General features: G+C 54.8%; 1 long non-coding RNA gene across 1 annotated transcript; it reads left to right on the top strand.

Moving 5' to 3' along the window:
- Positions 1 to 27,658: 27,658 nt before the first annotated feature.
- LOC139240412 (uncharacterized) lies at positions 27,659 to 30,471 on the top strand. The gene is made up of 3 exons (XR_011588719.1): positions 27,659 to 27,708; positions 28,732 to 28,824; positions 30,449 to 30,471. It is a non-coding gene; the product is annotated as an uncharacterized lncRNA (long non-coding RNA).
- Positions 30,472 to 71,399: the final 40,928 nt, after the last annotated feature.

Below are 71,399 nucleotides of genomic sequence, written 5' to 3'. Positions count from 1 at the left end.
GCAGGCAGGGAAGTGGAGCTGAGTCCATGATCAGATCAGCCATGATCGTATTAAATGGCGGAGCAGGCTCGAGGGGCCGTATGGCCTACTCCTGTTCCTATTTCTTATGTTCTTATGTCCTTAATCAGGAGAAAGTGTTCCCCGGGGGGCAGGAGGGCGGGTAACCAGAGGGACACAGATTGACGATAATCGGCGATGGAACCAGAGAGGCAGATGGGGAGAATGTTTTTACGCAGCGAGTTGTTGTGATCGGGAACGCGCTGCCTGAAAGCTCGGTCGGAGCAGATTCAACAGTGACTTTCAAACCGGGAATTGGGTAAATATTCGAAGGGGAAAATGTGCCGGGCTATGGGGAAAAGGCAGCGGGGGAGTGGGACTGATTGGGGTCGCTCTGTCACAGAGCCGGCACAGCACGGGCTCGAGGGGCCCAGTGGGATCCTCCTGTGCTGTGTGATTATATGAGATGAGGATGGCCCTGTCTCGGTACAAACTGTTTGCTGCTGAGTGAGCTATTGTTGGGAAGGAATGTGTCCCCGCTGACAGGGCTACCCTGTTCCATTTTTTCATGTGTGCCTGGAAATACCGTGAAGGTGTGTCATCGCAAGTATCGAACATCGCTGTGATAAGAACATAGAAACATCGAAAATAGGTGCAGGAGTAGGCCATTCGGCCCTTCGAGCCTGCACCACCATTCAATATGATCATGGCTGATCATTCACTTCAGTACCCCTTTCTTGCTTTCTCTCCATACCCCTTGATCCCTTTAGCCGTAAAGGCCACATCTAACTCCCTTTTGAATATATCCAACGAACTGGCCTCAACAACACTCTGCAGTAGGGAATTCCACAGGTTCGCAATTCTCTGAGTGAAGAAGTTTCTCCTCATCTCGGTTCCTAAATGGCTTACCCCTTATCCTTAGGCTGTGACCCCTGGTTCTGGACTTCCCCAACATCAGGAACATTCTTCCTGCATCTAACCTGTCCAGTCCCGTCAGAATTTTATATGTTTCTATGAGATCCCCTCTCATTCTTCTAAACTCCAGTGAATATAAGCCTAGTCGATCCAGTCTCTCCTCATATGTCAGTCCCGCCATCCCAGGAATCAGTCTGGTGAACCTTCGCTGCACTCCCTCAATAGCAAGAATGTCCTTCCTCAGATTAGGAGACCAAAACTGTACACAATATTCCAGGTGAGGCCTCACTAAGAAAAACATAAGAAATAGGAGCAGGCGTCGGCCATTCGGCCCCTCGAGCCTGCTCCGCCATTCAATATGATCATGGCTGATCTTCGACCTCAACTATACTTACCCGCCCTGTTATGTTTATGCTTCATGGGTTCTTTGCTTAAGAATTCATCGCAACACGTTGCCATTAAGAACGAATTGGTTTATTAACAAAGCTTTAGCAATCACACTACACTTTATCGCTTCGTCCACTGAGCTCACGACTGCATACCTCATCGTGCATGACCGAGACCCAAGTGACCGGGGTTTTATTGAGCCTTGTGAACATCACGTGACTGGCTAAGCCACTCACAGCTCCACAAAGCTGAGAGCTTGCTCTCATGTACATAGATTACACCCCCGATGCCTATCTACCTCGATTCCCCTGGACTCCGAAAATCTGCCCATCTCAGCCTTGAATATACTCAACGACTAAGCCTCCACAGCCCTCTGGGGCAGAGAATTCCCAAAGATTCACCACCCTCTGAGTGAAGAAATTCCTCCTCATCTCAGTCCTAAATGGCCGACCCCTTATCCTGAGACTGTGTGACCCCTGGTTCTAGACTCCCCAGCCCGGGGGGGAAACACCCTCCCTGCATCTACCCTGTCAATCCCCTGTAAGAATTGTGTCTGTTTCGATGAGATCACCTCTCGTTCTTCTAAACTCTAGAGAGTATCGGCCCAGTCTGCTCAATCTCTCCTCATAGGGCAATCCCCCCCATCCCAGGAATCAGTCTGGTGAACCTTCGCTGCACTCCCTCTACGGCAAGTATATCCTTCCTTAGGTAAGGAGACCAAAACTGTACACAATACTCCAGGTGTGGTCTCACCAGGGCCCTATATAATTGCAATAAGACGTCTGTAGTCTTGTACTCAAATCCTCCTGTAATAAAGGCCAACAGACCATTTGCGTTCTTATTTGTTGGTATGCAGGTCTGTGACGAAAGAGAGCACGTAGATTAAACAGCAATTGCTTAACTGAAACGCCCTGCCTGAAATGGCAATCGAAGTAGATTTAATATTGACTTTCAAGGGCAATTGGATAAATATTTGTTCAAAATTCATTCTCAAGGGCGTCGCTGGCAAGGCCGGCATTTATTGGCCATCCCCAAACGCCCCGTGAGAAGGTGGTGGTGAACCTCCTTCTTGAACCGCTGCAGTCTGTGTGGTGAAGGACCTCCCACAGTGCTGTTAGGGAGGGAGTTCCAGGATTGTGAGCCAGCCACGTTGACGAACGGCCGATATATCTCCAGGTCAACACAAAAGGATCGTATGCAGGTACAGCAAGTGATCAGGAAGGCCAATGGAATGTTGGCCTTTATTGCAAAGGGGATGGAGTATAAAAGCAGGGAAGTCTTGCTACAGCTATACAGGGTATTGGTGTGGCCACACCTGGAGTACTGCGTGCAGTTTTGGTTTCCATATTTACAAAAGGATATACTTTGGAGGCAGTTCAGGGAAGGTTCACACTAGGTTGATTCCAGAGATAAGGGAGTTGACTTATGAGGAAAGGTTGAGGAGGTTGGGCCTCTACTCATTGGAATTCAGAAGAATGAGAGGTGATCTTATCGAAACGTATAAGATTATGAGGGGTCTTGACAAGGTGGATGCAGAGAGGATGTTTCCACTGATGGGGGAGACTAGAACTAGGGGGCATGGTCTTAGAATGAGGGGCCGCCCATTTAAAACTGAGATGAGGAGGAATTTCTTCTCTCTGAGGGTTGTAAATCTGTGGAATTCACTGTCTCAGAGTTCTGTGGAAGCCGGGACATTGAATAAATTTAAGACGGAGATAGAGTTTCTTAACCGATAAGGGGGCGGGCAGGGAAGTGGAGCTGAGTCCATGATCGGATCAGCCATGATCGTATTAAATGGTGGAGCAGGCTCGAGGGGCCGTATGGCCTACTCCTGCTCCTATTTCTGATGTCTTATGCTCTTATGTTTAACCACATTGCTGTGGGTCTGGAGTCTCATATAGGCCAGACCGGGTCAGGACACAGATTTCCTTCCCGACAGGACATTCGTGAACGAGATGGGTTTTTACAACAATCCGGTATTTTTGTGGCCACCATTGCTGACCATGGAATTTTTAATTCCAGATTTATTTAATGAACGGAAATTAAATTCCCCCAGGTGCCGTGGTGGGGTTTGATTTGAACTCATGTTGAGTAGATTGTGCCGATACTCTAGAGTTTAGAAGAATGAGAGGTGATCTTATTCAAACATACAAGATCCTGAGGGGGATTGACAGGGTAGATTCAGGGAGGGTGTTTCCCCCCCGGGCTGGGGAGTCTAGAACCAGGGGTCACACAGTCTCAGGATAAGGGGTCGGCCATTGAGGACTGAGATGAGGAGGAATTTCTTCACTCAGAGGGGGGGTGAATCTTTGGAATTCTTTGCCCCAGAGGGCCGTGGAGGCTCAGTCGTTGAGGCTGAGATCAAGAGTTGCTTGGAGTCTCGGGGAATCGAGGGATCGGGCGGGAAAGTGGAGTTGAGTTCGGAAATCGGCCGTGATCTCATTGAATGGCGGAGCAGGCTCGAGAAGCCGAATGGCCAACTCCTGCTCCTAATTCTTATGTTCCTCTGTCACAGGATCATTAGACCAGGCCTCTGTATTACAAGTCCAGCAACATAAGGACATAAGAATTCGCAACAGGAGTCGGCCATTCGGCCCCTCGAGCCTGTCCCGCCATTCAATGAGATCCACAGCTGATCTTCGCCCGATCCCTCCATTCCCTTAATATCCCAAAATCCACCGATCTCAGCCTTGAATATACTCAACGACCGAGCCTCCACGGCCCTCTGGGGCAGAGAATTCCAAAGATTCACCCCCCCTCCGAGTGAAGAAATTCCTCCTCATCTCAGTCCTCAATGGCCGACCCCTTATCCTGAGACTGTGTGGCCCCCTGGTTCTAGACTCCCCAGCCCCGGGGGGGAAACACCCTCCCTGCATCTACCCTGTCAGACCCTGTAAGAATCTGGTATGTTTCAATGAGATCACCTCTCATTCTTCTAAACTCTAGAGAATATCGGACCAGTCTGCTCAATCTCTCCTCATAGGACAATCCCCCCCATCCCAGGAATCAGTCTGGTGAACCTTCGCTGCACTCCCTCAATGGCAAGTATAATCTTCCTTAGGTAAGGAGACCCGAACTGCATACAATACTCCAGGTGTGGTCTCACCAGGGCCCGATATATCATAGAAACATAGAAATTTACAGGGCAGAAGGAGGCCATTTCGGCCCATCGTGTCCGCGCCGGCCAACAAAGAGCCGCACGGCCCTCGGTCAGCAGCCCTGAAGGTTACATATAAACCTATGAACAATGACGGAAAGGCAAAGGTCACCCAGCCCAACCAGTCTGCCCCACACAACTGCGACATCCCCTTACACCGAAACATTCTCCACTCCACCCCAACCGGAGCCATGTGATCTCCTGGGAGAGGCAAAAACCCGATTAAAAACCCAGGCCAATTTAGGGAGAAAAAAATCTGGGAAAATTCCTCTCCGACCCATCCAGGCGATCGAAACTAGTCCAGGAGATCACCCTGGCCGTATTCGATTCCCTGCAGTACTTACCGTTATATCTGCGTCCAACAAAAGGTCATCCAGTCTAATCCCAATGACCAGCTCTACGTCCGTAACCCTGCAGGTTACTGCACTTCAAGTGCCCATCCAACCATCTCTTAAATGTGGTGAGGGTTTCTGCATCCACCACTCTTCCAGGCAGCGAGTTCCAGACCCCCACAACCCTCTGCGTAAAGAAGCCCCCTTCCCTCTGAACCTTTCACCAACCACCTTAAAACTATGCCCCCTCGTAATAGACACCTCAGCCTCCATAATTGCAGTAAGGTCTCATAAACATGCTCCCATTCCCGTTCCTTGAAAGGGGAACAGTTCCAAGGGCTTTGTGGCCAAGAGTGGGAGTGGGATTAATCGGAAAACCCCACCAAAGAGCCGGCACAGTGGGGGGCGATGGGCCCATCGGCCTCCTCCGGAGAGGTCCGAGTTTCTATGATGATGCGATGTGTGTCTCTCTCTCTCCTCTTCCGACCCCTCAGAGATGATCTCGAACGTTGCAGTGACGGTCCCCGCGGCTGAGGTCAAGGAGCACGACCCCACCGCGACCCTGACCTGCTCCATGACGACGGGGACCTGGGACGTCCTGACCTGGGCCAAAGACGGCACGCCCATCGTCAGCGACACGCACCTGGTGGTGGCCGGCGATGGGTTGACGATCCAGGGCGTAGTGCGAACAGACGCAGGCACGTACTCCTGCTTCGCCAGAAACCCCTTCAGCAACGGAACCGCGAAGAGGCAGCTCATCGTTTACTGTGAGTCTTCGGGGCGGTACTGAGGGAGCTCCGCACTGTGGGAGGGGCAGTACTGAGGGAGCTCCGCACTGTGGGAGGGGCAGTACTGAGGGAGCTCCGCACTGCCGGAGGGGCAGTACTGAGGGAGTGCCGCACTGTCGGAGGGGCAGTACTGAGGGAGCTCCGCACTGTCGGAGGGTCAGTACTGAGGGAGTGCCTCACTGTCGGAGGGGCAGTACTGAGGGAGTGCCGCACTGTCGGAGGGGCAGTACTGAGGGAGTGCCGCTCTGTCGGAGGGGCAGTACTGAGGGAGCGCCGCACTGTGGGAGGGGCAGTACTGAGGGAGCGCCGCACTGTCGGAGGGGCAGTACTGAGGGAGTGCCGTTCTGTCGGAGGGGCAGTACTGAGGGAGCGCCGCACTGTGGGAGGGGCAATACTGAGGGAGCTCCGCACTGTGGGAGGGGCAGTACTGAGGGAGCGCCGCACTGTGGGAGGGGCAGTACTGAGGGAGCGCCGCACTGTGGGAGGGGCAGTACTGAGGGAGCGCCGCACTGTCGGAGGAGCAGTACTGAGGGAGCGCCGCACTGTCGGAGGGGCAGTACTGAGGGAGTGCCGCACTGTCGGAGGGGCAGTACTGAGGGAGCGCTGCACTGTCGGAGGGGCAGTACTGAGGGAGCGCCGCACTGTCGGAGGGGCAGTACTGAGGGAGTGCCGTTCTGTCGGAGGGGCAGTACTGAGGGAGTGCCGTTCTGTCGGAGGGACAGTACTGAGGGAGCGCCGCACTGTCGGAGGGGCGGTACTGAGGGAGTGCCGCATTGCGCTGTCGGTGGGGCAGTACTGAGGAAGCGCTGCACTTTTGGAGGGGCAGTACTGAGGGAGCGCTGCATTGCGCTGTTGGAGTGGCAGTACTGAGGGAGCGCCGCACTGACGGAGGTGCTGTCTTTCGGATGAGACGTTAAACCCGAGGCCCCGTCTGCCCTCTCGGGTGGACATAAAAGATCCCAAGGCACAAATTCCAAGAAGAGCAGGGGGAGTTCTCCCCGGTGTCCTGGAGCCAATATTTATCCCTCCACCAAGATCACTGAAAAAAACAGATGATCTGGGTCATGATCACATCGCTGTTTGTGGGTGCTTGCTTTGCGCAAATTGGCGTTTCCCACATTACAACAGTGTTGACACTTACATATGAGAGAATTAAGAATTAGGAGCAGGAGTCGGCCATTCGGCCCCTCGAGCCTGCTCCGCCCTTTAATACGATGATGGCTGATCCGATCATGGACTCAGCTCCACTTCCCTGCCCGCTCCCCTTATCCCCTTATCAGTTAAGAAACTGTCTACTTCTGTCTTAAATTTATTCAATGTCCCAGCTTCCACAGCTCTCTGAGGCAGCGAATTCCACAGATTTACAACCCTCTGAGAGAAGAAATTTCTCCTCATCTCAGTTTTAAATGGGCGGCCCCTTATTCTGAGACCATGCCCCTTGTTCTAGTCTCCCCCATCAGTGGAAACATCCTCTCTGCATCCACCTTGTCGAGCCCCCTCATAATCTGATACGTTTTGATAAGATCACCTCTCATTCTTCTGAATTCCAATGAGTAGAGGCCCAACCTCCTCAACCTTTCCTCATAAGTCAACCCCCTCATCCCCGGAATCAACCGAGTGAACCTTCTCTGAACTGCCTCCAAAGCAAGTATATCCTTTCGTAAATATGGAGACCAAAACTGCACGCAGTACTCCAGGTGTGGCCTCACCAATACCCTGTATAACTGGAGCAAGACTTCCCTGCTTTTATACTCCATCCCCCTTTGCAATAAAGGCCAAGATACCATTGGCCTTCCTGATCACTTGCTGTACCTGCATACTATCCTTTTGTGTTTCATGCACAAGTAACCCCCAGGTCCCGCTTTACTGCAATCTTTCTCCATTTAAATAATAACTTGCTCTTTGATTTTTTTTTCTCTGCCAAAGTGCATGACCTCACACTTTCCAACATTATACTCCATCTGACAAATTTTTGCCCACTCACTGAGCCTGTCTATGTCCTTTTGCAGATTTTTTGTGTCCTCACACATTGCTTTTCCTCCCATCTTTGTATCGTCAGCAAACTTGGCTACGTTACACTCAGTCCCTTCTTCCAAGTCGATAATATGGATTGTAAATATTTGGGGTCCTAGCACTGGTCCCTGCGGCATCCCACTAGTTACTGGTTACCAACCAGAGAATGAAGCATTTATTCCGACTCTGTGTGTGGGAGCTTGCTGTGCGCTAATTGGCTGCCGCGTTTCCCACATTACAACAGTGAGCGCACTTCAAACACACAGCCGTTCATTGGGTGGCGAGGCGGGTTGGAACGTCTGTGGATGGTGAAGGGTGCGCTGTAGCCTGGCGTGTTTCATTTACCGTGTCTTCACGCACTGCTGCCCTCTCGCTCTCTCTCAACGCGAGCTTTGTCCTTCGATCGCAGACGGCCCCGATATCCCCAGCGTGGCGATCGCCGCGACCTCTGACCCCGACCCGACACGGTACGTCCTGCGGAACGCCAACGTGACGCTGACCTGCAACACCAGCTCCGAGCCGCCCGCCCAGTACCTCTGGAGCCTGGGGGAGAGCGGGGACTCCGGAGTGCCCTCCGACCCCGTGCTGGTCCTCGAGCGCATCCAACTGGACCAGGCCGGTCGCTACAGCTGCATCGTCTCCAACAGTAAGCTGGACGTCAACAAGAGGAAGACGCTCACGGTTACCGTCTACGGTGAGTGTCAATTACCCTCCGTCCCTGCCTCACCAACACTGCCCACTTCCAGCCCAATAACCTCACCCCCGACTCTGCCCCCTGCCTCAGCTCTTCCGCTGCTCAAACTCTCGTCCCTGCATCCGTTACCTCCAGACTTGACCATTCCAACGCACTCCTGGCCGGCCTCCCATGTTCTACCCCACGTAAACTCGAGCTGATCCAAAACTCGGCTGCCCCGTGTCCTAACTCGCACCAAGTCCCGCTCACCCATCACCCTCTGTGCACGCTGCCCCCGTGTCCGAACTCGCACCGAGTCCCGCTCACCCATCACCCACTGTGCTCACTGCCCCGTGTCCGAACTCGCACCGAGTCCCGCTCACCCATCACCCACTGTGCTCACTGCCCCGTGTCCTAACTCACACCGAGTCCCACTCACCCATCACCCCCTGTGCTCACTGCCCCGTGTCCTAACTCACACCGAGTCCCACTCACCCATCACCCCCTGTGCTCACTGCCCCGTGTCCTAACTCGCACCATGTCCCACTCACCCATCACCCCCTGTGCTCACTGCCCCCGTGTCCCAACTCGCACCAAGTCCCACTCACCCATCACCCCTTGTGCTCACTGCCCCCGTGTCCTAACTCGCACCGAGTCCCGCTCACCCATCACCCTCTGTGCACGCTGCCCCCGTGTCCGAACTCGCACCGAGTCCCGCTCACCCATCACCCCCTGTGCTCACTGCCCCGTGTCCTAACTCACACCCAGTCCCACTCACCCATCACCCCCTGTGCTCACTGCCCCGTGTCCTAAATCGCACCGAGTCCCGCTCACCCATCACCCCCTGTGCTCACTGCCCCGTGTCCTAACTCGCACCCAGTCCCACTCACCCATCACCCACTGTGCTCACTGCCCCCGTGTCCTAACTCACACCGAGTCCCACTCACCCATCACCCCCTGTGCTCACTGCCCCGTGTCCTAACTCACACCGAGTCCCGCTCACCCATCACCCCCTGTGCTCACTGCCCCCGTGTCCTAACTCACACCGAGTCCCACTCACCCATCACCCCCTGTGCTCACTGCCCCGTGTCCTAACTCACACCCAGTCCCGCTCACCCATCACCCCCTGTGCTCACTGCCCCGTGTCCTAACTCACACCCAGTCCCGCTCACCCATCACCCCCTGTGCTCACTGACCTACATTGGCTCCCGGTCCGGCAACGCCTCGATTTCAAAATTCTCATCCTTGTTTACAAATCTCTCCATGGCCCTCGCCCCCTCCCTATCTCTGTAACCTCCTCCAGCCCCTACACCCCTCCCTATCTCTGTAACCTCCTCCAGCCCCACAACCCCTCAAGATGTCTGCACGCCTCGAATTCTGCCCTGTTGATCATTCCCCCGATTTCCATCGCTCCACCATCGGTGGCCGAGCCTTCTGTTGCCTGGACCCCAAGCTCTGAAACTCCCTCCCTAAACCTCTCAACCTCTCTCCACCTCTCTTTCTTACTTTAAGTCGCTCCTTAAAACCGACCTCTTTGACCCAGCTTTTGGTCACCTGCCCTAATTTCTACTTGTGCGGCTCGGTGTTAAATGGATTTGTTTTGTGTTGTAACACTCCTGTGAAGCGCCCTGGGACATCGTGCTATGTTGAAGTCGCTATATAAATGTAAGTTGTTCTTGATGTGAGCATCGCGGGCCAAGCCGGCATTTATTGCCCATCCCTAATTGCCCCTTGAGAAGGTCGTGGTGCAATGACTATTTCACCAGACTGATTCCCGGGATGAGAGGGTTGTCCTGTGAGCAGAGATTGAGAAAAATGGGCCCATACTCTCTCTCGAGTTGAGAAGAATGAGAGGTGATCTCATTGAAACATAGCAGATTCTGAGGGGGAGTGACAGGGTAGATGCAGGGAGGGGGTTTCCCCCCGGGCTGGGGAGTCTAGAACCAGGGGTCACACAGTCTCAGGATAAGGGCTCGGCCATTGAGGAGTGGGATCAGGAGGAATTTCTTCACTCAGAGGGTGGTGAATCTTTGGAATTCTCTGCCCCAGAGGGCTGTGGAGGCTCAGTCGTTGAGTATAGTCAAGGCTGAGATCGATAGATTTTTGGAGTCCAGGGCAAGTGAGGGATCGGGCGGGGAAGTGGAGTTGAGGTCGAAGATCAGCCGTGATCTCATTGAATGGCGGAGCAGGCTCGAGGGGCCGAATGGCCGGCTCCTGCTCAAGTTCTTCTGTTCTTCTTGAACCGCTGCAGTCCGTGTGGTGAAGGTGCTCCCACAGTGCTGTTAGGGAGGGAGTTCCGGGATTGTGACCCAGCGACGATGAAGGAACGGCCGATATATTTCCAAGTCGAGGGATGGTGTGTGTGTGACTGGGAGGGGAACGTGGAGGGGGTGGTGTTCCCATGGACCTGCTGCCCTTGTCCTTCTAGGCGGGTAGAGGTGGCGGGTTTGGGAGTTGCTGCCGAAGAAGCCTTGGCGAGTTGCCGCGGTGCATCTTGTAGACGGTGCACACCGCAGCCACGGTGCGCCGGTGGTGGAGGGAGTGAGTGTTGGAGGTGGTGGAGGGAGTGAGTGTTGGAGGTGGTGGAGGGAGTGAGTGTTGGAGGTGGTGGAGGGAGTGAGTGTTGGAGGTGGTGGAGGGAGTGAATGTTGGAGGTGGTGGAGGGAGTGAGTGTTGGAGGTGGTGGAGGGAGTGAGTGTTGGAGGTGGTGGAGGGAGTGAGTGTTGGAGGTGGTGGAGGGAGTGAGTGTTGGAGGTGGTGGAGGGAGTGAGTGTTGGAGGTGGTGGAGGGAGTGAGTGTTGGAGGTGGTGGGGAGCGTGGCCCATCGAGCGGGCGGCTTTGTCCAGGATGGTGTCGAGCTTCTCGAGTGTTGTTGGAGCTGCAACTCATCCAGGCAAGTGGGGAGTGTTACATCATCATCATCATAGGCAGTCCTTCGAAATCGAGGAAGACTTGCTTCCACTCTAAAAGTCAGTTCTTAGGTGGCTGAACAGCCCAATACGAGAGCCACAGTCCCTGTCACAGGTGGGACAGACAGTGGTTGAGGGAAAGGGAGGGTGGGACAGACAGACGTTGAGGGAAGGGGAGGGTGGGACTGGTTTGCCGCACGCTCCTTCCGCTGCCTGCGCTTGGTTTCTGCACGCTCTCGGCGACGAGACTCGAGGTGCTCAGCGCCCTCCCGGATGCACTCCCTCCACTTAGGGCGGACTGGTCTTTGGGCCGGGGACTCCCAGGTGTCGGTGCGGATGTTGCACTTTATATCAGGGAGGCTTTGAGGGTGGTCCCTTGTAACGTTTCCTCTGCCTACCTTTGGCTCACTTGCCCGTGAAGGAGTTCCGAGTAGAGCGCCTGCTTTGGGAGTCTCGTGTCTGGGGACATGCGGACAATGTGGCCCTGCCCAGCGGAGCTGGTCGAGTGTGGTCAGTGCTTCGATGCTGGGGATGTTGGCCTGGTCGAGGACGCGAACGTTGGTGCGTCTGTCCTCCCAGGAGATTTGCGGGATCTTGCGGAGTCCCACTCACCCATCACCCCCTGTGCTCGCTGCCCCCGTGTCCTAACTCACACCGAGTCCCGCTCACCCATCACCCCCTGTGCTCACTGCCCCGTGTCCTAACTCGCACCGAGTCCCGCTCACCCATCACCCCCTGTGCTCACTGCCCCCGTGTCCTAACTCACACCGAGTCCCACTCACCCATCACCCCCTGTGCTCACTGCCCCCGTGTCCTAACTCACACCGAGTCCCACTCACCCATCACCCCCTGTGCTCACTGCCCCGTGTCCTAACTCACACCCAGTCCCGCTCACCCATCACCCCCTGTGCTCACTGACCTACATTGGCTCCCGGTCCGGCAACGCCTCGATTTCAAAATTCTCATCCTTGTTTACAAATCTCTCCATGGCCCTCGCCCCCTCCCTATCTCTGTAACCTCCTCCAGCCCCTACACCCCTCCCTATCTCTGTAACCTCCTCCAGCCCCACAACCCCTCAAGATGTCTGCACGCCTCGAATTCTGCCCTGTTGATCATTCCCCCGATTTCCATCGCTCCACCATCGGTGGCCGAGCCTTCTGTTGCCTGGACCCCAAGCTCTGAAACTCCCTCCCTAAACCTCTCAACCTCTCTCCACCTCTCTTTCTTACTTTAAGTCGCTCCTTAAAACCGACCTCTTTGACCCAGCTTTTGGTCACCTGCCCTAATTTCTACTTGTGCGGCTCGGTGTTAAATGGATTTGTTTTGTGTTGTAACACTCCTGTGAAGCGCCCTGGGACATCGTGCTATGTTGAAGTCGCTATATAAATGTAAGTTGTTCTTGATGTGAGCATCGCGGGCCAAGCCGGCATTTATTGCCCATCCCTAATTGCCCCTTGAGAAGGTCGTGGTGCAATGACTATTTCACCAGACTGATTCCCGGGATGAGAGGGTTGTCCTGTGAGCAGAGATTGAGAAAAATGGGCCCATACTCTCTCTCGAGTTGAGAAGAATGAGAGGTGATCTCATTGAAACATAGCAGATTCTGAGGGGGAGTGACAGGGTAGATGCAGGGAGGGGGTTTCCCCCCGGGCTGGGGAGTCTAGAACCAGGGGTCACACAGTCTCAGGATAAGGGCTCGGCCATTGAGGAGTGGGATCAGGAGGAATTTCTTCACTCAGAGGGTGGTGAATCTTTGGAATTCTCTGCCCCAGAGGGCTGTGGAGGCTCAGTCGTTGAGTATAGTCAAGGCTGAGATCGATAGATTTTTGGAGTCCAGGGCAAGTGAGGGATCGGGCGGGGAAGTGGAGTTGAGGTCGAAGATCAGCCGTGATCTCATTGAATGGCGGAGCAGGCTCGAGGGGCCGAATGGCCGGCTCCTGCTCAAGTTCTTCTGTTCTTCTTGAACCGCTGCAGTCCGTGTGGTGAAGGTGCTCCCACAGTGCTGTTAGGGAGGGAGTTCCGGGATTGTGACCCAGCGACGATGAAGGAACGGCCGATATATTTCCAAGTCGAGGGATGGTGTATGTGTGACTGGGAGGGGAACGTGGAGGGGGGGTGTTCCCATGGACCTGCTGCCCTTGTCCTTCGAGGCGGGTAGAGGTGGCGGGTTTGGGAGGTGCTGCCGAAGAAGCCTTGGCGAGTTGCCGCAGTGTATCTTGTAGACAGTGCACACCGCAGCCACGGTGTGCCGGTGGTGGAGGGAGTGAGTGTTGGAGGTGGGAGGTGGTGGAGGGAGTGAGTGTTGGAGGTGGTGGAGGGAGTGAGTGTTGGAGGTGGTGGAGGGAGTGAGTGTTGGAGGTGGTGGAGGGAGTGAGTGTTGGAGGTGGTGGAGGGAGTGAGTGTTGGAGGTGGTGGGGAGCGTGGCCCATCGAGCGGGCGGCTTTGTCCAGGATGGTGTCGAGCTTCTCGAGTGTTGTTGGAGCTGCAACTCATCCAGGCAAGTGGGGAGTGTTACATCATCATCATCATAGGCAGTCCTTCGAAATCGAGGAAGACTTGCTTCCACTCTAAAAGTCAGTTCTTAGGTGGCTGAACAGCCCAATACGAGAGCCACAGTCCCTGTCACAGGTGGGACAGACAGTGGTTGAGGGAAAGGGAGGGTGGGACAGACAGACGTTGAGGGAAGGGGAGGGACTGGTTTGCCGCACGCTCCTTCCACTGCCTGCGCTTGGTTTCTGCACGCTCTCGGCGACGAGACTCGAGGTGCTCAGCGCCCTCCCGGATGCACTCCCTCCACTTAGGGCGGACTGGTCTTTGGGCCGGGGACTCCCAGGTGTCGGTGCGGATGTTGCACTTTATATCAGGGAGGCTTTGAGGGTGGTCCCTTGTAACGTTTCCTCTGCCTACCTTTGGCTCACTTGCCCGTGAAGGAGTTCCGAGTAGAGCGCCTGCTTTGGGAGTCTCGTGTCTGGGGACATGCGGACAATGTGGCCCTGCCCAGCGGAGCTGGTCGAGTGTGGTCAGTGCTTCGATGCTGGGGATGTTGGCCTGGTCGAGGACGCGAACGTTGGTGCGTCTGTCCTCCCAGGAGATTTGCGGGATCTTGCGGAGACATCGTTGGTGGTATTTCTCCAGCGACTTGAGGTGTCTACTCTACATGGTCCATGTCTCTGAGCCATCACACTCCTGACTTGTGCCTTGTAGATGGTGGAAAGGCTTTGGGGAGTCAGGAGGTGAGACACTCACCGCAGACTACCCAGTGTCTGACCTGCTCCTGGGCATGGTATGTCCTGTGGATGGGAGCAGAAAGTCGCAAAGGGACAATGAGAGATTAAGTGCGTGGGCAAAGCTGTGGCAGCTGCAGTTTAGTGCGACGGCAGTGGGAACTCATGCACTTTGGACTGAAGAAAGATATATACAAGTACTTTCAAAGCTTTCGAGCAGCCAGATTTAAGTCCTAACATCATTAAATGCTGGTGGGCAGACTTATTCCCGGGATGGCAGGACTGACATATGAAGAAAGACTGGATCGACTAGGCTTATATTCACTGGAATTTAGAAGAATGAGAGGGGATCTCATAGAAACATATAAAATTCTGACGGGGACGGGACAGGTTAGATGCGGGAAGAATGTTCCCGATGTTGGGGGAAGTCCAGAACCAGGGGTCACAGTCGAAGGATAAGGGGTAAGCCATTTAGGACCGAGATGAGGAGAAACTTCTTCACTCAGAGAATTGTGAACCTGTGGAATTCTCGACCACAGAGAGTTGTTGAGGCCAGTTCGTTCTATATATTCAAAAGGGAGTTAGATGTGGCGCTTGCAGCTAAACGGATCAAGGGGTATGGAGAGGAAGCAGGAATGGGGTACTGAAGTTGCATGATCAGCCATGATCATATTGAATGGTGGTGCAGGCTCGAAGGGCCGAATGGCCTATTCCTGCACCTATTTTCTATGTTTCTATGAAAAAGCCGGATGGAATGAAGGGTGGCTGGAATACCAGGGACTGTTAGTCATGCTTCAGTTGACCCTGTCAGGAGTAACCACGTTCAGTCCTGCGTGCAGCAGCCCATAGGAAGGATATATTGGCCTCAGGGGGGGGAGCCACGCAGATTCACCAGAATGTTACCCCGAGGCTGAAAGGGTTAAGTCCCGAGGGCAGGTCGCACAGACCGGGCCTGTGTTCCCACGTGTTTAGAAGATTAAGGGGCGATCTGATCGAGGAATTTGAGACGATTAAAGGATTTGATCGGGGAGATCGAGAGAGAAACTGTTCCCTCGGGTGGGGGCAGTCCAGAACAAGGGGACGTCACCCTAATATTCGAGCCAGGCCGTTCAGGGGTGATGTCAGGGAGCACTTCTTCACACAAAGGGCAGCGGGAATCGGGAACTCTCTTCCCCCAAAGAGCTGCCGAGGTTGGGAGTGGGGAAGGGGGCATCAGTTGGAGCTTTCAAGACCGAGATGGATTGATTCCCCGTCTATTATTGGAAGAATATCGGGACTATTGGCAGGGGAATTGTCCAGAGGCCAATATCCGTCCTTCGACCAACACCAAAAAACAGGTGATCTGGGTCATAAGAACATAAGAACATAAAGAACATAAGAATTAGGAACAGGAGTAGGCCATCTAGCCCCTCGAGCCTGCTCCGCCATTCAACAAGATCATGGCTGATCTGGCCGTGGACTCAGCTCCACTTACCCGCCCGCTCCCCATAACCCTTAATTCCCTTATTGGTTAAAAATCTATCTATCTGTGACTTGAATACATTCAATGAGCTAGCCTCAACTGCTTCCTTGGGCAGAGAATTCCACAGATTCACAACCCTCTGGGAGAAGAAATTCCTTCTCAACCCGGTTTAAAATTGGCTCCCCCGTATTTTGAGGCTGTGCCCCCTAGTTCTAGTCTCCCCGACCAGTGGAAACAACCTCTCCGCCTCTATCCTGTCTCTCCCTTTCATTATTTTAAATGTTTCTATAAGATCACCCCCTCATCCTTCTGAACTCCAATGAGTAAAGACCCAGTCTACTCAATCTATCATCATAAGGTAATCTATCATCATCACATCGCTGTGCATGGGAGCTTGCTGTGCGCCAATTGGCTGCCGCGTTTCCCACATTATAACAGTGACCACGCTCCAAAAGTACTTTGTTGGCTGCGAGGCTGTTTCGGGACGTCCGGTGCTGGTGCTGAAAGGCGCTATGAAATGCCAGTCGTTCCTTACTTTTTGCAACCAATGACGGCACATGAATCCTTTGAACCGACTTCTTTTCCTGAACAGACTTGCCTCCCGGAATCCCGACGTGCTCCGTGGCGTCGACCGAGAACAACACCGCCCTGCAGTTCTCCTGCGCGTGGCTGGGAGGCTTCCCCCGCGCTCGGGTGTGGTGGGACGGCCTGTCACGTAACGTTACCACCACCTCGCAACTGGTGCAGATCGAGAACTCGCCGGCCAGCCTCGACGGCAGGAACGTGACCTGCGTAGCCAGCCAAGAGGTGGAGACCAAAAGCTGTGTCGTCACGCCAGGTAGGGTGGGCGGGGTTTACAATATTGCACCTTTGCATCGTGCATTTACCGTGGTCAAACAACCCCAGACACTTCACAGCACCGTGTACCGGACAAAATATGCAGGAAACACAAAAAAGTTATTGTGCAGGTGCAGCAAGTGAACAGGAAGGCAAATGAAATGTTGGTCTCTATTGCAAGGGGGGTGGAGTATAAAAGTAGGGAAGTCCTGCTACAACTGTACAGGGTATTGGTGAGGCCACACCTGGAGTACTGCGTGCAGTTTTGGTGATGGGGAACATGGAGATAGCAGAAACTCTGAAGAAACATGTTGTATCAGTCTTTACAGTAGAGGACACTAACAATATTCCAACAGTGGATAGTCAAGGGGCTATAGTGGGGGAGGAACAAAACACAATCACAATCACTAAGGAGGTGGTATTCAGTAAGATAATGGGACAAAAGGCGGATAAATCCCCTGGACCTGATGGCTTGCATCCTAGGGTCTTAAGAGAAGTAGCGGCAGGGACTGTGGATGCATTGGTTGTAATTTACCAAAATACCCTGGATTCTGGGGAGGTCCCAGCAGATTGGAAAACTGCAAATGTAACGCCCCTATTTAACAAAAAAAAGGAGGCAGACAAAAAGCAGGAAACTATAGACCAGTTAGCCTAACATCTGTGGTTGGGAAAATGTTGGAGTCCATTATTAAAGAAGCAGTAGCAGGACATTTGGAAAAGCAAAATTCGGTCAGGCAGAGTCAGCATAGATTTATGAAGGGGAAGTCATGTTTGACACATTTGTTGGAATTCTTTGAGGATGTAATGAACAGGGTGGATAAAGGGGAACCAGTGGATGTGGTGTATTTGGACTGCCAGAAGGCATTTGACAAGGTGCCACATTCAAGGTTACTGCACAAGATAAAAGTTCACGGGGTTGGGGGTAATATATTAGCATGGATAGAGGATTGGCTAACTAACAGAGAACAGAGAGTCGGGATAAATGGGTCATTCTCGGGTTGGCAATCAGTAACTAGTGGGGTGCCGCAGGGATCAGTGCTGGGACCCCAACTATTTACAATCTATATTAACGACTTGGAAGAAGGGACTGAGTGTAACGTAGTCAAGTTTGCCGACGATACAAAGATGGGAGGAAAAGCAATGTGTGAGGAGGACACAAAAAATCTGTAAAAGTACATAGACAGGCTCAGCGAGTGGGCAGAAGTTTGGCAGATGGAGTATAATGTCGGAAAGTGTGAGGTCATGCACTTTAGCAGAAAAAAAATCAAAGAGCAAGTTATTATTTAAATGGAGACAGATTACAAAGTGCCGCAGTACAGCGGGACCTGGGGGTACTTGTGCATGAAACACAAAAGGTTAGTATGCAGGTACAGCAAGTGATCAGGAAGGCCAATGGTATCTTGGCCTTTATTGCAAAGGGGATGGAGTATAAAAGCAGGGAAGTCTTGCTACGGTTATACAGGGTATTGGTGAGGCCACACCTGGAGTACTGCGTGCAGTTTTGGTTTCCATATTTGCAAAAGGATATACTTTGGAGGCAGTTCAGAGAAGGTTCACTCGGTTGATTCCGGGGATGAGGGGGTTGACTTAAGAGGAAAGATTGAGTAGGTTGGGCCTCTACTCATTGGAATTCAGAAGAATGAGAGGTGATCTTATCGAAACGTATCAGATTATGAGGGGGGGCTCGACAAGGTGGATGCAGAGAGGATGTTTCCACTGATGGGGGAGACTAGAACTAGGGGGCATGGTCTTAGAATAAGGGGCCGCCCATTTAAAACTGAGATGAGGAGAAATTACTTCTCTCAGAGGGTTGTAAATCTGTGGAATTCGCTGCCTCAGAGAGCTGTGGAAGCCGGGACATTGAATAAATTTAAGACAGAGATAGACAGTTTCTTAACCGATAACGGGATAAGGGGGCGGGCAGGGAAGTGGAGCTGAGTCCATGATCGGATCAGCCATGATTGTATTAAATGGCGGAGCAGGCTCGAGGGGCCGAATGGCCGACTCCTGCCCCTATTTCTTATGTTCTTATGGGATGATTTATCGTCAATTCCTGTTTTTGCAGTGTCGCCAATCGTCATCCCATCGCGGCTGGTTGCCACGGACACGCTGGGCGATGCCACGGTGACCCTGAGATGCCAGGTCACGGCGAACCCTTCCCCCGACTGTCGCTGGTACCGGGGGCGGAGCGAGTTGGCCAGCGGGGAGAAATTCGTTATTTCGCGGGACCAGCAGGAAATGCGCATCCGGACCTTTTCCGCGGAGAACAGCACCGGGGATTACAGCTGTTCCTGCCGCAACCCTCTGGGAGACAACACCCAAACACAGCGACTGACCGGTAACCCCAGGCTCGGTGGGGGCTGAACACATTCTCATTTCGGCTCACGTCGAGTGTACAGCCCAGAAACAGGCCATTGGGCCCCATCGCTCCGTGCCGGGGTTTATGTCCCACCGCTCCGTGCCGGGGTTTATGTCCCACCGCTCCATGCCGGGGTTTATGTCCCACCGCTCCGTGCCGGGGTTTATGTCCCACCGCTCCGTGCCGGGGTTTATGTCCCACCGCTCCGTGCCGGGGTTTATGTCCCACCGCTCCGTGCCGGGGTTTATGTTCCACACCAGCCCCCTCCCTCCCCTCTCCATCTCACCCCATCACCATATCCTTCTATTCCTTTCTCCCTCATGTGTTTATCCAGCTTCCCCTTAAATGTATCTCTGCTATTCTCCTCGACCCCTCCCTGTGGGAGCGAGTTCCCACATTCTCACCCCTCTCTGGGTAAAGAAGTTTCTCCTGAATTCCCCATTGGATTTATTAGTGACTGTCGTATATTGATGGCCCCTAGTTCTGGTCTCCCTCCACAAGTGGAAACATCTTCTCTACGTCTACCTTATCGAACCCCTTCATAATCTACACACCTCCATCAGCTCACCCCTCAGCCTTCTCTTCTCCAGAGAAATGAGCCCCAGCCTTTCCTGATAGTTATAACCTCCCAGTTCTGGTTAAATTCTCGCAAACTGTTATTGTACTTTCAACAAGCCTCGATAGCCTTTTGAAATATGGAGACCGGAACTGTGCACAGTGCTCCAAGTGTGGTCTAACCCAGGTATATGGAGACCAGAACTGGGTACAGTGCTCCAAATGTGATCTAACCCAGGTATATGGAGACCAGAACTGTGCACAGTGCTCCAAGTGTGGTCTAACCCAGGTATATGGAGACCAGAACTATACACAGTGCTCCAAGTGTGGTCTAACCCAGGTATATGGAGACCAGAACTGGGTACAGTGCTCCAAATGTGATCTAACCCAGGTATATGGAGACCAGAACTGTGCACAGTGCTCCAAGTGTGGTCTAACCCAGGTATATGGAGACCACAACTATACACAGTGCTCCAAGTGTGGTCTAACCCAGGTATATGGAGACCAGAACTGGGTACAGTGCTCCAAGTGTGGTCTAACCCAGGTATATGGAGACCAGAACTGGGTACAGTGCTCCAAATGTGATCTAACCCAGGTATATGGAGACCAGAACTGTGCACAGTGCTCCAAGTGTGGTCTAACCCAGGTATATGGAGACCAGAACTATACACAGTGCTCCAAGTGTGGTCTAACCCAGGTATATGGAGACCAGAACTGGGTACAGTGCTCCAAGTGTGGTCTAACCCAGGTATATGGAGACCAGAACTGTGCACAATGCTCCAAGTGTGGTCTAACCCAGGTGTTTGGAGACCAGAACTGTACACAGTGCTCCAAGTGTGGTCTAACCCAGGTATATGGAGACCAGAACGGTGCACGGTGCTCCAAGTGTGGTCTAACGCAGGTATATGGAGACCAGAACTGTACACAGTGCTCCAAGTGTGGTCTAACCCAGGTATATGGAGACCAGAATTGTACACGGTGCTCCAAGTGTGGTCTAACCCAAGTATATGGAGACCAGAACTGTACACAGTGCTCCAAGTGTGGTCTAACCCAAGTATATGGAGACCAGAACTGTACACAATGCTCCAAGTGTGGTCTAACCCAAGTATATGGAGACCAGAACTGTACACAGTGCTCCAAGTGTGGTCTAACCCAGGTATATGGAGACCAGAACTGTACACAGTGCTCCAAGTGTGGTCTAACCCAGGTATATGGAGACCAGAACTGTACACAGTGCTCCAACTGTGGTCTAACCCAAGTATATGGAGACCAGAACTGTGCACAGTGCTCCAACATCGCCGTTAGGGAGGGAGTTACAGGATTTTTTCCGCGCGATGATGAAGGAATGCAAGGAGGGAGGGAGAAAGGGAAGGAGAGAAAAAGGCGGAGAGGGAGGGAGGGTGGAGGCAAGGAATGGAGGGTTGGAGGAAAGATGTGGGAGAGGGAGGGATGAGGCTTGGGAGGGGGAGAGGGTGGGTGCTGAGAGAGAGCGTGTAAGGGGAGAAGGAGTGAGAGAAAGGGAGGGAGGGAGGCAGAGAGAGGGAGGGAAGGAATGAATGAATGAGAGACGGGGAGGGAGGGTGTCAGATCGAGAGTAAGAGCGTGAAAGAGCGAGAGGGAGTGATAGAGTGGAAGGAGGGAGAGAGAGAAGGAAAGAGGGAGGGAGAAGGAGCGCGAAAGAGAGAGTGCGGAAGAGAGGGACGGACAGAGGGGAGAGGGTGCTGGAGGAAGATTAAGAGTGAATGCGGGAGGGAGGGAGAGAGAGTGATGGAGGAGGAGGGAGAGAGAGTGATGGAGAGAGAGGGAAAGAGGGAGGGAGAGAGAGTGATGGAGAGAGGGAGGGAGAGTGAGGGAGAGAGAGTGATGGAGAGAGAGGGAAAGAGTGTGATGGAGAGAGAGTGATGGAGAGAGAGGGAAAGAGGGAGGGAGAGCGAGTGATGGAGAGAGAGGGAAAGAGGGAGGGAGAAAGAGTGATGGAGAGAGAGGGAAAGAGGGAGGGAGAGAGAGTGATGGAGAGAGAGGGAAAGAGGGAGGGAGAGCGAGTGATGGAGAGAGAGGGAAAGAGGGAGGGAGAGAGAGTGATGGAGAGAGAGGGAAAGAGGGAGGGAGAGAGAGTGATGGAGAGGGAAGGAGAGAGAGTGATGGAGTGATGGAGAGAGAGTGATGGAGAGAGAGTGATGGAGAGAGAGGGAAAGAGGGAGGGGGAGAGAGCGATGGAGAGAGAGGGAAAGAGGGGGAAGGAGCGAGGGGGAAAGAGAGAGTGATGGAGAGAGAGGGAACGAGGGAGGGAGAGAGAGTGATGGAGAGGGAAGGAGAGAGAGTGATGGAGTGATGGAGAGAGAGTGATGGAGAGAGAGGGAAAGAGAGTGATGGAGAGAGAGGGAAAGAGGGAGGGGGAGAGAGCGATGGAGAGAGAGGGAAAGAGGGGGAAGGAGCGAGGGGGAAAGAGAGAGGGATGGAGAGAGCGAGAGTGGGAAGGAGCGAGAGTGGGAAGGAGCGAGGGAGGGAGGGAGAGAGTGGGAAGGAGAGAGTGGGAAAGAGCGAAGGAGCGAGGGAGGGGGAGAGAGAAGGAGCGAGGGAAGGAGAGAGAGAGAGAGAGAGATGGATGGATGTTCAGATGGTCTGACTGAGTCAGGAGGGGGGGGAAACGAGAGAACGGACGGTGGGGGGTAGGGGGATGAAAACACATTTCCCCCGTGCACTGACACTCCCGCCTCTCCCTCACAGCGCCCTCGGTCTCCGGCGTGGTGGTACGGCGCCTGAACGGGACGGCGGCCATCATCTCGTGGGCCGTTCGTGAGACGGACGTGGTGACTGCCTTCCTGGTGCAGTCCCAAGTGACAACGCAGAGGTCTGCTCCCTCCTCCTCCTCCTCCGCCTCCCCCCGCTCCTCCAGCACCTCCTCCTGGCAGACCCTGAAGGTGGCCGGAATGGATCAGCGCTCCACCACCGTGTCCCAGCTGCGGGGCGATCTGGGATACACCTTCCGGGTGGTCCCTATGACGGGGTCGGAGCGAGGAACACCATCAGACTCCCAGTCCGTCGCCGCCACGGTCAACAGTAAGTGTGAAGCCGCCAGCCTTATTCTGCACTTAGACCGGGCAAACCAAATATGCAGTAACAGTCCAGAGGACAAAATCATGCAATGTATACAAGACAGTTTTCTCGATCAGTATGCTGAGCAACCAACTCGGGAGCAGGCTATTTTAGATCTGGTATTGAGCAATGAGAAAAGGTTAGTTAATAACCTTATAGTAAAGGGGCCTTTAGGGAAGAGTGATCATAATATGATAGAATTTTACATTGAGTTTGAAAGTGAGTTGCCTCGTCAAGGTCGAGGCAGAGAGGATGTTCCCCCCTCGTGGGGGAATCTAGCACTAGGGGGCATAGTTTGAGAATAAGGGGTCGGCAATTTAGAACTGAGATGAGGAGGAATTTCTTCTCGTGAACCTGTGGAATTCTCTGCCCCAGAGAGCTGTGGAGGCTGGGTCATTGAATATATTTAAGGCGGGGATGGACAGATTTCTGAGCGATAAGGGAGTGAAGGGTTATGGGGAGCGGGCGGGGAAGTGGAGCTGAGTCCATGATCGGATCAGCCATGATCGTATTGAATGGCGGAGCAGGCTCGAGGGGCTGAATGGCCGACTCCTGCTCCTATTTTTTATTTTCTTCTGTGATCTACTTAAATCCAAAACATGAGAATTTAGGAGCAGGAGTCGGCCATTGGGCCCCTCGAGCCTGCTCCGCCATTCAATGAGATCGCGGCTGATCTTCGACCTCAACTCCACTTTCCCATCCAATCCTTGATTCCCCTCGACTCTAAAAAAAAAAAAAGAATCTAGCGACCTCAGCCTTGAATATACTCAACGACTGAGCCTCCACAGCCCTTTGGGGCAGAGAATCCCAAAGATTCACCACCCTCCGAGTGAAGAAATTCCTCCTCATCTCAGTCCTCAATGGCCGACCCCTTATCCTGAGACTGTGTGTGACCCCTGGTTCTAGACTCCCCAGCCCGGGGGGAAACACCCTCACTGCATCTACCCTGTCAAATCCCCCTTGTATGTTTCCATGAGATCACCTCTCATTCTTCTAACGAGAGAAACTAGGATCTTCAATCTAAACAAAGCAAACTAGGTAGGTACGAGGGGAGAGTTGGCCAAGGTCGATTGGGAAACTGTATCAAACGGTATGATGGTGGATAAGCAATGGCTAGCATTTAAAGAATTAATACATAATTTACAACAAACATACTTTCCTTTCAGGCACAAAAGCCCCACAGGAAAAGTGGTCCCACGAGAGAAGCTACAGATAGTATTAGATCAAAGGAAGAGGCTTATAATGTTACCAAAAAGAGAGTAGTTAGCCCGAGGATTGGGAGGGTTTTAGAATTCATCAAAGGAGGACCAATAAATTGACAAAGAAAGGGAAAATAGAATATGAGAGTAAACTAGTGAGAGATGTAAAAACAGACGGTAAAAGCTTCCATAGGTATGCAAAAGGAATAGATTAGCAAAAGGAAATGTGGGTCTCTTACAGGCTGAGACAGGAGAAATTATAATGGGGGGGAATAAGGGAATGGCAGTGAAATTAAACAAATAATTTGTGCCTGCCTTCATTGAAGAAGATACGATAAACCTTCCAGAAATAGTAGTGTATCTTTGGTCTAGCGAGAATGAGGAACTGAAATATATATTAGTACCTGTATTAGTAAAAATAATCAAACTGGAGAAATTACTGGGACTCAAAGCCGATAAATCCCCTGGACCTGATGGACTACATCCTAGGGTTTTGAAAGAGGTGGCGATAGAGATAGTGGATGCATTGGTTGTCACCTTCCAAAATTGTATAGATTCTCGAACGGTTCCCGCGGATTGGAAGGTAGCTAATGTGACCCCGTTATTTGAGAAAGGAGGGAGAGAGAAAACGGGGAACTGCAGGCCAGTTAGCCTGACATCAGTCATTGGGAAAATGCTAGAATCTATTACTAAGGACGAGGTAACAGAGCACTTAGAAAATAAAAATAGGATTGGGCGGAGTCAACACGGATTTATGAAAGGGATATCATGCTTCTTATTTTAGTGCTATTTGTTCGTATAACATTATCTCTCCCATATAAAGAAAGAAGACTCCCTCAGTACTGCCCCTCCGACAGTGCGGCGCTCCCTCTGTACTGCCCCTCCGACAGTGCGGCGCTCCCTCAGTACTGCCCCTCCGACAGTGCGGCGCTCCCTCAGTACTGCCCCCTCCGACAGTGCAGTGCGGCGTTCCCTCAGTACTGCCCCTCTGTCAGTGTAGTACGGCGCTCCCTCAGTACTGCCCCCTCCGACAGTGCAGTGCGGCGCTCCCTCTGTACTGCCCCTCCGACAGTGCGGCGTTCCCTCAGTACTGCCCCTCTGTCAGTGCAGTACGGCGCTCCCTCAGTACTGCCCCTCTGACAGTACAGCGCTCCCTCAGCACCGCCCCTCCAACAGCGCAGTACGGCGCTCCCTCAGTACCGCCCCTCCGACAGCGCAGTGTGGCGCTCCCTCAGTACCGCCCCTCCGACAGCGCAGTACGGCGCTCCCTCAGCACTGCACTGGGAGTGTCAGCCTAGAGTTCTGTGCTCACGTCCCCGGAATGGGACTTGAACCCACAACCTTCTGACCCAGAGGCAAGTGTGCGACCCACTGAGACACGGCTGACACCCAACGACAAAGACCATTTCTTTACAAGGATGTGAGGCTCATTAAATGACAGTTCCTGTAGCAGTGTCGAACCTGTATAAAGTCTTGACTTGTAGTTCCTCCGTCGCTGACATCCCTCTGGTTCCTTTGCAGACACCCTGAGTGCCGGAGCCATCGCTGGGATCGTGGTGGGTTGCATGGTAGCGTTGCTCCTGATCGTACTCCTGATCGTCTGTCTGATGGTCAGGAAATGTAAGTCTGTGAGCGCGGGGTGAACGAGAGCGTCTGTCTCGCGCAGTCACCACTAGCCACAACTTGATACACCGCCCAAACCCACTTCACAGGAGCGATTATCAAACAAAATTTAACATCCAGCGCACGCGAGGGGATGTTGGGGACAAGCGACCAAAAGCTGGGTCAAGGAAGTCGGTTTTCAAGGAGTGCCTTAAAAGGAGGAGAGAAAGAGAGAGAGGCGGAGAGGTTGAGGGAGGGAATACCAGAGCTTGGGGCCCAGGCAGCTGAAGGCACGGCCTCCAATGGCGGAGCGATGGAAATCAGGGAGAATGCTGTAACACGCGATCCAACAGTTTATAGAATTGTGGACCAACAATAACTTTATTTATATAGCGCCTTTAACGTAGTGAAACGTCCCAAGCAGCGTCACACAAGATAATGGGCCGCCTCCTGTTCCGATGTAACAAGCTCGATTATTATCGGGTAAAAAATATTTGACACCGAGCTGCATAAGTAGAAATTACCGCAGGTGAGCAAAAGCCTGGTCAAAGAGGTCGGTTTTAAGGAGCGTCTTGAAAGGAGCCCATTCAGCCCCTCGAGCCTGTTACACTGGCACAGGAGGAGACCCATTCAGCCCCTCGAGCCTGTTACACTGGAACAGGAGGAGACCCATTCAGCCCCTCGAGCCTGTTACACTGGAACAGGAGGAGACCCATTCAGCCCCTCGAGCCTGTTACACAGGAACAGGAGGAGACCCATTCAGCCCCTCGAGCCAGTTACACTGGAACAGGAGGAGGCCCATTCAGCCCCTCGAGCCTGTTACACTGGAACAGGAGGAGACCCATTCAGCCCCTCGAGCCTGTTACACTGGAACAGGAGGAGACCCATTCAGCCCCTCGAGCCTGTTACACTGGAACAGGAGGAGGCCCATTCAGCCCCTCGAGCCTGTTACACTGGAACAGGAGGAGGCCCATTCAGCCCCTCGAGCCTGTTACACTGGAACAGGAGGAGACCCATTCAGCCCCTCGAGCCTGTTACACTGGAACAGGAGGAGACCCATTCAGCCCCTCGAGCCTGTTACACAAGAACAGGAGGGGGCCCATTCAGCCCATCGAGCCTGTTACACAGGAACAGGAGGAGGCCCATTCAGCCCCTCGAACCTGTTACACTGGAACAGGAGGAGGCCCATTCAGCCCCTCGAGCCTGTTACACTGGAACAGGAGGAGACCCATTCAGCCCCTCGAGCCTGTTACACTGGAACAGGAGGAGACCCATTCAGCCCCTCGAGCCTGTTACACAGGAACAGGAGGAGGCCCATTCGGCCCCTCGAGCCTGTTACACAGGGAACAGGAGGAGGCCCATTCAGCCCCTCGAGCCTGTTACACAGGAACAGGAGGAGGCCCATTCAGCCCCTCGAGTCTGTTACACAGGAACAGGAGGAGGCCCATTCAGCCCCTCGAGCCTGTTACACAGGAACAGGAGGAGGCCCATTCAGCCCCTCGAGCCTGTTACACAGGAACAGGAGAAGGCCCATTCAGCCCCTCAATCAGATCGCGGCTGATCTGTATGTTAACCCCATCTACCCACCTTCGCTCCGTAACTGTTAATACCCTGACCCAACACAAATCTATCTCGGTCTTGAAAGCCCCAATTTAACCCCCGGCTTTGACAGCTTTTTGGGGGAGAGAGTTCCCGATTCCCGCTGCCCTTGGTGTGAAGAAATGTTTCCTGACATCACCCCTGAGCAGCCTGGCTCGAATTTTAAGGTGACGCCCCCTTGTTCTGGACTGCCCCCACCCGAGGGAACGGTTTCTCTCTCGATCTCCCCGATCGAATCGTTTGATCGTCTCAAACCCCTCGATCAGAACGTCCCTTAACCTTCTAAACTCGCGGGAACACAAGCCCGGTCTGTGCGACCTGCCCTCGGGATTTAACCCTTTCATCCCCCGGGGTATCATTCTCGTGAGTCTGCGTTGTTCGACCTCCCAGGCCGATATATCGCCCCCGAGGATAATGCCCGCGCTGATGGGGTGTGGGCATGGGACGGGGGGTGCGCGGGAGGGGGGATTTCCTCTGAGACTTGGGAACGGGACTGGGAGGTGATGGCTCCACAAGTTGAATTGTGTGTTCATCTTATTTTTGTTCCTCTCCAGTTAAGAAAAACAAGAAGCCAAAGGAGGGACAACGGGTGCATAATGGAAAGGTATGCGGTGTTGAGGGGCAGTACTGAGGGAGCGCCGCACTGTCGGAGGGGCAGTACTGAGGGAGTGCCGCACTGTCGGAGGGGCAGTACTGAGGGAGTGCCGCACTGTCGGAGGGGCGGTACTGAGGGAGTGCCGCACTGTCGGAGGGGCAGGACTGAGGGAGTGCCGCACTGTCGGAGGGGCGGTACTGAGGGAGTGCCGCACTGTCGGAGGGGCGGTACTGAGGGAGCGCCGCACTGTCGGAGGGGCAGTACTGAGGGAGCGCCGCACTGTCGAGGGGCAGTACTGAGGGAGCGCCGCACTGTCGAGGGGCAGTACTGAGGGAGCGCCGCACAGTCGGAGGGGCAGTACTGAGGGAGCGCCGTACTGTCGGAGGATCCATCTTTTGGATGAGACGTCAAACCGAGGCTCTGCTGCCCTCTCAGGTGGACTTAAAAGATCCCATGGCCACAATTTGGAAGAAGAGCAGGGGAACTCTCCCCGGTGTCCTGAGGCCAATATTTTTCCCTCATCAGCATCACTAAAATAAATTATCTGGGTCATTATCATATTGCTGTTTGTGGAAGCTTGCTGTGTAACAGGCTCGAGGGGCTAATGGGCCTCCTTCTGTTCCTGTGTAACAGGCTCGAGGGGCTGAATGGGCCTCCTCCTGTTCCTGTGTAACAGGCTCGAGGGGCTGAATGGGCCTCCTCCTGTTCCTGGGTAACAGGCTCGAGGGGCTGAATGGGCCTCCTCCTGTTCCTGTGTAACAGGCTCGAGGGGCTGAATGGGCCTCCTCCTGTTCCTGGGTAACAGGCTCGAGGGGCTGAATGGGCCTCCTCCTGTTCCTGTGTAACAGGCTCGAGGGGCTGAATGGGCTCGAACCCACGACCTTGTGATGCGGAGAGAGAGAGTGCTAAGCCGACGGAGGGAAGACCGACAGCTAAGGAGCATAATAGATGGAGGAGGGCGGGCTGATGGATTTGTGGGACGGACCGCCATGTTTCCCCCAGTGCTAATCGCTGCCATTTTTTGCCCAACAGAGCGCTTCGAGTGGGACGAGACCCATCAAGTTGCCCGGACCCGATCGTCCGGACTCCAGCACAGGGCAGAGTCTCTCGAACAAAACAGACCCGGTAATGTCCCTCAGAGCAGCCGCGAGGAGCGTGATGGGGACGGAAGTCCCCACGCCTGATGTCCAACCTCCATAAGAACATCAGAAATAGGAGCAGGAGTCAGCCACTCGGCCCCTCGAGCCTGCTCCGCCATTCAATAATACCGTGGCTGACCTGATCATGGACTCAGCTCCACTTCCCTGCCCGCTCCCCATAATCCTTCACTCCCTTATCGCTCAAAAATCCAATACAAGGCCAACATTCCATTGGCCTTCCTGATCACTTGCTGTACCTGCATACTAACCTTTTGTGCTTCATGCACAAGTACCCCCAGGTCCCGCTGTACTGCGGCACTTTGCAATCTTTCTCCATTTAAATAGTCATTTGTTTTTTTATTTTTCCTGCCAAAGTGGATAACCTCGCACTCCTCCCACATTATACTCCGGCTGCCAAATTTCTGCGCACTCGCTCAGATCTCTGGGGTCAGGGTTCAGGCGGGGTCCCCGAGACCAAGCGAGATGACCCGTGCGTTGAGCTTCGCTTATGCTAGGTCCCACTGCCTCTGCCGAACAATGTGTCCAAGTTCGCCACTGACACGAAGGTCGGGGGTCGCAGTATGTCATGTCGGGTGTGGCCACAACTGGAGTACTGTGCCATGGACGACGTGGACCGTTTCCCATATCTCGGGAGCCTCTTGTCAACAAGGGCAGACATTGGCGACGAGATCCAACACCGCCTCCTAGGGCGCCAGTGCAGCCTTCGGCCGCCTGAGTAAAAGAGAGTTCGAAGACCAGGCACTCAAAACTGCCACCAAGCTCATGGTCTACAGGGCTGTAGTGATACCCGCCCTCCTGTATGGCTCAGAGACATGGACCACGTACAGTAGACAGCTCAAGTCGCTGGAGAAATACCACCAACGATGTCTCCGCAAGATCCTACAAATCCCCTGGGAGGACAGACGCACCAACGTTAGCGTCCTCGACTAGGCCAACATCCCCAGCATCGAAGCACTGACCACACACTCGATCAGCTCCGCTGGGCAGGGCCACATTGTCCGCATGTCCCCCAGACACGAGACTCCCCAAAGCAAGCGCTCTACTCGGAACTCCTTCACGGCAAACGAGCCAAAGGTGGGCAGAGGAAACGTTACAAGGGACCACCCTCAAAGCCTCCCTGATAAAGTGCAACATCCCCCACCGACACCTGGGAGTCCCTGGCCCAAAGACCAGTCCGCCCTAAGTGGAGGGAGTGCATCCGGGAGGGCGCTGAGCACCTCGAGTCTCGTCGCCGAGAGCGTGCATGAAACCAAGCGCAGGCAGCGGAAGGAGCGTGCGGCAAACCAGTCCCACCCTCCCCTTCCCTCAACCACTGTCTGTCCCACCTGTGACAGGGACTGTGGTTCCCTATTGGACTGTTCAGCCACCTCAGGACCCATTTTTAAGAGTGGAAGCAAGTCTTCCTCGTTGCCGAGGGTCTGCCGATGATGACTGTGTCCAATTCTGGGCACCACACCTTCGGAAGGATGCATAAACCGACTGGGCCACGACCAACATGTCAGGAATGCAACAGAGGAGAGATTGACAGTGTAACAGGAAAGATTGTTCCTCCAATCCTCGAGCTAACGGCTCCCGCTTTTTCCCCGCAGAGTCGGAAAGTTCAGAATAATTCGGAGGCTGGTCCACAGGTGGTGGCAAATGGAAGGCAACCCTACATACTTCCAAGGCCCGATTATCTGGAGACCAACACCCTACGCAGTATCTCCAACAAGACAGACCAGGTACATCCCACTGAGCACATACTACGGGAGTAACTGGGCAGGAGCAGGATGTCTCAATGGTCACACCTGACCTCCGAGGTCGGGATTCAGGCGGGGACAGACAATATGGGGTGGAGGCCAGTGACTTGCGATGGGACGTGGATCCAAACCCCTTCCCATTCTCTCCCACTGCACACAATCCCAATGGACCCAAACCCCTTCCCATTCATTCCCACTGCACACAATCCCAGTGGATCGAAACCCCTTCCCATTCTCTCCCACTGCACACAATCCCAATGGAACCAAACCCCTTCCCATTCATTCCCACTGCACACAATCCCAATGGACCCAAACCCCTTCCCATTCACTCCCACTGTACACAATTCCAATGGACCCAAACCCCTTCCCATTCACTCCCACTGTACACAATTCCAATGGACCCAAACCCCTTCCCATTCACTCCCACTGCACACAATCCCAATGGACCCAAAAACCTTCCTATTCACTCCCACTGCACACAATCCCAGTGGATCGAAACCCCTTCCCATTCTCTCCCACTGCACACAATCCCAATGGAACCAAACCCCTTCCCATTCATTCCCACTGCACACAATCCCAATGGACCCAAACCCCTTCCCATTCACTCCCACTGTACACAATCCCAATGGACCCAAACCCCTTCCCATTCACTCCCACTGCACACAATCCCAATGGACCCAAAAACCTTCCTATTCACTCCCACTGCACACAATCCCAATGGACCAAAACCCCTTCCCATTCACTCCCACTGTACAGAATCTCAATGGAACCAAATCCCTTCCCATTCACTCCCACTGCACACAATCCAAATGGACCCAAACCCCTTCCCATTCAATCCCACTGCACACAATCTCAATGGACCCAAACCCCTTCCCATTCACTCCCACTGCACACAATCCCAATGGATCCAAACCTCTTCCCATTCACTCCCACTGTACACAATCCCAATGGACCCAAACCCCTTCCCATTCGCTCCCACTGTACTCAATCCCAATGGATACAAACCCCTTCCCATTCACTCCCACTGCACACAATCCAAATGGACCCACACCCCTTCCCATTCACTCCCACTGTATGCAATCCCAATGGACCCAAACCCCTTCCCACTAACTCCCATTGTACACAATCCCAATGGACCCAATCCCTTCCCATTCACTCCCATTTTACACAATCCCAATGGACCCAAACCCCTTCCCATTCATTCCCACTGTACACAATCCCAATGGACCCAAACCCCTTCCCATTTGCTCCCACTGTACACAATCCCAATGGACACAACCCCTTCCCATTCACTCCCACTGTACACAATCCCAATGGACCCAACCCGTTCCCATTCACTCCCACTGTACACAATCCCAGTGGACCCAACCCTTTCCCATTCACTCCCACTGTACAAAATCCCAATTGACCCAAACCCCTTCCCATTCACTCCCACTGTACACAATCCCACTGGACGCAATCTTTTCCCATTCATTCCCATTGTACACAATCCCAATGGACTCAACCTGAGGGAGTGCCGCACTGTCAGAAGGACAATACTGAGGGAGCACCGCACTGTCGGAGGAACAGTACTGAGGGAGTGCTGCACTGTCGAAGGGTCAGTACTGAGTGAATGCTGCACTCTCTGAGGGGCAGTACTGAGGGAGCACTGCACTGCCGAAGGGTCAGTACTGAGGGAGCGGATTTTTGGATGAGACGTTAAACCGAGGCCCCATCTGCCCCCTCAGGTGGATGTAAAAGATCCCACAACCTCTATTGGAAGAAGAGCAGGGGGAGTTCTCCCCTGTGTCCTGGGGCCAATATTTATCCCTTAACAACATCACTAAAAAACTGATGAACTTTGGTCATTATCACATTGCTGTGTGTGGGAGCTTGCTGTGCGCAACTTGGCTGCTGCGTTTCCCACATTACAACAGTGACCACTCCAAAAGTACTTCATTGGCTGTAAAGCGTTTTGGGGCTTCCTGAGATGTTGAAAGGCACTGTATAAATGGGAGAACTGGATTTCTTTAATTGAGTATAAAATCGTACTATATAACGTTTGGCGAACTATTTCTCTCGGATAATGGAGGAGGCTCAGTCCTGCTAATCTCCCTACTATTTCTTTTTGCAGATAGATGAATGGGACCGAGAGAGTTCTGCACGTCCAAAGTCTGTTATTTCACCCTACGCATTTATTATTAGAGACCAAGGGGCAAATCCACAGGGGCACCCCACAGCGATAGCAGAGCAGGTGAGTTCCAGGAGCAGGAGGGCAGGTCAGCTACTGGTGGACACACTGAACTCCCACCTCTGGGATCAGAGCTATACTGGGGTAACGAGATTATATATAACAAGAGTGAATGGGAAGCGGTTTGGGTCCATTGGGATTGTGTACAATGGGAGTGAAAGGGAAAGGGTGTGTAATCCCAATGGACCCACATCCCTTCCCTTTCACTCCCATTTTACACAATCCCAATAGACACAAACCCCTTCCCATTCACTCCCACTGTACACCATCCCAATGGACCATCAGAGTGAATGGGTACAGGTGTGGGTGCGCTGGGATTGTGTACAGTGGGAGTGAATGGGAAGGGGTTTGGATCCATTGGGATTGTGTACAGTGGGAGTGAATGGGAAGGGGTTTGGGTCCATTGGGATTGTGTACAGTGGGAGTGAATGGGAAGCAGTTTGGGTCAAGTGGGATTGTATACAATGGGAGTGAATTGGAAAGGGTTTGGTTCCATTGGGATTGTGTAAATGGGAGTGAATGGGAACTGCTATGGGTCCAGTGGAATTGTATACAATGGGAGGGAATGGGAAGGGGTTTGGGTCGAGTGGGATTGTATACAATGGGAGTGAATGGGAAGGGGTTTGGGTCCATTGGGATTGTGTACAGTGGGAGTGAAAGGGAAGGGGTTTGGATCCAGTGGGAATTGTGTACAATGGGAGTGAATGGGAAGGAGTTTGGGTCCAGTGGGATTTTATATAATGGGAGTGAATGGGAAAGGGTTTGGGTCCAGTGGGATTTTATACAATGGGAGTGAATCGGGAGGGGTTTGGGTCCATTGGAATTGTGTAAAATGGGAGTGAATGGGAAGGGGATTGGTTCAATTGGGATTGTGTATAGTGGGTTTAAATGGGAAGGAGTTTGGGTCCATTGGGATTCTGTACAGTGGGAGTGAATTGGAAGGGATTTGTGTCCATTGGGTTCGTGTGCAGATGGAGTGAATGGGAAGCGGTTTGGGTCCATTGGGATTGTATACTGTGGGAGTGAATGGGAAGGGGTTTGGATCCATTGGGATTGTGTAAAATGTGAATGAATGGGAAGGGGTTTGGGTCCATTGGGATTGCATACAACAGGAGTGAATGGGAAGGGGTTGGGGCCAATGGGATTGTGTACAATGGGAGTGAATGGGAAGTGGTTTGGGTCAAGTGGGATTGTATACAATGGGAGTGAATGGGAAGGGGTTTACGTCCATTGGGATTGAGTACAGTGAGAGTGAATGGGAACGTGTTTGGGTCCATTGGGATATTGTACAATGGGATTGAATGGGAAGGTGCTTGGGTCCATTGGGATTGTGTATGGTGGGAGTGAATGGGAAGCGGTATGGATCCATTGGGATTGTGTACAATGGGAGTGAATGGGAAGGGGTTTGGGTCCATTGGGATTGTGTACAGTGGAAGTGAATGGGAAGGGGTTTGGCTCCATTGGGATTGTGTAAAATGTGAATGAATGGGAAGGGGTTTGGGTCCATTGAGATTGCATACAACAGGAGTGAATGGGAAGGGGTTTGGGGCCAATGGGATTGTGTACAATGGGAGTGAATGGGAAGTGGTTTGGGTCAAGTGGGATTGTATACAATGGGAGTGAATAGGAAGGGGTTTGCATCCATTGGGATTGAGTACAGTGAGAGTGAATGGGAACGTGTTTGGGTCCATTGGGATATTGTACAATGGGATTGAATGCGAAGGGGTTTGGGTCCATTGGGATTGAGTACGGTGGGAGTGAATGGGAAGCGGTATGGATCCATTGGGATTGTGTACAATGGAAGTGAATGCAAAGGGGTTTGGGTCCATTGGGATTGTGTACAGTGGAAGTGAATGGGAAGGGGATTGGGTCCATTGGGATTGTGTACAATGGGAGTGAGTGGGAAGCAGTTTGGATCCTTTGGGATTGTGTACAATGGGAGCGAATGGAAAGGGGTTTGGGTCCATTGGGATTGTGTACAGTGGGACTGAATGGGAAGGGGTTTGGGTCCACTGGGATTGTGTACAGTCGGAGTGAATGGGAAGGGGTTTGGGTCCATTGGGATTGTATACAATGTGTGTGAATGGGAAGGGATTTGGGTCCAGTGGGATTGTGTATAATGGGAGTGAATGGGAAGGGGTTTGGGTCCATTGGGATTGTGTTCCAATAACCTTTTCCCAGTGGGAATCGCGTTGCTTGTAAAGGGTGATGAGATGGTTAATGTGAGGCGTGAGACTTGCGTGACAGGTCAGAGCGAGGACATTATCGATAATCCTTCATCTTTACATCTGCAGCCGACCGACGACACGATCCAATCACCGATTGATTCTTCAACCCTCTCCCGCCAGAAGCGACACGCCACCATGGTGTGACGGCCCACGCGGTCGAAGAGTTAGCCCAGCGCTCTGCTCCGCCCCCCCTCCCCCCACTGAAACCACACCATCACCGTCACCTGATGCTATCCGGGTCATGTGACCGCCCGCAATCCGCCCCCTTTCCGGGTCACGTGACCCGCGGGCAAGGAGGGGTGGGGGGTGTCGGGGAAACTCAGCCGAGGTCCGCCAGCTTCCGGAAGGTTCCGGCAGACGTTGCGGAGGGACGGCGAGTGAAGCGACGAGGTGCTGCGTCGACAGGACTGAGGCACGGACATCGAACGGTCTCCACGGGAACGTCGCCCCGGATTCGGTGTGACCAAGGCCGGAGTGGCCAAAAGGAATGATTTCCGCCCTCCCCTTTAAATCGGCACGGCACCTTTAAATGGCTTTGGTTTTTTTTTAGCCCGCAGATAATCTGCCCTGAACAAGTCAGCCGTCGCGTCTCGCATTGCTATAGTGCCTTTGGCCACCTCAGGACTTCCCAAAGCGCCTCACAGCCAACGAAGGACCTTCTTAATTGAAGTGCGCTCCCTGTTGCAGTGTGGGTAACGCGGCAGCCAACCCGCGCACAGCAAGATCCCGCACTCAGCACCGTGATGATGACCCAGATCGTCTGTTGTTTAGTGATGTTGTCCGAGAGATAAGCATCGCCCCCCAGTCGATTAATGTTTAAGACGGAGCGTGACTGTCCTCTGGCGTTGGCCGCCTGCTGTTTCGCGAGGTGAATTAAAGGGACCTCGCCCGGTGTTCGTCTGGAGGGCTTTGCAGGGAGCGAAGGAGCTTCTGCTATAATGATAGATTTTAATGTTTAAAACGCTGCTTCGTCGTGAGGGGGAGAACCTTGCAAAGTGGCGAGCAGTGTTGCCGCGAGCATTAGAGTCACAATAAGTTGCGTTTATATATTATTCATTTATTGGTGCAACGCGGTGTCCTGCAGCACCGAGGGAGGCCAGTGGGCCCATCGAGCCCGTGCTGTGCCGGCTCGGTGAATGAGCAACCAATCAGTCCCACTCCCCCCACCCCTCTGCTCTTTCCCCAACAGCCCGGCAATTTTTGCCCCTCAAGTAATTGCACAAAGTTCACTGCCCTTCGTAACTCCTCAGATAATGGGGCAGCCCACGTCCGCAGGCAGCAAGACCTCCGTGGACGGCACTCAGTCTTGGGCTGATATGCGGCAAGTAACATTCGTGCTGCACAAGAGCCAGTCACTGACCATCGCCAACAAGCGAGAGTCCAACCACCGCCCCTTGACATTACCATGGCCGAATACCCCATCATCAACATCCTGGGGGTCACCATTGACCAGAAACTTAACTGGACCAGCCACATAAATACTGTGGGACCAAGAGCGGGTCAGAGGCTGGGTATTCTGTGTCGAGTGTCTCACCTCCCGACTCCCCAAAGCCTCCCCACCATCGACAAGACACAAGTCAGGAGTGTGAGGGAACACTCCCCACTTGCCTGGATGGTGCAGCTCCAGCAAACACTCGAGAAGCTCGACACCATCCAGGACAAAGCCGGCCACTCGATCGGCCACGCTCCCCACCACCTCCAACACTCACTCCCTCCACCACCTCCAACACTCACTCCCTCCACCACCTCCAACACTCACTCCCTCCACCACCTCCAACACTCACTCCCTCCACCACCTCCAACACTCACTCCCTCCACCACCTCCAACACTCACTCCCTCCACCACCTCCAACACTCACTCCCTCCACCACCTCCAACACTCACTCCCTCCACCACCTCCAACACTCACTCCCTCCACCACCTCCAACACTCACTCCCTCCATCACCTCCAACACTCACTCCCTCCACCACCTCCAACACTCACTCCCTCCACCACCTCCAACACTCACTCCCTCCACCACCTCCAACACTCACTCCCTCCACCACCTCCAACGCTCACTCCCTCCACCACCTCCAACGCTCACTCCCTCCACCACCTCCAACGCTCACTCCCTCCACCACCTCCAACACTCACTCCCTCCACCACCTCCAACACTCACTCCCTCCACCACTTCCAACACTCACTCCCTCCACCACCTCCAACACTCACTGCCTCCACCACCTCCAACACTCACTCCCTCCACCACCTCCAACACTCACTCCCTCCACCACCTCCAACACTCACTCCCTCCACCACCTCCAACGCTCACTCCCTCCACCACCTCCAACACTCACTCCCTCCACCACTTCCAACACTCACTCCCTCCACCACTTCCAACACTCACTCCCTCCACCACCTCCAACACTCACTCCCTCCACCACCTCCAACACTCACTCCCTCCACCACCTCCAACGCTCACTCCCTCCACCACCTCCAACACTCACTCCCTCCACCACCTCCAACACTCACTCCCTCCACCACCTCCAACACTCACTCCCTCCACCACCGGCGCACCGTGGCTGGGGTGTGCACCGTCTACAAGATGCACCGCGGCAACTCGCCAAGGCCTCTTCGGCAGCACCTCCCAAACCCGCGGCCTCTACCCGCCTCGAAGGACAAGGGCAGCAGGTCCATGGGAACACCACCCCCTCCACGTTCCCCTCCCCGTCACACACACTCCATCCCTCGACTTGGGAATATATCGGCCGTTCCTTCATCGTGGCTGGGTCACAATCCTGGAACTCCCTCCCTAACAGCACTGTGGGAGCACCTTCACCACACGGACTGCAGCGGTTCAAGAAGGGGGCTCACCACCTCCTTCTCAAGGGGCGACGAGGGAATGGGCAACAAATTTTTCACAAGTATTTATCCCATTCCTCGTTTGAAAGTCACGGTTGAATCTGCTCCCACCGGCCTTTCAGGCAGCGAGTTCCAGATCACAACGCACTGCGTAAAAACTTTCTCCGAACTTCCTCCCTTACCCGTTCTCGATGGATTCTCTCGCCCCCCCCTGGTGATGAAGGTGATGATGACCCCAAACAGCACCCCCTGCAGAACATCAGTTGGCCAGCAGGCGCCGCCAGAGACCAGCGCGAAATATCGGCCCGGAAATCCCGGACTCCCCAGCTCCGTACGGAGTGTGTACGGACCCGGGAATGCATCGGAAAAGCCGGTTTTCAGCGCACGGTCAAAATTGCGGGATTTACCCATCTCTTTCCCGGCAAATGTCCTCAAAATTCTTAAGCCTGATAAAAGCAGGCGCATAGCCGACTGTCAGAGTTTTAAAACACACTTAAAACATAAAAATAAAATTAAATATACACATTTTATTTTTAAAAACCCTGCTCACTGCGTTAAATTTATTTTAAACCATAATTCAAAAACTTTAAAAACTCAATTTGTTTTTTTTCTGAAGATATTTATTAATTTTAACTTCAATGAATTTTAATTACCTGAGGTGTGTTATTATCTGAATGGTGACAGATTGGGAAAAGGGGAGGTGTAACGAGACCTGGGTGTCATGGTACATCAGTCATTGAAGGTTGGCATGCAGGTACAGCAGGCCGTGAAGAAGACAAATGGCATGTTGGCCTTCATAGCGAGGGGATTTGCGTATAGGAGCAGGGAGGTCTTACTGCAGTTGTACAGGGCCTTGGTGAGGCCTCACCTGGAATATTGTGTTCAGTTTTGGTCTCCTAATCTGAGGAAGGACATTCTTGCTATTGAGGGAGTGCAGCGAAGGTTCACCAGACTGATTCCTGGGATTGCTGGACTGACATATGAGGAGAGACTGGATCGACTGGGCCTTTATTCACTAGAGTTTAGAAGGATGAGAGGGGATCTCGTAGAAACTTATAAAATTCTGATGGGATTGGACAGGTTAGAGGCAGGAAGAATGTTCCCGATGTTGGGGAAGTCCAGAACCAGGGGTCACAGTCTAAGGATAAGGGGTAAGTCATTTAGGACCGAGATGAGGGGAAACTTCTTCACTCAGAGAGTGGTGAACCTGTGGAATTCTCTCCTGCAGAAAGTTGTTGAGGCCAGTTCATTGGATATATTCAAAAGGGAGTTAGATGTGGCCCTTACGGCTAAAGGGATCAAGGGGTATGGAGAGAAAACAGGAAAGGGGTACTGAGGTGAATGATCAGCCATGATCATATTGAATGGTGGTGCAGGCTCGAAGGGCCGAATGGCCTACTCCTGCACCTATTTTGTATGTTTCCATGTTTATTTCGGGTGTTTGGGTTTTTTCTGACCAATAGCGATGAGAACTTGTGGATACGGAGTCCCCGTTGCTGTTAATTGAGGATACTGAACCTGATTGGTTGAGCAGTCACACGTGACTGCACTGTCTCCGTGGGAACCTGGAGGACGGGAGCGCGCACCACAGCGCGGGAAGAGAAGGCCCCCTCCCCCACCGGAAAACCACGCTCCTCCGGGACTGCCAGCTACTGCTGGGAAAACTTCCCGGTCGGAGGCAGTCGGCCAAAAGAATCGTCCGAGCGGAATTTCAGGGCCATTGTTATGGCCTTCAGTATCTGATGGAGGGCCACCTTCTTGAACCGCTGCAGTCCGTGTGGTGATGGTTCTCCCACAGTGCTGTTAGGGAGGGGGTTCCAGGAAGAGGGGACAGAGTGCAGTGTAACAAAATTTGCAGATGACACAAAGATTAGTGGGAAAGCGGGTTGTGTAGCGGACACAGAGAGGCTGCAAAGAGATTTGGATCGGTTAAGTGAATGGGCTAAGGTTTGGCAGATGGAATACAATGTCGGAAAATGTGAGGTCATCCACCTTGGGGAAAAAAAACAGTAAAAGGGAATATTATTTGAATGGGGAAAAATTACAACATGCTGCGGTGCAGAGGGACCTGGGGGTCCTTGTGCATGAAACTCTTTTAGGGAGTTAACGGAAAAAACATTAAACTGTGCCCCCCGATCTGGGGGAAACACCAACATTTACAATGCCATTTTTTTTTTTGGCACAGAATTTAATTTTTCTCCAAGTGCCCCCTATAAAAGGGGAGGGGGACACTAAAAGCATCGGCAATTAAAACAAATTAAACTTTAAAACGTAAAATCAAATTAAAATTTGGTTGCCGGGCGTGATGATGCACTCCAGTCCCTCCGGTGCCCACCCCTCGCGGAAGGCCGCGAGCGTACCGGTGGACACCGCGTGCTCCATCTCCAGGGACACCCTGGACCGGATGTAAGAGCGGAAGAGAGGCAGGCAGTCAGGTTGAACGACCCCCTCGACCGCCCGCTGCCTGGACCGGCTGATGGCACCCTTGGCCGTGCCCAGGAGCAGTCCTACGAGGAGGCCCTCGGACCTACCCGCTCCCCTCCGCACAGGGTGCCCAAAGATCAGGAGAGTGGGACTGAAGTGCAGCCAGAATTTCAGGAGCAGCCCCTTTAGATAATGAAACAGGGGCTGCAACCTCGTGCACTCAATAAAAACATGGAACACGGACTCCTCTGGACCGCAGAAATTGCAGGCGGCCTGGATCCCAAAAGGTTAGTTTGCAGGTGCAGCAGGAAATCAGGAAGGCGAATGGAATGTTGGCCTTCATTGCGAGAGGGATGGAGTACAAAAGCAGGGAGGTCCTGCTGCAACTGTATAGGGTATTGGTGAGGCCGCACCTGGAGTACTGCGTGCAGTTTTGGTCACCTTACTTAAGGAAGGATATACTAGCTTTGGAGGGGGTACAGAGACGATTCACTCGGCTGATTCCGGAGATGAGGGGGTTACCTTATGATGATAGATTGAGTAGACTGGGTCTTTACTCGTTGGAGTTCAGAAGGATGAGGGGTGATCTTAGTGAAACATTTAAAATAATGAAAGGGATAGAGAAGATAGAGGCAGAGAGGTTGTTTCCACTGGTCGGGGAGACTAGAACTAGGGGGCACAGCCTCAAAATACGGGGGAGCCAATTTAAAACCGAGTTGAGAAGGAATTTCTTCTCCCAGAGGGTTGTGAATCTGTGGAATTCTCTGCCCAAGGAAGCAGTTGAGGCTAGCTCATTGAATGTATTCAAATCACAGATAGATAGATTTTTAACCAATAAGGGAATTAAGGGTTACGGGGAGCGGGCGGGTAAGTGGAGCTGAGTCCACGGCCAGATCAGCCATGATCTTATTGAATGGCGGAGCAGGCTCGAGGGGCTAGATGGCCTACTCCTGTTCCTAATTCTTATGTTCTTATGTTCTTATGTTCTTATGTTCTTATTGTGACTCAGTGATGATGAAGGAACGACCGATATATCTCCAAAACCTCAGAAGAGTTTGCGACTAGGTGCCATTTAATCACACTTGCGCGCGAAATTAAGTCTTGTTGCTCAATGACAAGATCCCGCGATCGTCCCTGTTGCGAGAAGGCATAACCAAACGTTCCCCATTCCCTGATCTCGGGAAGGGGGAGACGGGAAGGGCGGAAGCTCTTTCAGAACAGATCTGACCTCAGTCCCCCTCCCCTCTCCCTCCCGCCTCCAACCCTCCAAACACTGGGGCAGTCTGCAGTCCCTCAGGGCTCACATCAATCAACCCAAGCAAAGGACTTGCATTTCAATAGCAACTTTCACCATCTCAGGACATCCAAAAGCACCTTCACAGCCAATGAAGTACTATTTGGAGTGCGCTCACTGTCGAAATGTGGGAAACGCAGCAGGCAATTTGCGCACAGCAAGCTCCCACACACAGCAATGTGAGAATGACCCAGATCATCTGTTCTTGTTATGTTGATTGAGGGATAAATATTGGCCACAGGACACCGGGGAGAACTCCCCCTGCTCTTCTTCCAAATAGTGGCCGTGGGATCTTTTACTTCCCCACCTGAGAGGGCAGACGGGGCCTCGGTTTAACGTCCCATCTGAAAGACGGCACCTCCGACAGTGCGGCACTCTCTCAGTACTGCCCCTCCGACAGTGCGGCACTCTCTCAGTACTGCCCCTCCGACAGTGCGGCACTTCCTCAGTACTGCCCCTCCGACAGTGTGACGCTCCCTCACTACCACCCCTCTGACAGTGCAGTACTCCCTCACCCTGCCCCTCCGAGAGTGTGGCTCTCCCTCAGTACTGCCCTCCGACAGTGCGGCACTCCCTCAGTACTGCCCTTCCCACAGTGCGGCACTCCCTCAGTACTGCCCCTCCGACAGTGCGGTGCTCCCTTAGTACTGCCCCTCCGACATTGCGGAGCTCCCTCAGTGCTGCCCCTCCGACAGTGCGGAGCTCCCTCAGTACTGCCCCTCCGACAGTGCAGCACTCCCTCAATACTCTGAAACGATTTACAAAGAAATCCCGTGGCTAACTCAGCCGAGAGAGCGAAAAGGGAGTGAAGGGTTATGGGGAGCGGGCGGGGAAGTGGAGCTGAGTCCATGATCGGATCAGTCATGATCGTATTAAATGGTGGAGCAGGCTCGAGGGGCCGAATGGCCGACTCCTGCTCCTGTTTCTCATGCACAAGCCTATCTGCCTATTGTATAAATATTTTATATTTGATCAGAGTCGCCGATTATATTTTTAATATGTTTATATCGCTCTCAGTGCCTCGCGGCATGTATATTGTGTTTTTAATAAAACCTTTCCAATACACGGACTCCCGCTGTCTGACATCACTGTGCCAGGGTCAGGGGTCGCCGCACTAAAGGTCAGGGGTCACCACGCCAAGGATCAGGGGAGGAAGAGGGGTCAGAGGGACGAGAGAGGGGTCAGAGGGTAGGGCGCGGGGTCAAGGGAGGGTGTCAAGGGGTCGTGTGAGGGGTCAAGGGGTCGAGCAAGGGGTCAAGGGGTCGAGCGAGGGATCGAGGGTTAGTGAAGGGTCGAGTGAGAGGTTAAAGAGTCGAGCGAGGTGTCGAGGGTTAGTGAGGGGTCGAGGCACTCGGGGAGGTCCCTCGGAATGACGTTTGGCTCCGACTGCTACAGAGATTCTGGGCTCGGGGGGGAGGAGGGGTGATGGTGGGGCGAAGGGGGAGGGATTTTGAGGCCTCTATTTGGGCACAGTCCGGGATTTCACTCCAGATTCTGGACGTTGGTCGGGGGTCGGCTGTGATCTCCGTCAACCATGGGGTGCATCACAACCGAACCCGATTCTGAGCATCAACTGATCCCGTCGCTCCCTCAGTACTGCCCCTCCGACAGTGCGGCGCTCCCTCAGTACTGCCCCTCCGACAGTGCGGCGCTCCCTCAGTACTGCCCCTCCGACAGTGCGGCACTCCCTCAGTACTGTCCCTCCGACAGTGCGGCGCTCCCTCAGTACTGCCCCTCCGACAGTGCGGTGCTCCCTCAGTACTGCCCTCCGACAGTGCGGCGCTCCCTCAGTACCGCCCCTCCGACAGTGCGGCGCTCGCTCAGTACTGCCCCTCCAACAGTGCGATGCTCCCTCAGTACTGCCCCTCCGACAGTGCGGTGCTCCCTCAGTACTGTCCTTCCGACAGTGCGGCACTCCCTCAGTACTGCCCCTCCGACAGTGCGATGCTCCCTCAGTACTGCCCCTCCGACAGTGCGGTGCTCCCTCAGTACTGCCCTCCGACAGTGCGGCGCTCCCTCAGTACTGCCCCTCCGACAGTGCGGCGCTCCCTTAGTACTGCCCCTCCGACAGTGCGGCACTCCCTCAGTACTGCCTCTCCGACAGTGCGGTGCTCCCTCAGTACTGCCCCTCCGACAGTGCGGCGCTCCCTCAGTACTGCCCCTCCGACAGTGCGACGCTCCCTCAGTACTGCCCTCCGACAGTGCGGCGCTCCCTCAGTACTGCCCCTCCGACAGTGCGATGCTCCCTCAGTACTGCCCCTCCGACAGTGCGATGCTCCCTCAGTACTGCCCCTCCGACAGTGCGGCGCTCCCTCAGTCGTCATCATTATCATCATCATCACAGGCAGTCCCTCGGAATCGAGGAAGACTTGCCTCCACTCTTAACATGAGTCCTGAGGTGGCTGAACAGTCCAATACGGGAACCACAGTCCCTGTCACAGGTGGGGCAGACAGTGGTTGAGGGAAGGGGAGGGTGGGACAGATAGACGTTGAGGGAAGGGGTGGGTGGGACTGGTTTGCCGCACGCTCCTTCCGCTGCCTGCGCTTGGTTTCTGCACGCTCTCGGCGACGAGACTCGAGGTGCTCAGCGCCCTCCCAGATGCACTCCCTCCACTTAGGGCGGACTGGCCTTTGGGCCAGGGACTCCCAGGTGTCGGTGGGGATGTTGCACTTTATCAGGGAGGCTTAGAGGGTGGTCCCTTGCAACGTTTCCTCTGCCCACCTTTGGCTCGTTTGCCCGTGAAGGAGTTCCGAGTAGAGCGCTTGCTTTGGGGAGTCTCGTGTCTGGGGCATGCGGACAATGTGGCCCTGCCCAGCGGAGCTGGTCGAGTGTGGTCAGTGCTTCGATGCTGGGGATGTTGGCCAGGTCGAGGACACTAACGTTGGTACGTCTGTCCTCCCGGGGGATTTGTAGGATCTTGCGGAGACATCGTTGGTGGTATTTCTCCAGCGACTTGAGGCGTCTGCTGTACAAGGTCCATGTCTCTGAGCCATACAGGAGGGCGGGTATCACGACAGCCCTGTAGACCATGAGCTGGGGGTGAGATACCTACTGTACATGGTCCATGTCTCTGAGCCATACAGGAGGGCGGGTATCACTACAGCCCTGTAGACCATGAGCTGGGGGTGAGATACCTACTGTACATGGTCCGTGTCTCTGAGCCATACAGGAGGGTGGGTATCACTACAGCCCTGTAGACCATGAGCTGGGGGTGAGATACCTATTGTACATGGTCCATGTCTCTGAGCCATACAGGAGGGCGGGTATCACTACAGCCCTGTAGACCATGAGCTGGGGGTGAGATACCTACTGTACATGGTCCATGTCTCTGAGCCATACAGGAGGGCGGGTATCACTACAGCCCTGTAGACCATGAGCTCGGTGGTGGATTTGAGGGGCCTGGTCTTCGAACACTCTTTTCCTCAGGCGGCCGAAGGCTGCACTGGCGCACTGGAGGCGGTGTTGGATCTCGTCGCCAATGTCTGCCCCTGTTGATAGGAGGCTCCCGAGGTAAGGGAAATGGTCCACGTTGTCCAGGGCCGGGCCGTGGATCTTGATGACTGGGGGGGCAGTGCTGTGTGGTGAGGACAGGCTGGTGGAGGACCTTTGTCTTACGGGTGTTTAGCGTAAGGCCCATGCTTTTGTGCACCTCGGTAAATACGTTGAACATGTCCCAGAGTTCAGCCTCTGTGTGTGCACAGACGCAGGCGTCGTCCGTGTACTGTAGCTCGACGACAGAGGTCGGGGTGACCTTGGACCTGGCCTGGAGGCGGCGAAGGTTGAACAGCTTCCCACCGGTTCTGTAGTTTAGTTCCACTCCAGCGGGGAGCTTGTTGACTGTGAGGTGGAGCCTGGCAGCGAGGGAGATTGAGAAGAGGGTTGGGACGATGACACAGCCCTGCTTGACCCCGGTCCGAACGTGGGTTGGGCCTGTGATGGATCCGTTGGTCAGGATCACGGTCTGCATGTCGTCGTGGAGCAGGCATAGGATGGTGACGAACTTTTGGGGGCAACCGAAACAGAGGAGGACGCTCCATAGACCCTCGTGGTTGACCGTGTCAAAGGCTTTTGTCAGGTCGAAGAAGGCCATGTATAAAGGCTGATGCTGCTGTTCCTGCTTTTTTCCTGCAGTTGTCGCGCTGCAAAGATCATGTCCGTTATGCTCCGTATGGAACGAAATCCGCACGGTGACTCCGGGAGGAGCTCCTCGACCACAGGGTGAAGACGGTTGAGGAGAACTCTCGCAACGAGAGGGAGGGGAGGGGAGGGGAGAGCAGGGGACTGGCTGAGGAGGGAGAGGGAGGGAGGGGGAGGAGAGAAGGGGGAGGGAAGGGGAAACGGGACATGCAGGGAAAGGGGCGAGTGGGAGGGACAGGGAAAGAGGAGGGGGCGACGGGGAGGAGAGGGAGAGGGAGAGGGAGCGGAGAGGAGAGGAGGGACGATTGCGTTCCGCTCGGTGTTCAGGAGGTCTCGAGCAGTGCGGTCCTGGGCACAGTGCCTAGCTCCCTCTGCTAGTCACAAGGTCGTGGGTTCATGACCCCCGCTCCAGAGACTCGAGCCTCACAATCCAGGCCGACGTTCCCCTATTACTGGTACTGAGGGAGCGCCGCACTGTCGGAGGGGCAGTACTGAGGGAGCGCCGCACTGTCGGAGGGGCGGTATTGAGGAAGTGCCACACTGTCGAAGGGGCGGTACTGAGGGAGCACCGCACTGTCGGAGGGGCAGTACTGAGGGAGCGCCGCACTGTCGTAGGGGCAGTACTGAGGGAGCACCGCACTGTCGGAGGGGCAGTACTGAGGGAGCGCCGCACTGTCGGAGGGGCAGTACTGAGGGAGCGCCGCACTGTCGGAGGGGCAGTACTGAGGGAGCGCCGCACTGTCGGAGGGGCAGTACTGAGGGAGTGCCGCACTGTCGGAGGGGTGGTACTGAGGGAGCGCCGCACTGTCGTAGGGGCAGTACTGAGGGAGCACCGCACTGTCGGAGGGGCGGTACTGAGGGAGCGCCGCACTGTCGGAGGGGCGGTACTGAGGGAGCACCGTACTGTCGGAGGGGCGGTACTGAGGGAGCGCCGCACTGTCGGAGGGGCGGTATTGAGGGAGTGCCACACTGTCGGAGGGTCAGTACTGAGGGAGCGCCGCACTGTCGGAGGGTCAGTACTGAGGGAGCGCCGCACTGTCGGAGGGGCAGTACTGAGGGAGCGCCGCACTGTCGGAGGGGCAGTGCTGAGGGAGTGCCGCACTGTCGGAGGGGTGGTACTGAGGGAGCGCCGCACTGTCGTAGGGGCAGTACTGAGGGAGCACCGCACTGTCTGAGGGGCAGTACTGAGGGAGCGCCGCACTGTCGGAGGGTCAGTACTGAGGGAGCGCCGCACTGTCGGAGGGTCAGTTCTGAGGGAGCCCCGCACTGTCGGAGGGGCAGTACTGAGGGAGCGCCGCACTGTCGGAGGGGCAGTACTGAGGGAGCGCCGCACTGTCGGAGGGACAGTACTGAGGGAGCGCCACACTGTCGGAGGGGCAGTACTGAGGGAGCGCCGCACTGTCGTAGGGGCAGTACTGAGGGAGCACCGCACTGTCTGAGGGGCAGTACTGAGGGAGCGCCGCACTGTCGGAGGGTCAGTACTGAGGGAGCGCCGCACTGTCGGAGGGTCAGTTCTGAGGGAGCCCCGCACTGTCGGAGGGGCAGTACTGAGGGAGCGCCGCACTGTCGGAGGGGCAGTACTGAGGGAGCGCCGCACTGTCGGAGGGGCAGTGCTGAGGGAGCCCCGCACTGTCGGAGGGTCAGTACTGAGGGAGCGCCGCACTGAGATGGAGTGATAGCGACACGAAGCGATTGGAGAGGGAGGGAGAGCGACACTGAGGGAGTGGAAACCAAGGGTTAAAAACTCTTGCCGGGCAGCAAGAGGTCCTGTTTCTCAGCTCACCCTCTCCCTGGCACAACACGTCAAACCCATCCGATTTTAGTCTGGAACATTTAATTTAAATGCAACAACTTCACGCATGGTGGGGGTTGGGAGCGGGTGGGGGAGGGGACAGGGTGGGGGGAGGGGTGGAGGTGGGGACAGGGTGGGGGGAGGGCTGGAGGTGGGGGGAGGGGAAGGTGGAATCACCTCATTGGGCAGACACAGCAACCAATTCCCTTCGAGCAGACTGAAGCCAAGTCTCCCTCGAACCTTGCCAGGGAGCTTGGAGGAGCCTGCAATGTATTTGGTGCATGGGTTCTTTGCTTAAGATTTCTTCACAACACATTGCGATTAAGAACTTGTCGTTTTATTAGCAAAAGATTTAATAATCAGACGACACATTACCGGTTCATCCACTTGGCTCACAACCAGCTGCCCCGTCGTGGATCCCCCGAACCCAACTGGTCGGGGTTTTATTGAGTCTTGTGAACATCATGTGACTGGCTAAGCCCCTCCCAATCAACAGCTCTACAACTATATTAACGAACAGATAAAGCTGTGTGCTCCCTTATCACTGGGACACTCGAACCCACAAATTAACCACAAAAACTTTAAAGGAAACTTAACCAATCAAATTAAGATTCTGTTGCCGGGGGCGATGACGCAGTCCAGTCCCTCCGGCGCCCACCTCTGGCGGAAGGCCGCGAGCGTACCGGTGGACACCGCGTGCTCCCATCTCCAGGGACACCCTGGCTCGGATGTAGCCGCGGAAGAGAGGCAGGCAGTCGGGGCTGAACGACCCCCTCGACCGCCCGCTGCCTGGACCGGCTGATGGCCCCCTTTGGCCAGGGCCCAGGAGCAGTCCTACGAGGAGGCCGTCCGACCTGCCCCGCTCCCCTCCGCACAGGATGCCCAAAGATCAGGAGCGTGGGACTGAGGCGCGGCCAGGATTCGAGGGGCGGCCCCTTCGGATAAGGAAGAAGGGGGCTGCAACCTCGCACGCTGAACATAGACGTGGAACACGGACTCCGACGGACCGCGGAAAACAGCAGGCGGCCCGGCGTGTCCGTGAACCGACTTATAAACCGATCGCGCGGGACTGCCCCCGTGCAACACCCTCCGGGCCAAGTCCCTGATGGATAAAGGGCTGTCTCCCGCGTACCGAGCCCTCCATTGGGGACCCCCGCCTCCTCCGGACGGCAAGACAATGACACCAGCCCCACAAGGCTGTCAGCACCATCGCCGGTGCGTATATTACAGCGCCCAAACAAACCCATTGGTCCTGTGGTGTTTCAGCCTTTTCCGTTTCCCTTTGCGTTTTGCCTGTCAATGTGTGTCTCGTGTGACTATCCGGGGGGAGGAGTGGGGGGTTTTGGGGGGGGGGGGGGGGTCGAATGCCCTGTAACCAGAGAGCGTCGTTGAGACCCTCTCTACTGAATCGAGCATGTTTGTTGTTCTATGGTCCATGGATATTGAAGACACATATAATGAATGCAATTAACTGTACATTATTCACCATTTTGCACAGATGAAATGTGTATAATTTTTTCGAGTACATAAATTAAATAATTCACTTTTTTTTTACAAACCCCCCCCCTCCTCTCCCGCTCTGTGTCTGCTTCTTGTCCCCTGCTTTCTGTCTCTGCTTGGTAAGGTGATGACTTGGGAGTGAATGTTTCATAGCAAGCACTGTCCCATCAAACACTCCCAGGGCAGGTACAGGGGGTTAGATACAGAGTAAAGCTCCCTCTACACTGTCCCATCTAACACTCCTTGGGCAGGTACAGGGGGTTAGATACAGAGTAATGCTCCCTCTACACTGTCCTATCAAACACTCCCAGGGCAGGTACAGCACGGGGTTAGATACAGAGTAAAGCTCCCTCTACACTGTCCCATCAAACACTCCCAGGGCAGGTACAGGGGGTTAGATACAGAGTACAGCTCCCTCTACACTGTCCCATCAAACACTCCCAGGGCAGGTACAGCATGGGGTTAGACACAGAGTAAAGCTTCCTCTACACTGTCCCATCAACCACTCCCAGGGCAGGTACAGCACGGGGTTAGATACAGAGTAAAGCTCCCTCTACACTGTCCCATCAACCACTCCCAGGGCAGGTACAGCACAGGTTTAGATACAGAGTAAAGCTCTTTCTGCACTGTCCCATCAAACACTCCCGGGGCAGGTACAGCACGGGGTTAGATAGAGAGTAAAGCTCCCTCTACACTGTCCTGTCAAACACTCGCAGGGCAGGTACAGCACGGGGTTAGATACAGAGTAAAGCTCACTCTATACAAGAAAATCCCAAATTGTGTCCAACATTACACCCGCTCCCAGGTCAACCTCTCTCTCTCTCTCTCTCTCTGTCTCTCCCTCCCTCTCTCTCTCTCTCTCTCTCCCCGCCTCTCTCTCCCCCTGTCTCTCTCCTTCTCTTCCCCCTTCTCTCTGTCTCCCCCTCTCTCTCCACCTCTCCCCCTCTCTCTCCATTGCTCTCAGTCCCTTGCCATTGTAATTGGTTGAACTATTACACGAGCAGAGAATTAAAGCATGGTCAGAAGGGGTTGTGGTTGGCCGTGTTCTGCTGGTCAGTTGCACCGTTGTCTGTCCGGGCCGCAGATAATGGTCTGCTGGTGTCACACCATCGTACAGTGCCGGCGTTTGGTGAGACCGTCACTCACCGATCCAATCGGCTCCTCTGCCTCTGAGAACAAGAAACAGGAGCAACATCGAAAACTGACCAGCAACAACTTGCATTTATCGAGCGCCTTTGACGTAGTGAAATGTCCCAAAGAGTATCCTGCAATAAGAATTTGACACCGAACCGCACAAGTGGAAATTAGCACAGGTGACCAAAAGCTGGGTCAAAGAGGTCGGTTTTAAGGAGCGTCTTGAAGGAGGAGAGAGAGGCGGAGAGGTTTAGGGAGGGAGTTTAAAAAAAAACATTATTTCTGGGATGTGGGCGTCGCTAGCCAAGGGCCGGCATTTATTGCCCATCCCTCGTCGCCACTTGAGAAGGTGGAGGTGAGCCTCCTTCTTGAACCGCTGCAGTCCGTGTGGTGAAGGTGCTCCCACAGTGCTGTTAGGGAGGGAGTTCCAGGATTGTGACCCAGCGACGATGAAGGAATGGCCGATATATTCCCAAGTCGAGGGATGGAGTGTGTGTGACTGGGAGGGGAACGTGGAGTGAACATGGGGTGTTCCCATGGACCTGCTGCCCTTGTCCTTCTAGGCGGGTAGAGGCCGCGGGTTTGGGAGGTGTTGCCGAAGAGGCCTTGGTGAGTTGCCGCGGTGCATCTTGTAGACGGTGCACACTGCAGCCACGGTGCGCCGGTGGTGGAGGGAGTGAGTGTTGGAGGTGGTGGAGGGAGTGAGTGTTGGAGGTGGTGGAGGGAGTGAGTGTTGGAGGTGGTGGAGGGAGTGAGTGTTGGAGGTGGTGGGGAGCGTGGCCCATCGAGCGGGCTGCTTTGTCCTGGATGGTGTCGAGCTTCTCGAGTGTTTGTCGGAGCTGCAACTCATCCAGGCAAGTGGGGAGTGTTCCCTCACACTCCTGACTTGTGTCTTGTAGATTGTCACCTCTACGACAGTGCGGCACTCCCTCAGTCCTGCCCCTCCGACAGTGCGGCGCTCCCTCAGTACTGCCCCTCCGACAGTGCGGCGCTCCCTCAGTACTGCCCCTCCGACAGTGCGGCGCTCCCTCAGTCCTGCCCCTCCGACAGTGCGGCGCTCCCTCAGTCCTGCCCCTCCGACAGTGCGGCGCTCCCTCAGTACTGCCCCTCCGACAGTGCGGCGCTCCCTCAGTACTGCCCCTCCGACAGTGCGGCGCTCCCTCAGTACTGCCCCTCTGAAGGTGCGGTGCTCCCTCAGTACTGCCCCTCCGACAGCGCAGTACGGCGCTCCCTCAGTACTGCCCCTCCGACAATGCGGCGCTCCCTCAGTACTGCCCCTCCGACAGTGCGGCACTCCCTCAGTACTGCCTCTCCGACAGTACAGCACTCCCTCAGTACTGCCCCTCCGACAGTGCGGCACTCCCTCAGTACTGCCCCTCTGAAGGTGCGGTGCTCCCTCAGTACTGCCCCTCCGACAGCGCAGTACGACGCTCCCTCAGCACTGCCCCTCCGACAGTACGGCGTTCCCTCAGTACTGCCCCTCCGACAGCGCAGTGCGGCGCTCCCTCAGTACTGCCCCTCCGACAGTACGGCGCTCCCTCAGTACTGCCCCTCCGACAGTGTGGCGCTCCCTCAGTACTGCCCCTCCGACAGAGCGTCGCTCCCTCAGTACTGCCCCTCCGACAGAGCGTCGCTCCCTCAGTACTGACACTGGGTGAGTGTCGGCCTGGGATTATGGGGCTCAAGACTCTGGAGTGGGACTCGAACCCACGACCTTGGGACACCGAGGCGAGAGAGAGAGAGACAGAGTGCTGAAACCCACTGAACCTCGGCTGACAGAACGCGGGACTTGTTCGAGAAACATACCTCTTTCCCTGGGCTGGCAGTGGACTGGGGGCTTTGGTCGATGGGCTGGAGAACAGCGTTGGTCAGAAGTACGCCCAGAGGCAAGGCCTGTCTGTTTGACTTCTAATACCAGAGAAGATAGGTGAGCAAACATAAAAACATAAGAAATAGGAGCAGGAGTCGGCCATTCGGCCCCTCGAGCCTGCTCCGCCATTCAATACGATCATGGCTGATCCGATCATGGACTCAGCTCGCTCCCCATAACCCTTCACTCCCTTATCGCTCAAAAATCTGTCTATCTCCACCTTAAATATGTTCAATGTCCCAGCCTCCACAGCTCTCTGGGGCAGAGAATTCCACAGATTTACAACCCTCTGAGAGAAGAAATTCCTCCTCATCTCAGTTTTAAATGGGCGGCCCCTTATTCTGAAAATAAGTACATCACATTTGAGCTTTAAGTTCCCACTGCTCAGTCCAAGCCTGAATGTTGTCCAGGTCTTGCTGCATGCGGATATGGATGGCTCCATTATCTGCGGAGTTGCGAATGGAACTGAACACTGTGCAGTCATCAGCGAACATCCCACTTCTGACCTTATGATGGAGGGAAGGTGATTGATGAAGCCGCTGAAGATGGGGGGGGCCCAGGACACTGCCCTGAGGAACTCCTGCAGCGATGCACCGGGGCTGTGATGATTCCACAGCTCGGGCCCCGGGCAGCTGAAGGCACGGCCACCAATGGTGGAGCGATGGATATTGGGGGGGAATGGGCAAGTGGCCAGAATTGGTGGAGCGCAGAGGTCTAGGAGGGGTGTAGGGGCTGCAAGAGATTACAGAGATAGGGAGGAATGTCGGGACTGGAGAAGGTTACAGAGATAGGGAGGGGTGTCGGGGCTGGAGGAGGTTACAGAGATAGGGAGGGGTGTAGGGGCTGGAGGAGGTTACAGAGATAGGGAGGGGTGTAGGCACTGGAGGAGGTTACAGAGATAGGGAGGGGTGTAGGGGCTGGAGGGGGTTACAGAGATAGGGAGCGGTGTCGGGGCTGGAGGAGGTTACAGAGATAGGGAGGGGTGTTGGGGCTGGAGGAGGTTACAGAGATAGGGAGGGGTGTAGGGGCTGGAGGGTGTTACAGAGATAGAGAGGGGTGTAGGGGCTGGAGGGGATTACAGAGATAGAGAGGGGTGCAGGGGCTGGAGGAGGTTACAGAGATAGGGAGGGGTGTAGGGGCTGGAGCAGGTTACAGAGATAGGGAGCGGTGTAGGGGCTGGAGGAGGTTACAGAGATAGGGAGGGGTGTAGGCGCTAGAGGAGGTTACAGAGATAGGGAGGGGTGTAGGGGCTGGAGGGGGTTACAGAGATAGGGAGCGGTGTAGGGGCTGGAGGAGGTTACAGAGATAGGGAGGGGTGTAGGCGCTGGAGGAGGTTACAGAGATAGGGAGTGGTGCAGGGTCTGGAGGAGGTTACAGAGATAGGGAGGGGTGTAAAGGCTGGAGGAGGTTACAGAGATAGGGAGGGGTGTAGAGGCTGGAGGAGGTTACAGAGATAGGGAGGGGTGTAGAGGCTGGAGGAGGTTACAGAGATAGGGAGGGGTGTAGGGGCTGGAGGAGGTTACAGAGATAGGGAGGGGTGTTGGGCTGGAGGGGTTTACAAACAAGAATGAGAATTTAAAAATTGCTGGACCGGGAGCCAATGCCGGTGAGCGAGCACAAGGGGCGATGAGAGCGGGACTCGGGGCGAGTTAGGACACGGGGGCAGCAGAGTTTCGGATGAGTTGAAGTCTACGAAGGGTAGAATGTGGAAGGATTGAACAGGCTGGGGCTCATTTCTCTCGAGAAGAGAGGACTGAGGGGTGAGCTGATGGAGGTGTGTAGATTATGAAAGGGTTCGATCGGGTAGACGTAGAGAAGATGTTCCCACTTGTGGGGGAGACCAGAACTAGGGGCCATCAATATACGACAGTCACTAATAAATCCAATGGGGAATTCAGGAGAAACTTCATTACCCAGAGAGGGGTGAGAATGTGGGACTCGCTCCCACAGGGAGGGGTCGAGGCGAGGAGCAGAGATACATTTAAGGGGAAGCTGGATAAACACATGAGGGAGAAAGGAATAGAAGGATATGGTGATGGGGTGAGATGGAGAGGGGAGGGAGGAGGCTGGTGTGGAACATAAACCCCGGCACGGAGCGGTGGGACATAAACCCCGGCACGGAGCGATGGGGCCCAATGGGCTGTAAATAGTGAGTAATGGAGGTAATGGCCCTGAAATCCCAGCCTCCTTGGGTCCGTATGGAGTGTGTACACAGTGTGTACGGGGTGTTTTTGGGGTATGTACGGGGCGTGTACGGGGCATGTATGGAGTGTGTACAGGGCGTGTGCGGAATGTGTACGGAGTGTGTACGGAGCGTGTACGGGGCGTGTACGGAGTGTGTACGGGGTGTGTACAGTGTGTACGGGGTGTGTACGGGGTGTGTCCGGGGTGTGTACGGAGTGTGTACAGAGTGTGTACGGGGCGTGTACAGGGCATGTACGGAGCGTGTACGGAGCGTGCACGGAGCGCGTGCACGGAGCGTGTACAGAGTGTGTACGGGGCGTGTATGGGGCGTGTACGGAGTGTGTACGGGGCGTGTACAGGGCATGTACGGGGCATGTACGGAGTGTGTATGGGGCATGTACGGAGCGTGTACGGAGTGTGTACGGGGTGTGTGCAGAGTGTGTACGGGATGTGTACGGGGCATGTACAGTGTGTACGGGGTGTGTCCAGGGTGTGTCCGGGGTGTGTACGAGGTGTGTACAGGGAGTGTATGGAGTGTGTATGGAGTGTATACGGGGTGTGTACGGGATGTGTACAGTGTGTACGGGGTGTGTCCGGGGTGTGTGCGGGGTGTGTATGGAGTGTGTACGGGGTGTGTACAGAGTGTGTACCGAGTGTGTATGGAGTGTGTACGGGGTGTGTACGCAGTGTGTACAGGGTGTGTATGGAGTGTGTACAGAGTGTGTACGGAGTGTGTACGGGGTGTCTACGGAGTGTGTATGGAGTGTGTACTGGGTGTGTACGTGGTGTGTTCAGGCGTGTACAGGGTGTGTATGGAGTGTGTACAGAGTGTGTACGGAGTGTGTACGGGGTGTCTACGGAGTGTGTATGGAGTGTGTACTGGGTGTGTATGTGGTGTGTACAGGCGTGTACAGGGTGTGTACGGGCGTGTACAGACCTGGGAAGGCTTCACAAAAGCCGGGTTTTCAGCGCACAATGTACAGAAAACCATCTTTTCCAATCCGCTGAGCTCCAGCACTAGACCCTCCACATGTCCACATCCGGGATATTTGCACGGGCAGGATTGCGGCATTTACCCATATCTTGCCCTGCAAATGTCCTCAAATCTCTTGCGCCTGATAAAAGCTGGTGCATAGCCTCTGGTAACAGGCGTAAGATTTTGAAACATTCAGAAACATATCACAATAAAATTTCAAAAACACATTTTACTGTTAAAAACCTTGCCCACTAAGGTAAGATTATTAGCTCCGCTGGGCAGGGCCACATTGTCCGCACGGCCCAGACACGAGACTCCCAAAGCGAGCGCTCTACTCGGAACTCCTTCACAGCAAACGAGCCAAAGGTGGGCAGAGGAAACGTTACAAGGGACCACCCTCAAAGCCTCCCTGATAAAGTGCAACATCCCCACCGACACCTGGGAGTCCCTGGGCCCAAAGACCGGTCCGCCCTAAGTGGAGGGAGTGCATCCCGGGAGGGCGCTGAGCACCTCGAGTCTCGTCGCCCGAGAGCGTGCAGAAACCAAGCGCAGGCAGCGGAAGGAGCGTGCGGCAAACCAGTCCCACCCTCCCCTTCCCTCAACCACTGTCTGTCCCACCTGTGACAGGGACTGTAATTCCCGTATTAACATAGAAACATAGACAATAGGTGCAGGAGCAGGCCATTCGGCCCTTCGAGCCTGCACCACCATTCAATAAGATCATGGCTGATCATTCCCTCAGTGCCCCATTCCTGCTTTCTCTCCATACCCCTTGATCCCTTTAGCCGTAAGGGCCACACCTAACTCCCTTTTGAATATATTTAACGAACTGGCCTCAACAACTTTCTGTGGTAGAGAATTCCACAGGTTCACAATTCTCTGGGTGAAGAAGTTTCTCCTCATCTCGGTCCTAAATGGCTTACCCCTTATCCTTCGACTGTGACCCCTGGTTCTGGACTTCCCCAACATCGGGAACATTCTTCCTGTATCTAACCTGTCCCATCCCGTTAGAATTTTGCATGTTTCTATGGACTGTTCAGCCACCAAAGAACTTATTTTTAGCGTGGAAGCAAGTCTTCCTCGATTCCGAGGAAATGCCGATGACTGCGATAATTTTAAACTTTAGTACAAAACTTTACAAAAAAGTCGGAAAAATATATTTTGTTTGTAAGACATTTATTAGCTTTAATTTCAATGAATTTTAATTATGTGAGGTGCGTTTTTATTTGGGTGTTTCGGGTGTTTGGGTTTTTTCTGACCAATAGCGTTGAGAGCTTGTAGATACGGACTTCCCGTTGTTGTTAATTGAGGATACTGAATCTGATTGGCTGAGCAGTCACACGTGACTGCACCGTCTCCGTGGGAATCTGGAGGACGGGAGCGCGCTCCGCGGCGCGGGAAGAGAAGGCCCCCTCCCGCACCGGAAACCCACGTTCCTCCGGGACCGCCAGCTACTGCCGGGAAAACTTCCCGGTCGGAGGCGGTCGGCCGAAAGAATCCTCCGAGCGGAATTTCAGGGCCAGGTGATCGACGTTATGGGATGGAGTGAGGCCGGGATCGCGGGAACGGTTACCTTTTGCCTTCCCGTCTGCGTTCGGAAACCGGGATTCTCTTTCCTTCTCCCTGTCGCAAAAAAAAGTGAAAAGAGATACAATGAAAACTAAGGAAATAGTGGTGCCGGAGATTGACCGGAATGGTCCCGGGGATGTGGGACTTCAGTGACGGGGAGAGACTGGAGAAGCTGGGACTGTTCTCCTTGGAGCAGAGAAGGTTAAGGGGACATTTGATAGTGTTCAAAATTATGAGCGCCGCACTGTCGGAGGGGCAGTACTGAGGGAGCGCCGCACTGTCGGAGGGGCAGTACTGAGGGAACGCCGCACTGTCGGAGGGGCAGTACTGAGGGAACGCCGCACTGTCGGAGGGGCAGTACTGAGGGAGCGCCGTACTGTCGGAGGGGCAGTACTGAGGGAGCGCCGTACTGTCGGAGGGGCAGTACTGAGGGAGCGCCGCACTGTCGGAGGGGCAGTACTGAGGGAACGCCGCACTGTCGGAGGGGCAGTACTGAGGGAACGCCGCACTGTCGGAGGGGCAGTACTGAGGGAGCGCCGCACTGTCGGAGGGGCAGTACTGAGGGAGCACCGCACTGCCGGAGGGGCAGTACTGAGGGAGCGCCGCACTGTCGGAGGGGCAGTACTGAGGGAGTGCCGCACTGTCGGAGGGGCAGTACTGAGGGAGCGCCGCACTGTCGGAGGGGCAGTACTGAGGGAGCACCGCACTGCCGGAGGGGCAGTACTGAGGGAGCGCCGCACTGTCGGAGGGGCAGTACTGAGGGAGCACGGCGCTGTCATAGGGGCTGTACTGAGCGAGCACCGCACTGTCGGAGGGGCAGTACTGAGGGAGTGCCGCACTGTCGGAGGGGCAGTACTGAGGGAGTGCCGCACTGTCGGAGGTGCTGTCTTTCGGATGAGACGTTAAACCGAGGCCCCGTCTGCCCTCTTAGGTGGATGTAAAAGAACGCACGGCCACTATTGCGAAGAAGAGCAGGGGGAGTTCTCCCCGGTATCCTGGGGCCTATATTTATCCCTTGACCAACATCACTAAAAACAGATGATCCGGGTCATTATCACATTGCTGTGTGTGGGAGCTTGCTGTGCGCAAATCGGCTGCCGCGTTTTCCACATTACCACTGTAAAAAAAAAAAGTACTTCTTCGGTTGTAAAGCGCCCGGGGGACGTTTGACGACGTCAAATGTGCTGGAGAAATGGAGGACGTGGTCGCTGAGGATGTGAAAGGCGCTGTATAAATGCAGGACCTTCTCTTCTGTTTGATTCATCGGCCTCAACGCCAAACCGTTTCTGTCCTGGGGAACTCAGGGAGTTGCTGACTCTTGCCAGTGTTTTGTGTTCCCACGGAGACAGGAATGTGCGGGTGGTAACCAAGGCCTCAGGCCTCCAGTTTGTGTCGCTCATTAACAGACGGCAGGATCTCGAAGGACACGCATTCGTGGGTTAGCAAAGCCCCGACAACGGGCCACCTTCCAGAGATACGCCTCAAAGTGTGAGAGGCCACGGAACACAGGAACAGGAGGAGGCCCATTCAGCCCCTCGAGCCTGTTACACAGGAACAGGAGGAGGCCCATTCAGCCCCTCGAGCCTGTTACACAGGAACAGGAGGAGGCCCATTCAGCCCCTCGAGCCTGTTACACAGGAACAGGAGGAGGCCCATTCAGCCCCTCGAGCCTGTTACACAGGAACAGGGGGAGGCCCATTCAGCCCCTCGAGCCTGTTACACAGGAACAGGGGGAGGCCCATTCAGCCCCTCGAGCCTGTTACACAGGAACAGGAGGAGGCCCATTCAGCCCCTCGAGCCTGTTACACAGGAACAGGAGGAGGCCCATTCAGCCCCTCGAGCCTGTTACACAGGAACAGGAGGAGGCCCATTCAGCCCCTCGAGCCTGTTACACAGGAACAGGAGGAGGCCCATTCAGCCCCTCGAGCCTGTTACACAGGAACAGGAGGAGGCCCATTCAGCCCCTCGAGCCTGTTACACAGGAACAGGAGGAGGCCCATTCAGCCCCTTGAGCCTGTTACACAGGAACAGGAGGAGGCCCATTCAGCCCCTCGAGCCTGTTACACAGGAACAGGAGGAGGCCCATTCAGCCCCTCGAGCCTGTTACACAGGAACAGGAGGAGGCCCATTCAGCCCCTCGAGCCTGTTACACAGGAACAGGAGGAGGCCCATTCAGCCCCTTGAGCCTGTTACACAGGAACAGGAGGAGGCCCATTCAGCCCCTCGAGCCTGTTACACAGGAACAGGAGGAGGCCCATTCAGCCCCTCGAGCCTGTTACACAGGAACAGGAGGAGGCCCATTCAGCCCCTCGAGCCTGTTACACAGGAACAGGAGTAGGCCCATTCAGCTCCTCGAGCCATTACACAGGAACAGGAGGAGCCCATTCAGCCCCTCAGTACTACCCCTCCGACAGTGTGGCGCTCTCTCAGTATACTCCATCTGCCAAATTTTTGCCCACTCACTTAGTCTGTCTATGTCCTTTTGCAGATTTTTTGTGTCCTCCTCACACATTCCTTTTCCTCCCATCTTTGTATCGTCAGCAAACTTGGCTACATTACACTCGATCCCTTCTTCCAAGTCGTTAATATAGATTGTAAATAGTTGGGGTCCCAGCACTGATCCCTGCGACACCCCACCAGTTACTGATTGCCAACCCGAGAATGAACCATTTATCCCGACTCTCTGTTCTCTGTTAGTTCGCCAATCCTCTATCCATGCTAATATATTACCTCCAACCACGTGAACTTTTATCTTGTGCAGTACCCTTTTATGTGAGACCTTGCCAAATGCCTTCTGAAAGTCCAAGTACACCACATCCACTGGTTTCCCCTTTATCCACCCTGTCCGTTGCATTCTGAAAGAATTCCAGCAAATTTGCATTACCACAGCAGACCACCATGTGGAGCTGTTGCGGGAGCTGTCTATTGCAGAGACGGAGAAGGCACTTACAGCGTTTCATCGCGAGGCCGATGAGGGTGAGGATGAGCGCCGTCACCAGAGTTCCTCCGACACAGCCCACCACGATCCCCGCCACAGTTCCCGAGTCGAGTCCGGACCCTGGAGCGGGGAAAGGTAACGAAGATGAAATGGGAGGAACGGCTTGCGAAACGCGCGGAGGCAGAGGGGCGATGGGTGGGGTGTGGGGGTATCTTACATCACCGCACCTGGGGTATTGTGCACAGTTTGGGTCTCCTTACCCAAGGAACGATATACTTGAGGGGCCTGGACGGAGTGGATAGTAAGGGTGTAGTTACATTGGTGAAGTGGTCTATTACGAGGGGGCATAGTTTTAAGGTGGTTAATAGAAACATAGAAAAGTAGGTGCAGGAGTAGGCCATTCGGCCCTTCGAGCCTGCACCGCCATTCAATAAGATCATGGCTGATCATTCCCTCAGTACCCCTTTCCTGCTTTCTCTCCATACCCCTTGATCCCCTTAGCCGCAAGGGCCACATCTAACTCCCTCTTGAATATATCCAGTGAACTGGCATCAACAAATCTCTGCGGCAGGGAATTCCACAGGTTAACATCTCTCTAAGTGAAGAAGTTTCTCCTCGTCTCAGTCCTAAATGGCCTACCCCTTATCCTGAGACTATGTCCCCTGGTTCTTCCCGCATCTAACCTGTCCAGTCCCGTCAGAATCTTATACGTTGCTATGAGATCCCCTCTCATCCTTCTAAACTCCAGTGAATACAGGCCCAGTTGATCCAGTCTCTCCTCATATGGCAGTCCGGCCATCCCGGGAATCAGTCTGGTGAACCTTCGCTGCACTCCCTCAATCGCAAGAACGTCCTTCCTCAGATTAGGAGACCAAAACTGAACACAATATTCCAGGTGAGGCCTCACCAAGGCCCTGTACAACTGCAGTAAGACCTCCCTGCTCCTATACTCAAATCCCCTCGCTATGAAGGCCAACATACCATTTGCCTTCTTCACCGCCTGCTGTACCTGCATGCCAACTTTCAGTGACTGATGAACCATGACACCCAGGTCTCGTTGCACCTCCCCTTTTCCTAGTCTGCCACCATTCAGATAATAATTTGCCTTCGTGTTTTTGCCCCAAAATGGATGACCTCACATTTATCCACATTATGCTGCATCTGCCATGCATTTGCCCACTCACCTAACCTGTCCAAGTCACCCTGCAGCCTCTTAGCGTCCTCCTCACAGCTCACACCGCCACCCAGCTTAGTGTCATCTGCAAACTTGGAGATATTACACTCAATTCCTTCATCCAAATCGTTAATGTATATGTGGTTGGTGGAAGGTTTGGAGGGGATTTGAGGGGGGGTTCTTTACACAGAGGGTTGTGGGGATCTGGAACTCGCTGCCTGGAAGGGTGGTGGATGCAGAAACCCTCACCACTTTTAAGAGATGGTTGGATGAGCACTTAAAGTGCCGTAACCTGCAGGGTTACGGATCAAGAGTTGGTATTTGGGATTAGACTGGATGACCTTATGTTGGACGGAGCAGATGTAATGGTAAGTACCGCAGGGAATCGAATACGGCCAGGGTGATCTCCTGGACTAGTGTCGATCGCCCGGATCGGTCGGAGAGGAATTTTCCCAGATTTTTTTTCTCCCCTAAATTGGCCTGGGTTTTTATCGGGTTTTTGCCTCTCCCAGGAGATCACATGGCTCCGGTTGAGGTAGAGTGTAGAATGATTCAGTATAGGGGGGGTGTCGCAGTTGTGTGGGGCGGACTGGTTGGGCTGGGTGCTCTTTGCCTTTCCGTCATTGTTCATAGGTTTATATGTAACCTTCAGGGCTGCTGACCGAGGGCCGTGTGTCTCTTTGTCGGCCGATGTGGACACGATGGGCCGGAATGGCCTCCTTCTGCCCTGTAAATTTCTATGTTTCTATGTTTGCCATTGATGGAGTGCAGCGAAGGTTCACCAGACTGATTCCTGGGATGGGGGGGGATTGTCCGATGAGGAGAGATTGAGCAGACGAGGCCGATATTCCCTAGAGTTTGGAAGAATGAGAGGTGATCTCATTGAAACACACCAGATTCTGAGGGGGAGTGACAGGGTAGATGCAGGAAGGGTGTTTCCCCCCGGGCTGGGGAGTCTAGAACCAGGGGGGTCACACAGTCTCAGGATAAGGGGTCGGCCATTGAGGACTGAGATGAGGAGGAATTTCTTCACTCAGAGAGGAGGTGAATCTTTGGAATTCTCTGCCCCAGAGGGCCATGGAGGCTCAGTCGTTGAGTATATTCGAGGCTGGGATCGAGAGATTTTCGGACTCTTGAGGAAATGGAGGGATCGAGTGGGGAAAGTGGAGTTGAGGTCGAAGGTCAGCCGTGATCTCAGTGAATAACGGAGCCGGCTCGAGGGGCGGAATGGCCGACTCCTGCTCCTGTGTCTTGTGTTCTTACACAGGTGCGGAGAGACGCCACACTATCGTGAGACGGGACCGAGAGACGAGACGGCGGTTCAACCTTCCGTTTAAATCTCACGCCCCCTCCATCTCTACCTTTTCTCGTTCCCTCTCTCCTCCCTCTCAGTTTCTCCCTATCTTTCTCTGTTTGGTTTAGTCCTCTCCTCACCTCCTATGCTCACTTTCTCTCTCTCTCTTTCTCTCAGATTCACTCTCATCTCTTCCTCCCTCCCGCTCTCTCTCGGTCTCCTTTCTCTGTGCTCTCTTCCCTATCTCTTTCTCCGTTCCTTTCCCTCTCTCCTTCCTCTGATTTTGCTGATCTTCTCACCAGCTCTCTCTCTCTCCCTGTCGTTCATTCAATTTCTCTCCCTTAACCCCCTCTCCCTCAGGTTCTCTCTCTCTCTCTCCTTCTATTTCTCTCTCTCTCTATATATATATATATCTGTCTCTCTCTCTCTGTCTCTCTCTCTCTCTCTCTCTCTTCTCTGTCTCTCTCTCTCTCTCTCTCTCTCTGCCTCTCTCTCTCTCTCTCTCTCTCTCTCTCTCTCTCTATCTCTGTCTGTCTCTGTTTCTCTCTCTCTGTGTCTCTCTCTTGCTATCTCTCACTATCTCTCTCTCTGTCTCTCTCTATCTCTTTATCTCTGTCTCTCTCTCTATCTCTGCCTCTCTATCTCTCTCTGTCTCTCTATCTCTCTATCTCTCTCTGTCTCTCTCTCTTCTCTGTCTCTCTCTGTCTCTCTCTCTGTCTCTCTCTCTCTGTCTCTCTCTCTCTGTCTCTGTCTCGCTCTCTCTGTCTCTCTCTCTCTATCTATCTCTCTCTGTCTCTCTCTGTCTCTCTCTATCTCTATCTTTCTCTATCTCTCTCTATCTCTGTCTCTGTCTCTGTCTCTGTCTCTCTCTCTCTGTCTCTCTCTCTCTCTCTCTGTCTCTCTCTCTGTCTCTCTCTCTCTCTGTCTCTCTCTGTCGCTCTGTCCCTCTCTCTCTGTCTCTCTCTGTCTCTGTCTCTCTCTCTCCGTCTCTGTCTCTCTCTGTCTCTCCCTCTCCTTCTCTGTCTCTGTCTCTCTCTCTCACGATTGATGCAGTGTTGAAACATTCTCAAAAAACGGCGCTTTTTAAAGCTAAAAGTGAAGGGGTGTGACCCAGGAATATCAGCCTGTGTGTCAGTCTGATAAAACCTGATGATATCGAGCCCCAGACTGCCGGCAATCTATACTGGATGGGCAGGCGAATCGATGGAAATCTAACTCCCACTGATCTCTCTGACTCTTCCCGTTTAATGGCTATTTATATTGTCATGTATGTACATGCTGTTTGTAGCCACCAGATGGTGTCATTGTTGGAGGCCATTAAGCAGGATGCACATGGGTCTGCTCTGGTATAAAAGGCCAGCCATTTTAGGAGTCAGGCGCTTTGGGCCTAAATAAAGCAGAGCCAAGATCGTACCTTGCTTAGTTAAACAACACTCAGTTTGTACCTTTATTGCATATATAACATATATCAGCTCGCAGTTGTTCAGAGAGGGGCTTGAGTGACTCTGGTGTTACTATTATGTATTATCTTTACATTAATCTGCCGGAGATGTTTCAGCCCAATCAGATTTGTGAAGCAGAGATTCCACCAATGGACAATTGCGCTCGATGGCCACTGAAATTTCCCAGCATGCTTCCCGGGCTCTCCGCCATTGGGCCTCGAGCCCGGAACCCGCGAGCCAATCAGCGCAGGCGCAAGGGCCGGAGGGTAGGATCGCTCCACACGTCACCCAGTGACATAACGTTACGTGACTGTCCCTCAGGGGCAGGGACAGAGGGAGAGAGAGAGAGAGAGGGAGAGAGGGAGGAAGAGAGGGAGAGAGAGAGAGAGAGGGAAAGAGAGAGGGAGAGGGAGAGTGAGAGGGAGGGAGAGAGAGGGAGGGAGAGGGAGAGCGAGAGGGAGGGGGAGAGAGAGGGAGAGAGGGAAGGAGAGGGAGAAAGAGGGAGTGAGGGGGAGAGAGAGAGGGAGAGAGGAGGAGAGAGAGAGGGAGAGAGAGGGAGAGCGAGAGAGAGAGGGGGAGAGAGAGAGGGAGAGAGGGAGGGAGAGGGAGAGCAAGAGATAGGGGGAGGAGAGAGAGAGAGAGAGGGAGAGAGAGGGAGGGAGAGAGGGAAAGGGAGAGAGAGAGAGAGAGGGTGAGAGAGAGGGAGAAAGAGGGCGGGACAGAGGGAGAGAGAGAGAGAGAGAGAGAGGGAGGGAGAGGCGGGGAGAGAGAGGGAGAGAGGGAGAGGAAGAGACAGGGAGAAAGAGAGAGAGAAGGAGATGGACGGAGGAAGAGAGACGGAGAGAGAGAGAAAGAGGGATAGAGGGAGAGGGAAAGAGGGAGAGATGGAAAGAGGGAGGGAGAGAGAGAGAGAGAGGGAGAGAGAGGAAGAGAGAGGAAGAGGGAGGGAGAGAGAGAGAGGGCGAGAGAGAGGGAGAAAGAGGGCGGGAGAGAGAGAGAGGGAGGGAGAGGCGGGGGAGAGAGAGGGAGCGAGGGAGACAGAGGGAGACAGAGGGAGAGGGAAGGAGGGAGACAGAGGGAGACGGTAGGAGAGAGGGAGAGAGGGAGAGGGAGAGGTGGGGAGAGAGAGAGGGAGAGAGGGAGAGGGAGAGAGAGGGAGAGAGAGAGAGTTGGAGAGGGAGGGAGGAAGAGAGACGGCGAGAGAGAGAAAGAGGGATAGAGGGAGAGGCAAAGAGGGAGAGATGGAGAGAGGGAGGGAGAGAGAGAGGGAGAAGGGGAGATAGAGGGAGGGAGAGCGACAGAGAGAGACAGGGAGAGAGTGAGAGAGAGATGGGGGGGTGTGCTGGGATTGTCCGAAGGCAGAGCGCCCCTCCCCCAGTCCCATCCCTCCCCTCCCCCAGCCCGAAACCCCTCTCCGGGATGGACCGTGACCGACGGCGGGGGCGACACATGTCGGGGAGGGGGTCCCAGGCTCCAGCCCTGTCACCGGGACCACACAGAGGGAGGGGCTTGCGGCGGGATCCAGCGGGACCCTGGCCCAATGCTCCGTGGCCCCCGCCTCACGCTGCGTGCGCTACTCGCTGCCCCCTGCCCCCGCTCCGCCCCTCCCCCTCTGCACCCAGAAGGAGGTGACCAACGCGCTCTCCGGAACCTTCCAGGACACGTTCGCCGCCACACCGCCCGCGGAGTGCCAGACCGAGACGTTGGTGATGGCGGGCGCTGTGAAAACAAAACATTGGTTGTTGGTGAGCGGTTCTAGCGGCCCTGGGTTACCGCACACTGCCTGCATTAGGCCAGGCGCACAATACAAGGGCAGGTCAGGCCTGAACTGCATACAACACTCCCCCGCCTGCCCCCCACCCCCCCACGGACCCCGACCTGCGAGACGAAATCTCCGCGCGTCGGGGCTATAGAGCTGGAGACTCTGCAGCTTCCAGCGCGGGCTGGCATAAATGTGCGACGGCAAATGTTCGAGGTGGGTGACTGGTGACATCATCAGGACCCAGGTCGCCATTTGTAGCGTGGGCCGGAACATCAGCGGGGCCCTGGTATGGCGGAGGTGGGGCGAGAGATCGGGGGCAGAGGATCGGCGAGAGATCGGGGGCGGAGGAGCGGAGAGAGATCGGGGGCGGAGGAGCGGCGAGAGATCGGGGGCGGAGGAGCGGCGAGAGATCGGGGGCGGAGGAGCGGCGGGAGATCGGGGGCGGAGGAGCGGCGAGAGATCGGGGCGGAGGAGCGGCGAGAGATCGGGGCGGAGGAGCGGTGAGAGCTCGTGGCGGAGGAGAGGCGAGAGATCGGGGCGGAGGAGCGGTGAGAGCTCGTGGCGGAGGAGCGGCGAGAGATCGGGGCGGAGGAGCGGCGAGAGATCGGGGCGGAGGAGCGGCGAGAGATCGGGGCGGAGGAGCGGGGAGAGATCGGGGCGGAGGAGCGGCGAGAGATCGGGGCGGAGGAGCGGCGAGAGATCGGGGCGGAGGAGCGGGGAGAGATCGGGGCGGAGGAGCGGCGAGAGATCGGGGGCGGAGGAGCGGCGAGAGATCGGGGGCGGAGGAGCGGCGAGAGATCGGGGGCGGAGGAGAGGCGAGAGATCGGGGCGGAGGAGCGGCGAGAGATCGGGGCGGAGGAGCGGCGAGAGATCGGGGCGGAGGAGCGGTGAGAGATCGGGGCGGAGGAGCGGCGAGAGATCGGGGCGGAGGAGCGGCGAGAGATCGGGGCGGAGGAGAGGCGAGAGATCGGGGGGCGGAGGAGCGGTGAGAGCTCGGGGCGGAGGAGCGGTGAGAGCTCGTGGCGGAGGAGAGGCGAGAGATCGGGGCGGAGGAGAGGCGAGAGACCGGGGCGGAGGAGAGGCGAGAGATCGGGGGGCGGAGGAGCGGCGAGAGATCGGGGGCGGAGGAGAGGCGAGAGATCGGGGGGCGGAGGAGAGGCGAGAGATCGGGGGCGGAGGAGAGGCGAGAGACCGGGGCGGAGGAGAGGCGAGAGATCGGGGCGGAGGAGAGGCGAGAGATCGGGGTGGAGGAGAGGCGAGAGACCGGGGCGGAGGAGCGGTGAGAGACCGGGGCGGAGGAGCGGTGAGAGATCGGGGCGGAGGAGAGGCGAGAGATCGGGGCGGAGGAGCGGTGAGAGACCGGGGCGGAGGAGAGGCGAGAGATCGGGGCGGAGGAGAGGCGAGAGATCGGGGTGGAGGAGAGGCGAGAGATCGGGGCGGAGGAGAGGCGAGAGATCGGGGCGGAGGAGTATCGAGAGATCGGGGCGGAGGAGTATCGAGAGATCGGGGCGGAGGAGTATCGAGAGATCGGGGGCGGAGGAGCGGAGAGAGATCGGGGCGGAGGAGAGGCGAGAGATCGGGGGCGGAGGAGCGGTGAGAGATCGGGGCGGAGGAGAGGCGAGAGATCGGGGGCGGAGGAGCGGCGAGAGATCGGGGGCGGAGGAACAGCGAGAGATCGGGGCGGAGGAGCGGCGAGAGATCGGGGGCGGAGAGAGATCGGGGGCGGAGGAGCGGAGAGAGATCGGGGGCGGAGGAGCGGCGAGTGATCGGGGCGGAGGAGTGGCGAGAGATCGGGACAGAGGAGCGGCGAGAGATCGGGGGCGGAGGAGCGGCGAGAGATCGGGGCAGAGGAGCGGAGAGAGATCGGGGGCGGAGGAGCGGTGAGAGCTCGGGGCGGAGGAGCGGTGAGAGCTCGTGGCGGAGGAGAGGCGAGAGATCGGGGCGGAGGAGAGGCGAGAGACCGGGGGCGGAGGAGAGGCGAGAGATCGGGGGGCGGAGGAGAGGCGAGAGATCGGGGGCGGAGGAGAGGCGAGAGACCGGGGCGGAGGAGAGGCGAGAGATCGGGGCGGAGGAGAGGCGAGAGATCGGGGTGGAGGAGAGGCGAGAGACCGGGGCGGAGGAGCGGTGAGAGACCGGGGCGGAGGAGAGGCGAGAGATCGGGGCGGAGGAGAGGCGAGAGATCGGGGTGGAGGAGAGGCGAGAGACCGGGGCGGAGGAGCGGTGAGAGAGGATAGGGGGCCCAGAAGAGCCAAGGGCCCAGGGGCAGCACGGGCCCAGCCCAAACTGTGCGATATGTGCGCGCACTAGGTCCGTGCAGCAGAGCAGGTCTCCAGTCGTCGTGGTTAACCCTTGCCCCTAGACCAAGACCTTGCTCTGTCAAGCCCGTGTGGTGGCTGGTGTGTAACAGCCACCACACGTTCAAAAAATCCATGGACAGGCATCAGCCAACCCCTCAATTGGAGTTCAGGACTGGAACATCGGGCCCTTCATTGAAACATCTGTGAACTCATGTGGAAGCAAGTCATCTTCGTTCGAGGGACCGCCTATGATGATGATAAAACGCTAGTTAAGCCATAGCTGGAGTACTGCGTGCAGGTATGGTCACTGCATTACAGGAAAGACATTGCAATGTATATACCTGTGAGTTTGCTCAGAGGTTTGTGGGGCTGTTGTGTTGGGCGTGGCTTAGCCGGTCATGTGATGTTCACAAGACTCAATAAAACCCCAGCCAGTTGGGTTCGGGGGATCCACGATGGGGCAGGTGGTTGTGAGCCTGGTGGATGAACTGGTAATGTGTAATGTGATTGTTAAACCTTTTGTTAATACACCAACTAGTTCTTAATAGCAATGTGTTGCTATGAATTCTGACGCAAAGAACACCTTGAAGCAAATACATTTCAGATAGAGAATTTACCAGGTCCCTTGCTTTTTGTGGTATATAGCAATGATTTAGACTTGAATTTAGGGAGTATGATTAAGAAGTTTGCAGATGATACTAAAATCGGCCGTGTGGTTGATGATGAAGAAGAAAGCTGTGGACTGCAGGAAGACATCAATGGACTGGTCAGGTGGGCAGAACAGTGACAAATGGAATTCAATCCGGGGAAGTGTGAGGTCATGCATTTGGGGAGGGCTAACAAGGCAAGGGAATACACATTAAATGGTAGGACACTGAGAAGTGTAGCGGAACAAAGGGACCTTGGAGTGCAGGTCCACAGATCTCTGAAGGTAGCAGGCCAGGTAGATAAGGTGGTTAAGAAGGCCTACGGAATACTTGTCTTTATTAGTCGAGGCATAGAATACAAGAGCAGGGAAGTTATGCTTGAACTGTATAAATACTGGTCAGGCCACAGCTGGAGTACTGCGTGCAGTTCTGGTCACCACATTACAGGAAAGATGTGATTGCACTGGAGAGGGTACAGAGGAGATTTACCAGGATGTTGCACTGGAGAGGGTACAGAGGAGATTTACCAGGATGTTGCACTGGAGAGGGTACAGAGGAGATTTACCAGGATGTTGCACTGGAGAGGGTACAGAGGAGATTTACCAGGATGTTGCACTGGAGAGGATAGAGAGGAGATTTACCAGGATGTTGCACTGGAGAGGGTGCAGAGGAGATTTACCAAGATGTTGCACTGGAGAGGGTACAGAGGAGATTTACCAGGATGTTGCCGGGACTGGAGAATTTTAGCGATGAGGAAAGATTGGATAGGCTGGGGTTGTTTTCGTTGGAACAGAGGAGGCTGAGGGGAGACCTGATTGAGGTGTATATAATTATAAGGGGCCTGGATGGAGTGGATAGGACGGACCTGTTTCCCTTGGCAGAGGGGTCAACAACCAGGGGGGAGAGATTGAAAGTAATTGGGGGGAGGTTTAGAGGGGAATTGAGGGGAAATGTCTTCACCCAGAGGGTGGTGGGGGTCTGGAACTCACTGCCTGAAAGGGTGGTAGAGGCAGAAACCCTCACCACATTTAAAAAGTACTTGGATGTACACTTGAAGTGCAGTAACCTACAGGGCTACGGACGCAGAGCGGGAAAGTGGGATAAGGCTGGATAGCTCTTGGTCGGCCGGCACGGACACGATGGGCCGAAATGACCTCCTTCCGTGTGGAAGAACGGTACTGAGGGAGCGCCGCACCGTCGGAGGGGCGGTACTGAGGGAGTGCCGCACTGTCGGAGGGGCGGTACTGAGGGAGCGCCGCACTGTCGGAGGGGCAGTGCTGAGGGAGCGCCGCACTGTCGGAGGGGCGGTACTGAGGGAGTGCCGCACTGTCGGCGGGGCAGTACTGAGGGAGCGCTGCACTGTCGGAGGGGCAGTACTGAGGGAGCACTGTCGGAGGGGCAGTACTGAGGGAGCGCTGCACTGTCGGAGGGGCAGTACTGAGGGAGCGCCGCACTGTCGGAGGGTCCGTACCGAGTGAGTGCCGCAGTGTCTGTCTGATGAGACGTTAAACCGAGGCCCCGTCTGCCCTCTCAGGTGGATGTAAATGATCCCACGGCCACTATTTAGAAGAAGAGCAGGGGGAGTCCTCCCAAGTGTCCTGGGGCCAAAATCTATCCCCCAAACAAAATCACTAAAAAGGAGATGATCTGGGTCATTATTACGTTGCTGTCTGTGGGAGCTTGCTGTACACAAATCGGCTGCCGCGTTTCCCACATTACAACAGTGACCGCACTTCAATAAAAGTGTTTCATTGGCTGTAAGGCGCTTCGGGACGTCCTGAGGTGGCGAAAGGCGCTATAGAAATGCACGATGTTTTCCGTCTCAGAGAGGTCTGTCCTCCCGGTCAAGGTCAATGTTTGGGTGTTCATTCCCAGAGGGTTGCGGCAGGAGCAGGTGTAAATCCCTGTGTCATTCCCCGCGGAAAAGCTCCGTATGTGCATTTCCTGGCCGCTGGGTGAGATGGCTAATTTCCGCCCGCTCGCTAATTCCCTCCGCCCCCGGTACCAGCGACAGATGGGGGAGGGGTTCGCTGTGACCTGCCCCGCTCTCTCCCCATAGTCCTGTATCAATCACAAACCAATCCCACTGCCCCGCTCTCTCCCCATAATCCTGTATCAATCACAAACCAATCCCACTGCCCCGCTCTCTCCCCATAGTCCTGTATCAATCACAAACCAATCCCACTGCCCCGCTCTCTCCCCATAGTCCTGTATCAATCACAAACCAATCCCACTGCCCCGCTCTCTCCCCATAGTCCTGTATCAATCACAAACCAATCCCAGTGTCCCGCTCTCTCCCCATAGTCCTGTATCAATCACAAACCAATCCCAGTGTCCCACTCTCTCCCCATAGTCCTGTATCAATCCCCAAACTAATCCCACTGCCCCGCTCTCTCCCCATAGCCCTGTATCAATCCCAAACTAATCCCACTGCCCCGCTCTCTCCCCATAGTCCTGTATCAATCCCAAACTAATCCCACTGCCCCACTCTCTCCCCATAGTCCTGTATCAATCACAAACCAATCCCACTGCCCCGCTCTCTCCCCATAGTCCTGTATCAATCACAAACCAATCCCACTGCCCCGCGCTCTCCCCATAGTCCTGTATCAATCACAAACCAATCCCACTGCCCCGCTCTCTCCCCATAGTCCTGTATCAATCCCAAACTAATCCCACTGCCCCACTCTCTCCCCATAGTCCTGTATCAATCACAAACCAATCCCAGTGTCCCGCTCTCTCCCCATAGTCCTGTATCAATCACAAACTAATCCCACTGCCCCACTCTCTCCCCATAGCCCTGTATCAATCACAAACCAATCCCACTGCCCCGCTCTCTCCCCATAGTCCTGTATCAATCACAAACTAATCCCACTGCCCCACTCTCTCCCCATAGCCCTGTATCAATCACAAACCAATCCCACTGCCCCACTCTCTCCCCATAGCCCTGTATCAATCACAAACCAATCCCACTGCCCCATTCTCTCCCCATAGCCCTGTATCAATCCCAAACCAATCCCACTGCCCCGCTCTCTCCCCATAGCCCTGTATCAATCCCCAAACTAATCCCAC

The sequence above is a fragment of the Pristiophorus japonicus genome, chromosome 31 (assembly GCF_044704955.1).
Source record: "Pristiophorus japonicus isolate sPriJap1 chromosome 31, sPriJap1.hap1, whole genome shotgun sequence".
Classification (NCBI taxonomy): Eukaryota; Metazoa; Chordata; class Chondrichthyes; family Pristiophoridae; genus Pristiophorus; species Pristiophorus japonicus.
This window is presented reverse-complemented; position numbering and strand designations above follow the sequence as displayed.